This window comes from Heterocephalus glaber, unplaced genomic scaffold, assembly GCF_053883595.1.
Source record: "Heterocephalus glaber isolate CG9 unplaced genomic scaffold, H.glaber_assembly_v1.0 deba00001692, whole genome shotgun sequence".
Lineage (NCBI taxonomy): Eukaryota > Metazoa > Chordata > Mammalia > Rodentia > Bathyergidae > Heterocephalus > Heterocephalus glaber.
Window position 1 is genome coordinate 24104 of NW_028258417.1, and position 63377 is coordinate 87480.

The 63377-nt window shown below is 39.1% G+C and overlaps 2 protein-coding genes and 1 long non-coding RNA gene across 5 annotated transcripts; 2 read left to right on the forward strand and 1 right to left on the reverse strand.

The window, feature by feature from the left end:
- The first annotated feature begins 5949 nt into the window (after nucleotides 1-5949).
- LOC147821781 (calcium/calmodulin-dependent protein kinase type II subunit delta-like) lies at nucleotides 5950-15734 on the forward strand. Of its 2 annotated transcripts, XM_087199304.1 has the most exons (5): nucleotides 5950-6152; nucleotides 8387-8481; nucleotides 10606-10834; nucleotides 13666-13715; nucleotides 13850-15734. In XM_087199304.1, the coding sequence occupies exons 2-4, from the start codon at nucleotides 8451-8453 to the stop codon at nucleotides 13667-13669; spliced, it is 264 nt and encodes an 87-aa protein (XP_087055430.1). In that variant the 5' UTR covers nucleotides 5950-6152; nucleotides 8387-8450; the 3' UTR covers nucleotides 13670-13715; nucleotides 13850-15734. The 2 variants fall into 2 exon arrangements, with proteins under 2 accessions (XP_087055430.1, XP_087055429.1); XM_087199303.1 differs by having other exon boundaries at nucleotides 5951-6152; nucleotides 13666-15734.
- Nucleotides 15735-16699: 965 nt separating this feature from the next.
- LOC147821782 (uncharacterized) lies at nucleotides 16700-45317 on the reverse strand. The gene is made up of 3 exons (XR_015446554.1): nucleotides 44486-45317; nucleotides 41516-41614; nucleotides 16700-16871 (listed from the first exon to the last, which is right to left on the reverse strand). It is a non-coding gene; the product is annotated as an uncharacterized LOC147821782 (long non-coding RNA).
- A 6591-nt stretch (nucleotides 45318-51908) lies between these two features.
- On the forward strand, nucleotides 51909-60431 carry LOC147821783 (calcium/calmodulin-dependent protein kinase type II subunit delta-like). Of its 2 annotated transcripts, XM_087199302.1 has the most exons (5): nucleotides 51909-52111; nucleotides 54358-54452; nucleotides 56578-56806; nucleotides 59645-59694; nucleotides 59829-60431. In XM_087199302.1, exons 2-4 carry the CDS (start codon nucleotides 54422-54424, stop codon nucleotides 59646-59648), a joined length of 264 nt encoding a protein of 87 aa, XP_087055428.1. In that variant the 5' UTR covers nucleotides 51909-52111; nucleotides 54358-54421; the 3' UTR covers nucleotides 59649-59694; nucleotides 59829-60431. The 2 variants fall into 2 exon arrangements, with proteins under 2 accessions (XP_087055428.1, XP_087055427.1); XM_087199301.1 differs by having other exon boundaries at nucleotides 51910-52111; nucleotides 59645-60428.
- The last annotated feature ends 2946 nt before the right edge of the window (nucleotides 60432-63377 follow it).

The window sequence follows — 63377 nt, forward strand, 5'->3', positions numbered from 1 at the left end:
TTTCACATGACCTATTATACATTTAGTCCTTATTAACACTATCAGTTTGTCACACCAGAGAAACTATTTGGTATTTACACGTGTGTCCTATTTAATTCAATTAAGAGTATTGCCTCAATGTGCATCCACTTAGCTATAACTGTCTCTAATTTCTCATTTTTTATGGCTGAGTAGAACTCCATTTTATAAAAAAACACATTTTCAAGATCCAGTCTCCAGTTGATGGGCATTTGGGCTATTTGCAAGTTTTAACTATTACAAACTAGGCTGCTATGAGCATGGGTACACATATATCACTGTGGTATGATTCTTTTAATTCTTTGGGGAAGATCCCCAGCAGTGGACTAGCGGGGTCAAATGGGACTTCCAGTCCTAGTTCTTTGAGGTATCTCCATACTGATTTCCACAGTGCTTGCACCAGTCTACACTCCCACCAGCAGTGGAGCAGGGTTCCTCTTTCCCCACAGCCCCGCCAGCATTTCTTATTGGTTGATTTCATGATAGCAGCCATTCTTTCTGGAGTGAAGTGGAATCTTCGCGTTGTTTTCATTTGCATCTCTCGAATGACCAGTGACGTTGAACATTTTTTCATGTATTTATTTGCTATTTCTACTTCTTTGTCTGAGAAATGTCTGTTCATTTCAGATGCCCATTTTCAGATTGGATCTTTAAATTTGGGAGGTCTGATCTTTTTAAGTTCTTTATAGATTCGAGATAATAGACCTTTGTCTGAGGAAGAGCAGGTGAAGATTTTTTTCCCACATTGTGGGTTGTCTCTTCACACTGCTGGTGGTTTCTCTTGCTGTGCAGAAGCCTTTTAATAAGACGAGATCCCATTTGTTGATTGTTTGTGCTAGTTCACGGGCAACTGAAGTTTTCATAAAATCTTTTCCTATACCGATGTCTTCAAGGGTTCTACCTAACCTCTGTTCCAACTGGTTCAGAGTTTCTATTTTAATATTTAGATCTTTAATCCATTTTGATTTGAGTTTAGTGCATGGTGAGAGATACAGGTCTAGTTTTAATCTTTGGCAAGTTGAAGCCCAATTTTTCCAGCACCATTTATTAAAGAGGCTATCTTTCCTTCAGTGAGGGTGTTCGGCTCCTTTGTCAAAGATGAGATGGCTGAGTGTGTCTGGCATTGTTTCTGTATCTTCTAATCTGTTCCACTGGTCCTCAAGCCTGTTTCTTTGCCAGTACCATGCTGTTTTTATCACAGTAGCTTTGTAGTAGAGTTGCAGGTTGGGGATTGTGATACCCCCTGACATGTCTCTGTTACCTAGAATTGCTTTGGCTATTCTGTCTCTTCTTGTTCCTAATGAATTTTTGGATTGTTTTTCTTTAGGTCTATGAAGTATGCTGCTGGGATCTCAATTGGAATTGCATTCAATCTATATAGCAGTTTTGGAAGTATGGCCATTTTCACTCTATTAATCCTTCCTACCCAGGAGCAGGGGATGTCTGTCCATTTTCTGATATCATCTTCAGTCTCTCTTTTCAGAGTGCCATAGTTTTCAGAGACGAGGTCTTTGATTTCTTTCATTAGGATGATTCCTAGGTATTTCAGTTTTTTGGATGCTATTGTGAAAGGAATTATTTGCGCTATTTTTCTCTCAGTGAGTCTGTCCTTCGTGTAGAGGAAAGCTATTGATTTCTGTGTGTTGACCTTGTAACCAGCTACTTGACTGAATTTGGTTATTAAGTCTAGAAGACTTTTGGTGGAGTTCTTGGGGTCTTCTATATAGAGTATCATGTCATCTGCAAATAATGACAATTTGACTTCTTCATTTCTTATCTTTATTCCTTTTATTTCTTTCTCTTTTCTAATTGCCATGGCTAATGTTTCCAGTACTATATTAAACAAGAGTGGTGATAGTGGACATCCTTGTCTTGTTCCTGATTTTAGTGTGAAGGATTTCAGTTTTTGACCATTTAGTATGATATTGGCTGTTGGGTTTTCATAGATGGCTTCTATCAGTTGGAGGTAGAGACCATCTATTCCAATTTTTTGTAGGGTTTTTCTCATAAATGCATGTTGGATTTTGTCAAATGCTTTTTCTGCGTCTATGGAGATAATCATATGGTTTTTGTCCTTGGCTCTATTGATATAGTGTATTACATTGATGGATTTTCGTATACTGAACCATCCCTGCATCCCTGGGATGAATCCCACTTGATCAGGGTGTATGATCTTGATGATCTTCTGCATTCTGTTTGCCATTATCTTATTAAGGATTTTTGCATCTATGTTCATTAGTGAGATTGGCCTATAGTTCTCTTTTTCAGTTGGGTCTTTCTCTGCTTTGGGGATCAAGGTGATGCTTGCTTCTAGGAATGAATTTGGGAGTATTGCTTCCCTTTCAATTTCATTGAAGAGTTTAAACAGTAGCAGCAGCAGTTCCTCTCTAAATGTCTTGTAGAATTCAGCAGTGAAGCCTTCAGGGCCCGGGCTTTTCTTAGTTGATAAGTTTTTAATTACATTTTCAATTTCATTGGTTGATATTGGGTTGTTCAGAATTTTTAGGTCTTCTTCGTTCAACTTTGGTAATTCATATGTATGTAGGAATCTGTCCATTTCTTCTGTGTTGTCCATCTTATTGGCGTATAGGTTCTGGAAGTAGGTATTGATGATCCTCTGGATTTCTGCTGGGTCTGTTGTAGTTTCACCCTTTTCATTCCTAATTGCATGGATTTGGGCCTTTTCTTTCCTTTTTCTGACAAGGTTGGCTAAGGGTTTGTCAATTTTGTTGATTCTTTCAAAGAACCAACTCTTGGCTTCATTGATTTTTTTGTATCGTTCTCTTAGTCTCCATTGCATTGATTTCTCCTCTGATCTTTATAATTTCCTCCCTTGTATGAGCTTTGGGGTTGTCCTGCTCTTCTTTTTCTAGAAGCTTGAGGTGCAGCATCAGGTTGTTTAATTGGGCTTGTTCTGTTTTCCTAATATGCGTATTCAGTGCTATGAATTTCCCTCGTAAGACTGCTTTCATTGTGTCCCATAGATTCCGATATGTTGTATTGTCATTGTCATTTAATTGAAGGAACTGTCTGATTTCTTCTTTAATTTCCTCTGTGACCCATTGGTTATTCAGAAGTGTGTTGTTCAATTTCCACGTGTTTATGAAATTTTTTGTTTCTTTTGCTGTGGATCTCCAATTTCATCGCACTATGGTCTGATAATGTACAGGGGATAACTTCAATTCCTTTGCACTTACTTAAACATGTTCTATGTGTGAGTTTGTGGTCTATTTTGGAGAATGACCCATGTGCAGCTGAGAAGAATGTGTATTCTGATTTTGTGGGGTGGAAGATTCTGTAAACATCTGTTAAGTTCATTTGTTCAAGAGTTCGATTGAGTTCTAGTATTTCATTACTTATTTTTAGTCTAGTTGATCTATCTATTTGTGACAGTGGGGTGTTGAGGTCCCCCACTACAATTGTATTAGTGCCTATATGGCTTTTCATGTCCGTTAGTATTTGTTTTATATAGTTGGGTGCACTAGTGTTTGGTGCATAGATATTTATGATTGTCATCTCTTCCTCTTGGATTCTTCCCTTTACAAGGATGTAGTGTCCTTCTTCGTCTCTCTTAATCAGTGTTGGTTTGAAATCTACTTGATCTGCCAAGAGGATAGCTACTCCTGCTATTTTTCGGGTTCCTGTCACATGCAGTATTGTTTTCCACCCTTTAACTTTCAGTCTGTGAGTTTCCTTTTGAATTAAGTGTGTTTCTTGTATGCAGCATATTGTTGGATTTTGCTTCTTGACCCATTCTGCCAGTCTATTTCTTTTGATTGGTGAATTGAGACCATTAACGTTGATTGTTATAACTGAAACGTATTGACTTTTCATTGCCATGACTTTTTCTTTTTGTTGGGTTCTCCCCCTTTACAGTTAATTTCTTGTCATGCCAGATGGGTTCATTCTGCTTTGCTTCCTGGGGTTGTGATCCTCAATGTCTGTTCCTAGGCTATTGTGTAAAATTCTTTGGAGTGCTGGTTTTGTATTCACGAAGTTCCTAAGGTGCTCTTTGTCATGAAAGTATCTTATTTCTCCATCCATTTTGAAAGATAGTTTTGCAGGGTACATCAATCTGGGTTGGAGGCTGTTTTCTTTTAGGGCTTGGAATATGTCACTTCAAGCTCTTCTTGCCTTGATGGTTTGTGTTGAGAAGTCTGCTGTGATTCTGATGGGCTTTCCTTTGTATGTGATTTGTTTCTTTTCTCAGAAGAACTTTGTTCTTCTGTTGTGTTTCTGGAATCTTAACAATTATATGCCTATGGGTAGATTTTTTTTGATCAAGGCTATTTGGAGTCCTATATGCCTCACTTACCTGTATGTGAAGCTCTTTTCCCCTGCTTGGGAAGTTTTCTGCCATTATTTCTGTGAAGAGATTTTTTATGTCATCTGCACTCTCTCCTGTTTCTTCATTGAGCCCAATCAGTCTTATGTTATTCTTTTTGGCATCATCTAGCAGCTGCTGGATTGATTTCTCATGTTCCCTTATAATTTTGAAGCAATATTTCTTTTCCTGGTCACTAATTGCAATCTTATCTTCTGTATCTGAAATTCTGTCCTCACACTGGCTCATTCTGCTGTGTAGACTTTCAATGGAGTTTTTCATGTCCTGGAAATCTATTTGCATCTGTTTTATGGATTCCTTTTGTTTCTTATGTTGGGATTCCATCATGTTCCTGAGCTCCTCTCTAGATTTATTAATCATGTCTTGCACTAAGGGCACCATTTCTCCTGTTATCTGAGAAATTATTTCTGATTTCATTTTTTCCAGATCCCCTTTTGTTGCCAGTTCAGTGGGTCCAGGTGGTTGAGTATCAGAGGGTTCCATCTCATTTCCCTTTGAGGTTGCTGTAGGTGATCTGGAAGTCTGGTTTTGAGACTTATTTACGTGTTTTTTCATTTCGACTGGGGTGGGGTGCTGTTAGCGCCTGCATGGATTACCTCCTCTGAGCTGGGTTAGGTGGGACAGGGGACGGGAGCAGCGGTAGGGTTGGTGACCCAAAAGCCCTTTCCTGTGGGCTGGGAGCAGCCGGAGAGATGGTGGCCGGGAAACCCCTTCCTCTGGACCAGGAGCAGTGGGATGGTGGCTCAAAAGCCCCTCCCACTGGGCCGGGAGTGGTGGGAGGGATGGTGGCCCCGAAGCCCCTTCCTCTGGGCCAGGAGCAGCAGGACAGAAGGTGGCCTAAAAGCCCTTTCCTCTGGGCTGGGAGCAGCGGGAGGGATGGTGACTGGGAAGCCCCTTCCTCTGGACCAGGAGCAGTGGGACGACGGCTCAGAAGCCCCTACCTCTGGGCCGGGAACAGTGGGACTCAGTACCTTGGTCTGGTGGTCTGGTGTCCTCTGCGCCTTGGTAATTTGGAATCAGGTGGCTGCCTGTCTGCAGTGGGGTGATTCGGTGTCTTCCGCGTGACTCAGGACCTCGGTAGGGTGTGCACAGACCTGCCTGTCTGCAGCGGGCTGATTCGGCGTGTTCCGCGGGACTGGGGACCTCGGCAGGGTGTGGGCAGACCTCTATTACGTTTATTTTGAGACAAAGTCTTACTGAATTTCCTGCATGGGGCTCAAATTTGTGATCCTTCTGTGTTGACCTCCTAGAGTGCTGGGATTACAGATATATATCGCCATGCCAAGTTTAAGATTAGTTTTTTAAATAACGCAATTTGTTACTGGTGAACACAAGTGTTCAGAAAGTCAGTCAAAGTGATAAAGATACTAAAAACTAAACTGATCTTCCAGGTGACTTGCTTTCTAACCAATAGAATGTAGCCTTACTGAGACTCCGAAAGGTAAATTGTGCCCAGGGTTCCCCGTGCACCCTGTTCAAATGGACTCTGAATCTGCAGATTTGGGCTAAGAGACCCAAGAATCTGGTTTCTAAGGACTCATGGAACAGGTAGATGCTATTGTTCTTTGCAATTTGCACAGCAGGATTATGGAGAAAGTAACATCATGTATCATAAATGCTAACACCCTGCTTAAGGAAAGTAGCATTATTAGAGTAATATTTTCTATGGCTGTAATTCTTTATTCTCACCCAATGCTGTATTTTTGCCTTTAGCACGAAAGCAAGAGATTATCAAAGTCACTGAACAACTGATCGAAGCAATAAACAACAGGGACTTTGAAGCTTACACGTGAGTATAGGCACTCACATTTCACTTTCACACCCAGGGTAGAGGTTTCTTCTCCATGCATGGGTTCTTCAGTGTATCTGAATTCATGTGTATTTAACAGCAAATTTGAGGTGTCAACAGTAGTTTTATATAAATGAAAATCAGTGTGTTTAAGATTAGCACCAGGCCAACTTCCCATCCAAGCATTGAGGATTTCTTTGTAAATGAAATTTCTTCCTAAACACCCTCAGGGCCATGTGAGAGAATCACATTCCAGCGAAAGCAGTCCATGTGTGAAAAGACACAGAAAACGGAAAAGCATATTGCTTTTTAAAATGTGGATTTGAGGTTAAGAAATATCTATATCTATCTACGTCTATCTGTGATATAGATATATAGATACAGATATTTCTTAAAGATAATATATATAAAAGATAAGATATATTTAAGATATATATCTATATACCTAAGGAGATATATATATATATATATATATATATATATATATCCTAAATAGGTATATCTATAGGATATCTAGGATATCCTACTTTACACCATAACATTTTTTGTTTGGAGTGAAAAATTATATGTATAGGTATATGGATAGATATTAAATAGATAGATACATATGTAGCTACATTGATACATAGACAGATAATGAGAAATGAAAGTTCTGTTGTCCTGAAAAATATTTGCCTTTGCATATTTAGGATATCCTATAGATATATCTATCTAGGATGGAGATATATATATATATATATATATATATATATCTAAGAGGATATATATGCCTCAAGCATAAAAATACCTGTATAACAAGCAGTGTGAGGCAAAGTTTATAATCCTACCCTCACCTCTGCCTTTAAGGCCTCCCTTACCACATGAGATATGTACTATGCTTTCTTACCCTAAAAGCATTCTGTAGAGATCTCCAGTCCCACATTCTGTGAACAGTCCTGCACTTTGAAGAACCATTGTTAAGTTAGACTTTTGAAATGTGTTTTTCTGTTGAATAGTTTAAAAAGTTTGCCTTCTAAAAAGGGAATTTCCATATGAAATTACATAGGGCCCCATCCACTGTATTGACCTTTGGGGAAAGTTGGCAAATAGGTCAAAATTTTTTGAGCTGTACTCTTTTGTCTACCCTGTAAACTCCTTCTAGTTCTCCAAAATCCAGATTTTGCCACCTTCTCTGAGAAGCCTACCCTGATCATCATTGACCAAAGGGAATGATCCTCTTTGGTTCGTCTATGAAGCTTGCATATATAGCCCAGTTCTCAACACATCAAACAACTAAATATCAGTCCACAAATATACTTGGTGCTTTCTTAGTAGTATACCACAGTGTGTGCTGTCCCCTTACTGCCCCTCACCTTCCACACACCTGGAAAACTCTCCCTTATCTTTAGAAGCCCAACTCAGATCATCTTTTTCTCTTAAATCTTTCCTGTTTACTGTCTATAGGTAATGCAGTTTTTGAGCACTTTGGGTTAACTTCTATTCTGGTATTAATTGTTATGTTATAATTGCTTGCTTCAAAGAATATCTGCTACATGTAGATGTGTAATAGTTCTTTATTGAATAAAATTGACCCATACATTTCCCCAGAGAAATACCATTAGCGTTCTCCAGATATTTAGAATTTTGTATATACTTACTGACTTCTATTTCTGGAATTAAAAGGTAAATTATTATTTGAACTGTCTATCATTTTTCTTTGGAAAGTAAAGTAAACATTAGATTCAAGCTCAATTAAATTTTGTGGATATTTCCAGAAAGTATAAGATGTGATATCCTTCTTTAAGGAAATTATAATATAGATTTTTGATGTGACTGTAGAAGATATCATCCATCAAAAATTATTCCAAAAGTATTCAGTTCTAGAATGAAAGATAGACTTGGAGTGTTTCTTAGACTTGAACTAGGACTTAGAAAATGTTTTAAAAATTATTAACTTAAGTCAAGAGGTATAAAAACTGGAGAATTCACCTCAGAAAAAGTAGAAAGTTTAAAAGGGAGACTCTCAGGCTTGAACCAGTTACATTAGTTTGTCCCTCTCAGAGTTCTCTGCAAAATGTCTTTTTGTAATCTGTTGCTCAATCCACCTTGCCAACCAAGGTCTTCAGTTGAAACTTTATATTTTTAGTGATTTTTAGAGGCTCTTTCTTCACTGTCTCATAAGAATATTTACACAGGAAACAAATCATATTACAACATTTATTTATTGGTTATTTTCTTTATTTTTTCTCTTACAGGAAAATCTGTGACCCAGGCCTTACTGCCTTTGAACCTGAAGCTTTGGGAAACTTAGTGGAAGGGATGGACTTTCACCGATTCTACTTTGAAAATGGTACATTGGTTTCTGAATTCAATAACAGACCTCTTTCAACTTTCCTTTTAATTTCTCCCTAATTTGCAGACTCTTTGGCTTTTTTTCTACCATGAGAATTTTTACTTTCATCCAACATTTTACACCATAACATTTTTTGGAGTTGAAAATTATATGTATAGGTATATAGATAGGTATTAGATACATAGATACATAGATAATGAGACCTGAAAGTTCTGTTGTCCTGAAAAATATTTGCCTTTGCACAAAACGTAAAGTTGAGCCAGGTGTGGTGGTGTGTTCCTATAATCCCACTTCTCTAGGAGGCTCATGCAGGAGGACCTCACTGAGCCTGGCCAGTTTAGCACCGTAGCAAGATCCTGGCTCAAATATGTTTTATTTTTTAAAAGTGGCTGGGGACATAGTTCAGTGAGAAGATACTGGGTTCAATCCCTAGTTCTACAAAAGAAAACAGTGTTGCTTGAATTGCTAATATATCCATTAAGTGCCATGAATGTATAAAATGAGCTATATAATGTTACAAAAAGTATATTATTTCAAATTTTATAAAATGGTTAGTATATAAAAAAGATTAAAGAATTGCAGCATACTCAATTGTTCAACATAGAATAGCACTGTGAAGCATATTTGGTACTTATTTTCAAAATAAAATATAAACAAAGCTAAGTAATCAGGTAAATGTGAATTAAAATTGCAAATTAATTGCAAATTTAATTGCGAATTGACCACTAAAAGCCCACTAAAAGCTGTCAGAGGAAACAGCCACATTTCAGGGAAGCTTCTGAAAAGCTCCTGCAGATCCTGAAGAACAGTGTAAATCCCTTTATCCATCTTCTTTTTTCCTTACCCCTAATGACATTAGATGCTGTATTTACATGATGAGTGAAATGAATTCAGTTTTTTTTTTTTTTGCAGTGAGATCTTGGCATGGTTTTTTAAGTCAAGGTGTACTGAATTAATTACTTTTCCTTCTACATACTAGGCTTGCAAACCCAAAAAATTATATGATAAAATCATCTTAACAAAGCTTCAGTAAACGTTGTCATATTCCAGTATTCTACATCTCTGATTGATAGCATCTCAGAATGTCACCTCCATGCAACTCTCAAGCAACACTATCTCATCTCTAGTAAAATCATTTATTAACCCATTAAATACTATTTTAATATTTAACATTTCAGCATAACACTTCATTATGCTCCATAAGTACATATTCTTTATAATGAGTTATTCTTTCTATGTGACTATGATAATATTCTGATTAATTTGAATAGCTGTTTTCTGAGAGTGCAAAGCATGTTTGGATAACAGCTAAAATACTACAACCTGTGTCATTGACCTAAGAGAGAAACATCATCAATAAGTAATGTACACTAAATCCTCTTATCTTGTGATCAATTAATATATAGAATGGGTAGTCACTTTTAAAACACCAATAACTAGAGCCCAATGAGGACTTGCTTAGTCCACAGACAGATACAAGGTCAGAACCAGGGTCCATGGCCAACACCAAATTGTGGATTTATAGTAAATGATCACTAATGGAAAAAATATCATGAAATGGACTCTGCTGCCTGGAAGAAACATGGATGAGATACAGAAATACATTTGTGCTAGGGTCAGTCTTTCTTGGAGGTATTGATCTCCATGGTTGATACCTGATATATTTCCTTTGTCCCATGTTCTTTACCAGCCAACAAAACCCAGCACCACTCCGAAGCTATCCTGTCAGCTGCCTTAGCAAGTTATCCCCTGAATATCCCAAAACTACTTCATGCGCCTTTGCCAGACCTTCTCCACCTCTATTTGTGTGACAACTTCTGCTTCTAACACTTCCCTTTATGAATACATAAATCTCTTTAGCTTTTCCCCAATCAGCTAACTTCCCAGAGTACCATAAAAAGTACTTGTAAAAGAAATTTTTAAAACTATCTACTTTTATTCTCTAATTTTTATCCTTTGTACAGTGTCAAGAATTAGATTAGTGCAAATAATTAGACTTTTAGTTAACTAAGGAGTAAATGAGTGGCACCCCATTCATGTGATTGCTACTGAAGTTATTACTGGTTTTGGTTTACTTTACATAGAAACTAATTTTTTTATTTTCATGTGGTTTTCTTTCAGCTTTGTCCAAAAGCAGTAAACCAATCCACACCATCATCCTGAACCCCCATGTGCATCTGGTAGGGGACGATGCTGCCTGCATAGCATACATTAGGCTCACACAGTACATGGATGGCAGCGGGATGCCAAAGACCATGCAATCAGAAGAGACCCGTGTGTGGCACCGCCGGGATGGAAAGTGGCAGAATGTTCATTTTCATCGCTCAGGGTCACCCACCGTACCCATCAAGTAAATATTCCCAGGCTGTCAGCTTTTTTGTCAATATAACCATGGTCAGCTCCTTCTACCATTGTTAAAAGTTTGGTGTATGTTATTCAGTGCTGGTGGTTGTAACCAAGGCCTCCATAGGAAATCTGCAGTTTCCTGGGAAGATCAGTCAGCACAGCCATTGGGGATTGAAACTTGCCGTAAAGCAATCCATACTAGTTTTAGATGGGAACTAGAAACTGCTGTATCAGGCTGATGTCATAGGGTTGTGTAAAAAGTACAGTAGGCAAAAGAAGGGAATGTGAAGAAAAAAGCATAGAGCCAAGTTTCCAGAATAGCCTATGGGGTATTGGGCGCTGTGCTTCATAGATTACCTCCCTGGCCTCAGTTACTAACATTTGGAAAAATTTGTAACACAACATCTAAAAAGCAAGTATCAGGTGTTGTGATGTGTTCTCACCTCACCACTCTATCTAAAACATCATGCTTGTCTTCCAGTCAATAATTAAGCCAATATTACTATACATGTCCCCTGTGTTCCACCTGTGTGAGGCAGAAGACATTACCCTCAAGGAACATTTATTCTTGTTTAGAAAACAGCTAATCACTGGCACCATAAGAACAGAATTTCAAAATTTACACGCAACTTTAGAGTGAAATCACTAAACACTGTAGCAAACTGGTAGTGATAGTTTGAATGTACACTTTACATAGAAGAGATTTTGGACAAGGTCTTAAATGACAAGTAGCATTTGGAGACATAGATTTCTAAAGGAGCATGTGAAGCAAAGGAGCAATAGATCATTGTGGAGAAGGAAAACTAGTGTCAACTGGAGTAAAGAGTTGAATACAAATGGGAAACAGATTTCATGAGTGATGTGGGACAAGAAGAAGAAGAAAGAAAAGAAGAAGGGGACTTTAGACTCAGAAGTTTGGCTGCTCACTGCTGACCAAGTTCATACAAACAGTTATTCAACTCACTCCAGAGACTTCTTACCACAGTGGCTTTTAAAGGCCTTCTCCATAGCATTAATAACAATGTCACTGTTAGATCTGTTTTAAAAAAAATCAACAAAGACAAAACAAACATAAAAGAATAATTTGAAATTCATTCCAAAACAATAGCCATCTAATTAAGAAAAAATACAAAAGGAATATGAAGATAATGAAGACACTAGCTTTTGTGCATTTGTGTGTTTTTTACCCCATAGAGCTACAATGGCCAGTTACTGTAGAGAGGATTACATTCCTACAGTACCAGGGCATTAGGTTGTTCTGCAATTCTCTCAACTGTCAATGAGATAGACCCTATTTAAGAAATCTTCCTTTTATGCCATGGGAGTTAAGTGGGCCTTAATAGGCCACCCTATGTTCCAAATGTGAATGAGAGCGTCTCAAGAGGCATCTCTTCGTAGCAAAATATCTAAGGCCTGAAAATGATTCATATGTGGGTCTTGTAATTAGCACCTTGCTCCATGACACTGGTGATTGGAGCTGGTGACTAGAAGCTACGTGGCTGTTTCCTTCCCTTTGAGGATCTGTGCTCTGAATTTGTCCATGAAATACAAGATCTTTGCAAATCCATAGCAGTTTTGCATGAGCCCCAAAGTTTGATTATCAGCCCTATTTTACAGCATAACCCTTATTTTAAAGGTCTATCCCCTTTTCAGTGTTTGGATTGTGTCATTTTAAATCAAACGTTGCTTATGTCTGAGATGATTCAGACAACTCTCAATTATCCAGACTAATATTGTATTAAGCTTCAGAATCCTTTGGTGTCTGACTATTTTTCTGGAAGTTGCAATTCCTGTAAGCATTTGGCTATGACTAATATGTAGATAAACTGGCTATGCCTGACTGAAGGTAATGGTAGTTGACCTAAGGACAGGCCACAAGAAGTAAAGCTGAAATTTAAAGCACACAAAGTAGGTGATTCTGGAGGATAACTGAAAGTTGACTGTGATTAAATCCATGCCCATGTAATTTTTAAAGATTTGTTTCTTAAACTTGGATTAGGATCCAGATATGTGTGGTGCTGTTGTGAATATTTCCCTGCTCAAAGACTAACCCCTAGAAAAGCTTTTAAAAATAGTGCTTTCAGGGCCGGGGATTTAGCTCAGTGGTTCCACCATGTGCCTTGCAAGCCCAAGGTCCCGAGTTCAATCCCTGATACCAAAAAAAAAAAAAAAAAAAAAAAAAAAGTGCTTTCAGCTGTTATTTGAAAGGATTAAATAAGAGTAATCATATTTTTCTGTAGCCCAGGGTGGTAATGCATGCCTGTAATACCAGTATTCAGGAGGCTGAGGCAGGAGGATCAAAACAAGTATGAGGCCAGCCTGAACTATTTGGCGAGACCCTGTCTCAAAAATAAATAAATAATAAAGAATAATTATGTTTTCTCCACTTTTGATACTATGTTCCTTGTTGCATCAATTTCAAGTTTTGATTTTTCAAGGAATCTAAGAGTAACACACAAGCTAAGGATGAACTTGAACTTTGATTCTCATTCAACCAAATGATAATATTAACCTATTAAATTTGTTCAATAAATATGATTGCTCAAAATGTATACTTAGATTTAATAATGTAACTGATGTCTGGGACCCTTTCTCTTTATGTTTAGATTAGTTTTGTGAGAACAAAGAAATAACACTGATTTCCTATTTTAATATTGTCTTTACTTAACAGGGTATATTTAGTTTTATAATGATCACAAAGACATCTTATATATACTGTTGTCTGATGTTTAACTGAGTTATAAAGTCATAGCCTAGTCACATCTGTGGCAAAGCACCCTGGTGACATTTTGTGAGATAATGTAACTTACTTCTTCCTCTTTTTTCTCCTTCCAGCTAATCATCCACAGTGCCACTTCTACATTCTCTGTTCACAAGGCACCCAGGTGATTCCCTCAGCCATCCTCTCCTCTTCATGCATGTTTGAGTGCATGAAGTTGTGAAGGTCCTCCACATATTGCATATGCGATGCATTATCTTGTCATCTATTCCTTCTTGTATATTGTTTACACTTCCACAGTGGAGATACTCAATGCACACTTCAGTGACTGTTGGCAAACTAGAGGGGAGATCAGACAAAGGAATTCCACAATATTCCAGGTACAACATATTCATCAAGGTTCTATGCTTATGCCAAGATATAACAGACTTAAAAAATTATTGTTCTCTGAATGACAATTTGTAAGAGAAATGTAAATTTTTAAAAACTTTTTGCCATTAATCTATTTCGGCTTGTTTTTTGTTTTAAGGTTAAAAAATATACCTTCATTTTCCTGGTGTGACCCTGGTTAAAATGGGTGGTTTTCACTGAAAGCTTTGCTGTTACATGATGAAAGTGGGTTGATGAGTAGACAAAAATATCATATGAAAGTAAGAACAAGAATTGGTTGATTTGCTGCCATTGAAAGCCATGTTGTTTTTGGTCAAACTGTGTAAACTGGAAAGACTCATAATTTACAAGTTTGTTCACTTTCACATATTCACACTGTTCTGGTGAATTCACTGAATTGATTTTCCTTTCTCCAATCTATTCTGTTTTCTTAATTTTATCTTATTTCTTTATTCCTTTTGTTTGCTTCCTTTTTTATTTTTCTTTTGACTTTTCAGTGTTTAGTTTTCTTTTTATTTTGTTCCTTTTGGGGGGGGAGTGGATAGATAGGGTGTAAGAAAAGAATAAAAATCCAATTTGCTGAATGAAGATAAAAATAAAAATCAAAGCATTTTGGAGGGAGCTAAACTAGCATGTTTGATCATTTCAAACAAAATGTGCTCAAGATTTTAAGTCAAGGTTTTTCAATTCTGCTTAAGTTCCCGTTGGGACGTAGGTGTTCTAACTATGTTGGAGGTATTTGAATCCTTGGAACTTGCACTAACAGCAAGGATGTCCCTACTTAACTAATGAGCCTCACCTACTGGGACTGTTGCCAGGGTACACCATGTTGAGAGCCACTGGGATTTCTGTACAAATTCACTCTTTCCACCTTAGGGGCTACAAGGGCCCCTCCTGCCTTGTCACCAACTCATTTGCTAAAGTTAGAGAGCTCACGAATGTTTTCCATTCTCATAGTGTTTTGAACTTCATCTTTGTTACTTGGGCTGTTTATAGCTTCCCTCTTGAGTTACAGTATCATCTTCCTCCAAGGAGTTAGAGTTTTCCAGTTTAAAACAAAAAGAAAAGGGAAATGTACCAGTTTCCTTTGTGCTTCTCATTTCTCCTCTGTTGACACATTTCCTGCGAGGCTTTTTCTCTGCCCTGAAATGCTGTTAGTGCATGGAATCTCTGTTGGCGTTACTTTAATCATAGTTACTTGCAGTCTTCAGAAGCCTATTTTTAAAAGCAGAAGCAAGAAACAAAAACAAAACAACCCTCTCTCTTTTCTCACATTTCACCTTTCTGTGTTGATTACTAATAACCTTAGATATTGTTGCTAGTGGATGTATGGTAGATGGGTTGAAGCTTTTCTGATAATTATTATACAATTTAAAACAATATATATTTAAAATAAATATATACACTAGATGTATTGAGCCATGTTAACCTGCCAATGAGATCTGTGAAATGTAATGGCCTCATTTTTCCCTTTTTAATTTCTTTTACTTTTTTGTGAAGCAGCTATACGTGGCATACATATATTGAAAAAAAATAGGTGTAGAGTGGTGTGTTTTTTTACACCTTTAACTTAGCATGTGGTCTTGAAGTATTACCATAGATCAAGTTTGTCTTCCACATTCAGATGTGAGGAAATCGTGATTTGTTATCTGCACCACGACTGAATTACACATATATTATCTTTATCATTTTGAAACACTGCAGTTTACCATGGAATACTGTATATATTTCTTGCCATAATGGTAAATGACTGATTGATATATTTAAGAGTTAATAAATTTGTGATTTCTGCTGACACCGAGTCCATCTTTATTTCTTAGGAAGAGGAACCATGTTTGTGCATGCTGGTGAGGGCCACGGGCAGTGTGGCCTGCTATGATTTCATTTGGTACCTAACAATTTGCATTTGGCAACCACAGTATGTTAGTTGTTCTCTGTGCACACAACAGTGGTCTCTCCAGAGGGAAAATTTTGCTGAGAACAAAATAGTTAACTAGGAGTCCTATGACCCATCCTTCACCTGGTTACCAGAATGCTCCCTGGTAGTCCATATCTGTCCATAGAACATATCAGTGTTTTCTTCTCCAGCACACACACAGGCACCACTCCCTGCAGCCCAACGCCTTGAACTGGAGAGGATGGAAGACCTAGCTTCTTTCTATTTGCTGAAAGCACCACATGCAATTTCTTTCCCATTTCTTTGTGGTGTTTCTTTCTTAGCCAGACTCTTCTCCCCTTGCTTTATGGACTCATCAGTGAGGTGAATTAGAAGATCAGCACTCCTGTAAATCTTAGGCAGTGCTCTGTGTACTCTTTTCCAACCATGGTTGCAGAATAATTAGTGTTCACCTCTCTGGCCAGCCACTATGTTTGAAAAATAAATCTTTATTTGTATTTACTGGTATATAATGTCATGGATGGTGTCCTCATTAGTGCATCCCTAACCCTAAACTAGGGTTAGAAAGGTGGACCCTGTTAATAAGTAGTCATTAACTGAGGCCAGACTACAGATGGAAATCTCAGGGTGTGACTACATAGCCCTGGATTTCATGTTGGTCCCTGTCATGGTGGCCTTGGTAATCTGAGCAAATTCCTTCTTCCCACTGAACCTGAGTTTCTATATTTGTGAAAGGAGAATAAATATACTAATTTAATAAGGAGATCCTGAGGATTAGAGATAATGGGTACAGATAGCCTACTATCTATATAGATAGAATACTATGTGGTAGGTATCAAATGATAGGAGTTACAGTTGTCTAATCACTAATGCAAATAGCTCAGCTGTTATCATTCCTCCCTGACTCCAGGGCATGTATAACTTACTTTGCTATGGGCTGCTTCCTTGTGTAGGGTTTCTGTTATTGCTAAGGATATGCTCGTATTCCAGGGTCTCCACAGAAAGACAAGATGCTGAGGGAGGGAAATAATCCTCCTGAAAGTAGAAAAGATGAAATGGAGTGAATCAGTATATTCTAGGAAGGTTTTAAGAAATAACAATTTTAAGTAACTTAAAATTTCCATCTCTGTGTAAATGAAAGAAATATACATGCTATAAGAAGAAACCAAAGACACAACTTTTGAGTGATTGCATTAAATAAAATTTTACTGACTTCTATACACATGTCATAGTTTTTGTGTCTCCTTTGTCAGATTAAAAAAGAGAATATGCAAAAGATTATAAAGAGGGCTAGGGATGTAGCTCAGTGTTTGAGCACTTGTTACCTACTGTTCACAAGACCCTGAGTTCAATCCATAGCACCACAGAAATGTAACATAGATTTCTAAGGTAGAAAGCTTGGCAGCATGCTGAGGTCCTGTCTGAAGGAAAATAAAAGATTATAATAAGATTATCATAAATATACTTTATTAGCTTTCCCAGGACAAATGCCTGAAATACACATCTTGAAGGAGAAGAGAGTTATCTGGCTCACAGTTTCAGAAGGTTCAGTCCATGGTCAGCTGGCTCCAAGGCAGAACCATCATGGTAGAAGGGTATGGTAGAGCAAAGCTGCTTGCCTGGTTCATGATGGCCAGGCAGCAGAGCTAGTTGGAAAAAGCACCAGTGAGGAAAGGACAATCCCCAAAGTCACACCCCATGACCACACAGACACACCAGGAAGTGTGCTGTACTAATCTGCTAGGCACCTCTTAATCAAATTGACTTGTAATTAACAATAACACTCCTCCGTATGTGCCCATTGTCTGAACAATATGCAGTCGTAACTCTTGGCCTGTGACAGACAACAGACAACATTAGGAAGTATTTACAGCATTCCTGCTTTCTCATCAGAAAAAAAATTTTGATTTTTTCAAAGTAAATTGATTGGTAACAGATTAGGCAATAATCTTACCTCCAAAGAATTTGCATTTTAAAGCTTATCATAGATGTAATATTTCTAATTTGTCCATAAAAAGTGTTTTTACATTTTTAATGAGTTGCCGACATTTTTATTTGTATATTTTATATAAAAGTCATGATTTCTGGCCAGGTATGGTGGCAGGAGGCTGAAGCAGGAGGATCTCAAGTTCAAGCCCAGTCTGAGCAACTTACTGAGATCTTATCTCAAAATAAGTTTTTTAAAAAAGGCTGGGGCTGTAAGTCAGTAGTAAAGCACTTACATAGTGACAGGCCCTGGGTTTCGTCCCTAGTGCCTCAAAGAAAAATATGATTTCTGGCTTAATTTATTGGAAAGTTACAACATTCTCCTCCACTTTCACTGTCACAATAGAAGAGCTCCTGTCCCTGTTAGAAGGGTGCGGGTACTGTACCACCACCCACACCCACAAATGAGCTGCTTCTTGGAGTTTGCCACAGACTTCCATTGACACTAGAGTGTTCCACCCCTTTCTTCAAGAAGCCCCACTGTTGGCATTCAAGCCCCAGGGAACAGGTATGGGCATGTGGGCTTCAGGAAGGATGCTAGGAGCCAGCCCTAAACCTTACCACTTAGGCAGCTCTCTTCCTGTAGGTCTCTGTAGCTAAAATACTTACATATATTTTGACTTCATTTTAAAAAGAGGTCCACAAAAAAGAAAATCAAAGCCAGGTATGATGGTGCATGCCTGTAATCCCTTGCAATCCTAGCACTCATGAAGCTGAGGCAGGAGAACTGCCACCAGTTCAAGACTATCTTGGCTACATAGTGAGTTTAAAGCCAGTCTGAACTACATAGCAAGACCTTGTCTAAAAACAAAAAACAGGGTTTTTTTCTGAAATACAGTTTATTACCTGTCACTACTATTAATTGTTAATGAAATAATTAATGGAAGATCAATTGCTGTCTTACCATAAAATGTGTTTAATTTGTCCTATCCAGAAGGGAATGGGATTAATATGAGAAAATTGAAAATTAGGAACAAAATCTTTGTAAATAGGGAGAATGGAGGGGTTGAAGGGAGGGCTGGGCAAGGGTGAAAAATAACCGAGAGAGATTATGTAAAGGTGCAAATTTCCAATGATGAATGTCAGTATATTGTATACCTAAAATGTACCAATGATTAGAATGAATAATCAATAATGCAAAATAGGAAGAAAAGGTCCAAAGGGGTAAAGGTAGTGGGAAGGGCAGGGGAAAGGAAAGAAGGGAAAGGAAAAATGATGAGAAATGGAAAAAATGGAAATAGTCTTTGTAAATAGGGAAGGGGGGGGTGAAGGGAGGGCTAGGAATGGGGAAAAAATAAGAACCAAGATGCATTATGTAAAGGTACAATTCCCAATGAGAAATGTAATTGTATTGTACACCTAAAATGTACCAATAAAAGAATTTAACAACAACAAAAAACATTGGTCCTATCCTCAAAGTCTTGAATAGCCAACAACCGCCAGACAATTTTTATTGCTGGATTTATACAGGCAGTGCCAGGAGAATGATGAAATATTTATATAAGTCCTAGGAATTTTCTTTCTATAGCCAGATGTTTGGGAATGTAGACCATAGGGCTGACTCAGCTGCTAACACATAATATAGTCTAGGCTGCATTCAAGCCAGCTCCTTTCAAGGCTGTGGGTGCCTCACCCCTTGGTCCTGGCACCCACACCCCATGTCTACTGCTTGTGGCCTCAGACTTTGGTGGCCAAATGGGACTGGAACAAGCCCAGGCCATGGTGATAGGTCTCTGCACATTCATGATCTTCTGCTCCCTTAACTGACCCCTAAGGCTACTTGGAAATCATATTGTGCTAATCCATTCTCTTTTCCTCTCTCTACCAACTATTTCAGACTTTATTGACCTTCCTCCACCTCCATCACTTTTTCCCCATACTCCCTACTTCTCTGCAAGAAATGAAGCAGCCTTGGCATCTGTTTATGCCCCTACTCAACAGATCAGTGAGTTCCCTGCTCTTCTGTTCTACAGCTGAGAGAGCTGAGGCTCCTTATGTACGCAACATGGGTTACCTCAGAGTATCTAATCTCCAGGATGTAAACCACTTACATCTGAATTATTGAAAAAACAAAAAAGGAAGAAAAACTGTGGTAGCACTGTGGACAAATGTAGAACTTTTAAGACTGCAAAGAACAGACCACTAAATTCCATACATCTTAAATAATAAGGAAAATATGTCATTGCAGAGATGAGAGAGACAAATCAATCCCAAGGCTGTTCATTCCCATAACTCAAGAAAAAAAAAACCCAGATCCTTTCCATTGCTCTGCCGTTAAGAGATGGTAAAATTATATCATCCAAATGAAGAGTCCTCAAGGTCCTCAAAATGTATGATTTGTTTCCTAGTGTCACATTCAAATGGGACATGCCTACTGGAAGAGGGACTCCTGTTTTCCACTCCCCCTTTCCCTTCTCCAGCCACTCACACATCACCCCCCATTTGGCTAAGACTGATGAGGGGTTCAGGGAAGGGTAGTTACTGAGACAGGTTGGATGGGATAGCTTTTTCGATAGTTTTTCCTTCTGGGTATCTTCCTGGAAGAGTTAAAGACACATGCATAGCCATGATTACACCAGCACAACACATAATAGTTTAATCTTGGAGACAGCCTGTATGTCCATCATATAGGACATTTATGGATAGATTAAAAAATATGGTGTTTACACAGCAGAGTACTACTCTACTACAAAGGATAAATTTGAGTTGTGGGTAGGAAAATATGTACATCTTGAGACCGTATTTTTAAGTGAAATAAATCAGACACATAAGCTTACATATTTCTCTTACATGAGAAACCCAAAATATAAATAAAGAGCAAAATAAAAGACAGATAATAGAAAATAGGGAGCTAGATCTTTGCAAAAGTGAAAGGGACCAAGAGAGGGAGGTGGAAGGGATGAGAAAAGCATAAAGATGTGTTATGTAAATGTACCAATTCCCCAGGAGGAATGTGATCATTATGTACTGTAATGTGTACTAAGAAAGACAAAACAAAAACAAAACCAAAAAACAGCAAGATCAGTGCACACTAATGTTCATGATAAGTTGTTTATAATAGTAAAATGCTAACAACAACCCTACAGGTCCATTTACATACAAGTGACTCCCTAAATAAAATATGGTATACTTGTCAAAAAAGAAAAGAGTTTAGAAACTGACATTGTCTAGTATAAGTACAGAGGAAAAGTCAGAAAAGAATCATTTTTATTGCTTCTTTAGTTATAAGTAATTAAAATGTGAGGGAATAAGTTGTTATTTTCTGCAAACTCTGAACCCCACTACCTGATGCCTTCTCTTGATAGGTGCTCCAGCAATGCCAGAGAATTCTTTCATCGCATTAATTCTCTGGGACAGGAAAATGCACTTACTCAACTCTGTGTGAAGTTGTCCCAAGAGCTCTAGATACCCCTCTCTGTTCTGGATTCACTTTAGAGAAAACTTAAAAAAATAAAAAAATGTATAGACCTCTTGGTGCCTGAAACCATATTTAGTGATCAATTTTCTCCAGTTCTGCTATTCTGTCTTATTCCTTTCAGTAAATAAGGTAGGACAGTGGGAGTGGGGATTAGCAACCAAGTAAACATCACTAGTCTTACTCACTTTCCACCCACCTGTCTGCTCCAGCCCATGAACAGAAGAATGAGCACTTAGTTCATCTGCGGAACCTGTTCCGCAGCCTAAAGTCAGTTTGCTGTGTGGGAGGAAGTGTATAGCTAAATGACTGGTGATTAAGTGGTGCTGTGTGTACAGTGCTCCTTCGTGTCTGGATTGTCATTGCTCACCATATGTGACTCACTCTGCTACTGATGATGGCCGCTGAGTCAATACAGCCCAACAAAAGCCTGCAGTCTGAATTTACCTTCCACTCACATTTTGCTGTTTTAATGCTGGGCTTAGCATCCTTTCACTCTCAAACCAAAGGCCCGGCAACTCTGCTGTTGAAGCTCAGAGGAGATAACTCCCTCTAGAACTGCCTAAGAGGATTTTAAAAGTGACACCATGCCTGTAATCCCAGCTCTCTGGGAGGCTGAGGCAGAAAGATCTCAAGTTTGAGCACAGCCTGGGCAATTTGGTGATGAAGTGAGACTCCTCATAATAAACAATCAAAAATATTCAGTGTGAAGGCCCTGGTTTCAATCACCAGTACCTTCCTCCCCACAAAAAGTGACAATGAAGTTCCCTAAGTCATAAGAAAATTATCCAGTGCACTCTACTAAATAATGAAGGAATCTGTAATATCCACATATGCAAATGCCTGTGTTATTGAGTAGCTTGTTTCTAAAAAGTGGCTCACCAATTAAATGTTACCAGGTTCTGAATTGCTCGCCTCTCCTTCTGGAGTTGTGTGGGGAACCACCACTGATGGACTCAAAGCCTGAGGGCACCTAAGGACACTTAAGGACATGACCCCACCGTCAGGGCCATGCACATAACAGGACACAGTTATGCAAGCATGACTTAGTGTAGACCACTGCACATGTGCAGTGTGGTCATGCCAGGACACACAGCTGTTGTATGCCTTGTTATGTCTCATAATATAAGGGCCGAATGAATAAAGACAAGCAGCTTTGGCTCACTTGCTCTTGCTGCTTTCATGTATCTTGTCTCCATGTCTTTTCTTTATTGGGGAATTCACTCTTGCCAGAATAAAATGGACCCCATCTAGGGAGCCCCAGGAAGCTCAGCCTTGACAAGTTGGAGTCCAGGTTCTTCTCTCCTCAAAGAATTGAATGAAATGAGCAAAAACCAGTGACAAAGTTTATTCAAGAAAGTAAAAATGAAGAGAAACTGGCTCTTCAGAGCAAGCTTGGACCAGGTAAATAGAAAGGGTGAGAGCAAAACATAGAAGTACACCTTGCATCTAGAAAACATAGCATGGGCTATCATTGAAAGTTATGATAGCAAAGTCTTCATGGTATCAAAGTGTCTTCTTATGCTATCTAAATCTCAAGGTAACCCAGGAGAACTACATCTGGGTCCCACGAGGCAGTGCTTGGATGTCATGCCTTAGGATGATTGATGTTAGGTCCAGGTTTTCCTGTTGAAAACCTGCTGGAGTTCTTAGAAGTCCATGTGCAGGGATTTGGGAGCTGTTCTGCACATATACCTCGGATCTTGTAGTTAACAGATGTTATGGCTTGTGTTTAGATGTCCCCCCATAGCCTCATACAGTCACAGATGGGGCTTTTTCTGGAGTAGATTCATGGTGTGATGCTAGGCTCAAGGGTACTAAGATTAATGGTGTGAGTACTATCTGTCCTAAGTAATCTGAATAAGAAGGGGTAGAAAGATGCTGTTAAGGTCCCTTGTTGCTTTTGTTACCTTCTGTCTACCATGACCTGTTGCCAGCCTGCCTTGGAGCCAGCCAATTATGGACTGAAACCTCTACTGTAAGTCTTTTCCCCTTTAACTTTGAGTGTGTAGAGAGAAAAGTAACACAACAGGTCACACACACTTCCCCATCCAGCCTTTGCCATGTCCTAGTCTATCTCACCTGCACATCTAAAAATATACTGAAAAGGAGCCACTTCAGAATTATGAACAAGCATTCAGCTGAGAATCAGAGACAATGAATGGGAAAGGTAAAATAAAGTTTCCTTCCTGGCAGGGAAACATTAAGCACATTCCTGCTGTGTGATGGGCACTGTGGTCACAGTGTCCCCAGAAAGGCAAAGCTCCTTCCTGGAAGATGGTCACTGTAGGCTGATACCTCCTTCCTCACCTGGTCCTCTACACCTGAGAGATTCATGCTTATAACAAAAAAATCATTAGGGCGGATCCGAGAGGTTGAGCTTTTCCTGTGAGAGAAGGCTCTCTTCACTTCAGGACAGGTTTTATCACTGAATCATTACTCAGTCCCCAAGAACCATCCTTGGGCCAGAGCAGCACCTGGGCCTGGTGACTGGGATCTCTCTGTTTAACCAGCGGACCCAGGCAGGAAAGAAAGAGGAAATAAGGGAATGAGGACAGGGTAGAGAAACTTGGGAAACCCCAGGTCTCAACAGCACAAAGCCTTAAGCTCATATATCTTCTGCATTAAACACATCACTGTGGCCCTCACACATATCCTCTTTTGTTTTCCTGGTTTTTGAGACACAGTCAGGCTATGAAGAGCTGGCCTTGAACTTGATATGTAGCCCAACTTGAAACCCTTCTGCCTCAGCCTCCTGAGTGCTGTTTACTGAGGTGCATGACCACACCCACCTCATATATATATATATATATATATATATATATATATATATATATATGTATATGGACGTTAAAAACACAGGTACAACTCCTAATACAAAAAAAAAAAGTTATCTTCCCAAGATGCACACATCTTCCCAAAAACAAAAGTTAACTCTTCCAGGTCACAAAAAGATGGACTTTCTTTTCTTGTGCTCCATGAGCACGAATGTCCTCTCGAATTCTTGGCACATGTGATTTCTTTTGTAGCTGCCCTTTGCCCTTTTGCACTTGTTGGGCAGCATTACTTCCAAGGCTGATTCCACAGGAGAGATCCAAAAATGCTGTCTTCCTCACGAGCAGAAAGGCAGGGGATTCTCTGCTCTCCTGATTGCATAATTGTAACAAAACAAGATCATGCTATAATGGTCTTACGGAACTTGCTCGTCACACTTACCAGTGTATAATAAATTACTTTTGGCAGTTCCACACTCGTCTGTTTATCTAAGTGATATGCAAATTATCAACCACCTATTGCTGAACAAGTGTTTTTGTCTTATTTTATACTAACAACAATAAACAATGACCATTCTTGTAACTATTTTTGGTTTTTTGCATATACTTGATTATTTCCTTAGGAAAATTGCCAGAGGGGAAAATTCTGAGTCATTCACTCAACTTTTAATCTCACAGAAACAGGATTTATAGTCGAGAAATGATCAGAGAGATGACATTACATACCCAAGCAAATTTGGGATTTTGCTTTTGTTCCCTTTTTTGTTTTTTGAGACAGGATCTCACTATGTAACCCAGGGTGGTCTCAAACTTGTGGTGATCCTCTTGCCTTAGCCTCATGGGTGCTAGGATTATGGGAAGGAGCCACTACACCTGACAATTCAAGAAGATTTTAATCTCAGATCCAACTGAGGTTTCCTCATCTCATGTCCTGAGTTGTCATCTGCAGCTCCTTTATTTCATGTGTTTGGCTCAGGCTCCAAGTTCAAAGAGCCACATAGGACAGAAATTGCAGACTGCTGTTAGTCATGGCTGTCATTCTGAAATGCTGGTCTCAGCTTTTTCTTTATACCTAGAAACATTCTTTTCCACATCTCCCCATCCATGGACCTTGTTGCTTAGCTTCTGGTTTTGTTTGTTGTGGTTTCACTTTGCCCCTTAAAATAGACACATCAATTTCCTAGATATCATATAGGTTGCTCTTAATTACTACTTAAGCTAAGGGGAAATGCTAAATTTACCCTGGATTATCAATTTTAGAACTAAAGGTTAGGAAGAATGACATGAGCACTCAGATGATCCATTATCCCAGATAACTCCCTCTTAACTGATTTTTTTGTTGTTGTTTGTTTTATTTTCACTTTTCAGTACTGGAGATTTAACCCAGGACCTTTGGATTGAGCTACATCCAGGCTTTTTTGTTTGTTTGTTTATTTATTCATTTATTTATTTTTTAGAAAAGTCTCACTAAGTTCTTAAATTGTCCAGAATAAACTTGAACATGCTATCCTCCTGCCTCATCCTGCCTGAGTGCTGGGATTGCTGGCTAGCTGTTGTTTTTTCCTACTGATAGTAGCAATAATACAAGAAAGAAACAGAAAGATATGTCTAATTTCCAAGAATACAAGATTAATGACAGTTACTAGATTCCATTCAATCTAGTAGCCAATCAAGTAAAAAAATCAATCATTGCCACTTAAAAACTATAATAGAGTTATGTGGAGTGGCTGCAGCCGGTAATCTTGGCAATTCAGGAGGCTGAAATAGGAAAATCCTGAGTTTCAGCCCACCCTGTGCAACACAGAAGACTCCATCTCCAAAACAACAACAAAAAAATTTTTTTGAAAGCAAAACTGGTATAGAAACAGGAGGAATTTATAAAACCTGCAGCAATATTTCACAAACAACTTATAGTTCTAGAATCATTGAATACTATAATTACCTCATAAAGCTTTTGTGTGTGTATTTGTATTGATGTTTACCATATTAAAATTTAAAAAAATCTTAAGACACAAAAATACACAAGTACGTTGCCCATGAGTGCCCAGAATATTGATATCACCATATATCATGGAGCCTCTGGAAAACTCCACCATCCAGTGAAGAGACGGCAGAAGTGGAAAAGGCAGTTAAGGCTCCAGTACCGTCACAGTCTGCATGTTGGGTATCCATCAAGGACCTGTGTGTTAAAGGGTGTGGGGGGACATCTAGTTATAAGGCGCAACAACCATCTTGACTGAATTTGAAAAGCATACAAATTACATGAAACAGTGGTTTTCAGATTTGGGGATCTGGGATTATCCAGTGTGCTATCTGGAAACAGTGTGCAGTCTACAACACAAGCGGGAGGAACACAGACATGGACAGTAGGAAACTGAGTTGAGCACAACGAGGAAGGGGGGATTGGCCAGCTCCAAGAAGCTGTTATTCACAGGACCTTGTGCTGAAGGGTAGAGAACCAGGAACAAACATGATGGGGATCACAGAGGATCTTTCTTGAGTCTTCAGCTGAGCATTGATTAATGAGGCTGGAAAAAATGAAGAGTTTGTAGAGCAGTAACCCCAGGGAGCATACAAACCCAGGAAGAGTTTGTGCTTTCACCAGCTGGCATGGAAAAATCATCATAATGAGATTTGGAGTTCTGCTCTTTCCAGGTTTAGGAGATGACCTTTTATTCTTCTCTACTTCCCCAACACAGGTGATAGCAGCACCAGAGTTTATAACTGGGAAAATTCTGTGCCCTTAACTTTTGGGTTATGTGGATAAAAGTATAAAAGTTTACCAAATTGTGTTATAAATGTTTTCTGTATTGTATGTAATGTTAGCCTAGTTGTGATGCCTGTTTTATGTATGTATATGTGTGTTTATTTTGGTGGGAATGTTAGGGGAGATTAAAGCTCAATGCTGTTTACAGAGTACTCAGAAAGCATAAGCAAAAAAAGTAGATAAATTGAACTGTATCAAACTTATAAAGCTTTTTTGACTCAAAGAACATTACAGTAAGTCCCTGACTTACAAATATTTCAGTTGCAAACTTTCACTGATATAAACATACCTCTCATTACAAACATTCATAGATGTGAGCAAATCATGAAAGTAGTTCATGTGCCAGACATTGTCACAGTGGTGCTCCTATGTGCTTACTGTACAGTACAATAGTGTACAGTAGTACAAAAGCATCAAGTAATTACTATATTTTTATGTGTACTTTGTTTTTATGTTTTGTATTATATTTTTGTGTCAAAGTTGTATAAGACTCATTTTGTTGGACTTATGAACAAATCTGACTTTTAAACATTCTGCTGGAACAGAATTCATTCATACTTCAGAGACTTACTATATCAAGAAAGTTTGAAGACCACTGAATGGAAGAAAATATTTTCAAATCATGTATATGGCAAGGGCTAGAAAACAGAATGTGTATAAACATAAAAGAGTGATCAAAAATGTGGTAAAGATTTAAATTTTTTAAAACGTATTACAGTAAAAGACACATTGCCATGATGATGGGATAAGTGTTTTCAAAGTAAGGGGGAGTATTCTGAGCATTTTCAGGGGATGAAAGGCAATGTATGTTTTTACTGTAATAAATTTTAAAAATTTAAGTATTCGCTGTTTTGGTTACCAGTCATTGGTCAAATATTGATAGAAATTTCTGTCTAAAAACTATTACAATGTATCCTCATCCATCTTCAATGGATCTGTCATTCCTTACAATCTAAATGACCATGAAAGATCAATGTTTTAAATTGACTCAGAGAACTGAGGCAATCACAACAGGACAACTTATTACACTCATGAAAGAGGACTTCCAGAACTGCTTCAGAAAGTGGCAAGAATGCTGAGATAAGTGTGTTTGAAGGCAGAGGTAGAATCTTGAAGGGAATTCATAGCAATGTGTCTTTTGTTGTATTTTTGATAATACTTTACATACATATATACATACATCTGAATATGCCTACATATGAGTTCATATATGTGTGTAGGTATATAGCAAAAACTTGGATTGTGAGTAACTTGTCTGTGAGTGGTTTGCAAGACAAGCAAATATTTCTAATAAATTTCAACTTGATAAAGGAGTAATGTCTTGTAATACGAGTAGTATGTGAGGCCCAGTGTCACATTCACAAGTGAGCCAGTGGTTTTTCCATCTCTCTCTTTCTCTCCCCTCCTTACTCTGGGATTATGGGCTATCATCTCCTAACATCAAGAAGTTATGGAGGAGATCTCATCTGCAGAAGAGGAGGAGGAGAAAAAGGTGGAGAAATCCCTCTCTTCAAATGAGACTAAAATGTGTAAAATGTGGGCAACAATGAAAAATTTTGTAGAAAAACACCACCCAAATGAGGGTGAAGCAGTGCAAGTGACAAATCTGTTTAATGACAAGTCAATGTCACATTTCTGCTAAATCCTCAAAAGAAGGCAAAAGGAAGTGTCATTGGATATGTTCCTTACTAAAGAAGCACAAAAAGAAAACGATTCCATTTAGCCCATAGCAGTGATTCTATTGGTGATAGTGAAAGTCTTTCTACACAAAATCCTCCTCTCTTGTTCTCTTACACAAAGATTTTTGAAGGCAAGTGCAGGTTAACTATTTTCCTTCATATTTTGTATTTTTTTTACTATTTTCTGTTATGTAACAGTACTGTAATCATTTTATATGAATATTTTTGGGTTGTAGAATGAATTATCTGAGTTTATAGGGGACATTTACTGTGATATACAAGTGCTTTGGATTATAAGCATGTTTTTTGAACAAATTATGCTTGCAAATCCAGGTTTTCTTATATAGGTATTATTTAGGGGAATGCATGTTGAAACTAGGAGAGACTGCTGAACTTTCACTATAATAGAAAGCCAGAAAATAAATACTTTTAGATATGTGGAAAATAAAAACCCCTTATACATACCTGAGAGGAATGTAAAATGAATCAGGTCTGGTGGAGCACACCTGTAATCCCAGAACTCAGGAGCCTGAGGCAGGAGGATTGCCTCAAATTTCAGGCCAGCCTAGGCTACCGAGTGAGTTCAAGCCCAGACTGAACTAAATAGGGAGACCCCCCCCATCTCAAAAAGCAGAAACCAAAACAGAGTGTAAAATGGCCAAGCTACTAAGACAGTTTGATAGTTCTGTAATTCATAGTTGTATGACTCTAACTTACCCAGCAATTACATACCTATATAAGATTGAAATATATAATAAAAACTTACATATGATTTTTATCAGCAGTAGTATTTATTTAATAGCCAAAATGTAGGAAAAAACCATAATACTCATCAATTACTGTATGTATGAACAGAGTATGATATATCCAAACATTGGACTATTGTTCAGCCATAAAAAGAAATGAATGCATGCTAAAATATGAATGAACCTTGGCAACATGCTAAATGAAAGTAATCAAATTCACACTGAGCGATATTCGTACTCTCTGTGCCCTTTTTAAAAATATTTGAAAAAGTCTTGTCTAGTTAAACTGCTAAGTTGTAGAGAGTGGGCTCAAATTTACAATCTTCCTACCTCAACCTCTTAGAATGGAAAAAGCTGTAATTTGTATTACTTTATTTATATGAAATATACAGAATAGGTAAATCTATAGAGAGAAAGTAGATTAGTGAGTTCCATAGAAAAGTGGAAAAGAGAAGTTGGAAGACATTGTTTCTTTTCTGCGTACCATAAATGTTCTGGAATTAAATAGTGGTGATTATCATACAATATGATCAATACACTAAAAATCAGTGACTTGTACATTTTAAAATGCTTAAAACAATGCATATTGTTATTTGAATTTAATCGCTTTTCTTCCATTGAGTTTATTGGTACATTTTAGGTATAAAATACAGTTACATTCATCATTGGAATCTTGTACCATTACATAAGTATCTTAGTTCTTATTTTTTTCCCCATTCCCCTGCTCACCCTTCACCCCCTCCACCCTTCCCTATTTGCAAAGATTTTGTTTCCATTTTTTTCTTTTCTCATATTTTTTCTTTTCCCTTTTTTCCTTTTCTTACCCCTCTCACTTCCCTTGCTCCTTTAGACCTTTCTTCCTATTACACAATACCAATTATACATTTTTTAAAATTACAGTATCAATATCTAGGAGACAGTACCACAGATTTTACAGAATTCAAAAGGAAAGCATATTACAAAAATCTTTTTCGAAATAAATTTGACAACTTCTAAGAAGTAACTTAGAAGACAAATTAAAGAAACTGACTCTGGAGGAAATATAAAATTTGAACAGCACCTATTAAAGAAAGTATATTCCTAGCTTGAAAACCTACCTATATGACAACATCAGGCTCATATACATTTTAACTGATAAGTTATATCAAAACAAAGCAGAAAAAAGAAGGAACACTTCTCCCCTCATTTTAGGAACTCAACATTGTGCTAATCCTAAAACTGGATAAAGATAATAGAAGAACAAAGTATGAACATAGGTAGAAATTTGTTTAACAAAACAATTAGGAGTCAGATCAGGAAAGATGTAGAAAGTGGTTTTACTATAAGGATGGCAGTGTTGGTTCAGCATTGGAAGATCCACCCCCCAAAAGCCATCATTTTAACAGAGAAAAGGAAAAAGGTCTATCAGTTTGCACTTCAGTTTTCATCCAAGCATTCTTCTAGTGCCAGATCTCAAATGAAAATACATGGAAGTTTATGAAATAAAGTCCAGCTCTTTCTCAAGGAAATCAGGTAGATCTGTATGAGTGGAAGTGCACTCCACACATGATTCCCATCACAAACTGGCTCTCTGCAGTGCTGATTTCTGTAGCACATAACTATGAGGCCTGTACTGTGAGTAGCACTTTGACCTAGAAATTGCACTGAGGTTCTGCTGAAAGACAGGTCCTGGAAAGTCCTCAACTTTCTACTAATAAGAACTTGACGTTAGAAGGCAAACACATTCTTCAGAATGTTTTGGCACTTTGCACTTCAGTTTACATTCAGGTATTCTTCTGGTGCCAGCTTTACCATGCAAGTCAGTGGAAGGCTATGATATAAAGTGCATTTCCTTACCAGAGAAAGCATCTATGGCTCTGTCACTTTGGGAGTGCACTCCACTCTTGTAGTTACATCCAATAAAATTCACATCACAAACTGGCTCTCTGCATTGCTGAATTCTGTAGCGCATCTCTATGAAGCCTTTATAGTGAATAGCACTTGGGCCTAGGAAGTGCATTGATGTTCTGCTGAAAGACAGGTCATGAAAGTCATCAACTTTGTCCTAAGGAAAACTTGATGTTAGAATCCAAGCACACTCTTCAGAATGCAGCATTTTGAACTTCAGTTTTCATTCCAGCATTCTATTGCCAGCTATCCCATGCAAGTCAATGGAAGGTTACGATATAATGTGCAGTTCCTTCTCGGAGAAAAAAGAGCTCTGTTTGGCAGTGCACTACACTCGTGGAAGTACATCCTATACCATTCACATCAAAATCTCCTTCTCTGCATGGCAGATTTCTGCAGCACATGTCTATGAGGCTTATACCATGAATACCACTTTGGCCTAGAAAGTGCATTGGTGTTCTGCTTAAAGACACGTCCTGGAAAGTCCTCAACATTGTCCTAAGAAGAACTTGAAATTAGAAGTCAAACACACTCTTCAGAATTGTCAGGCAGTTCGCACTTCAGTTGAGGTCAAGCACTCATCTTCCGACGGCTCTCCCATGCAATTCAATTTAAGGTTATGATATAAAGTGCAGTTTCTTCTGAGAAAAGTAGCTATAGCTCTGTCACTGTGTCAGTACACTGCAGTCTTGGAGTTATATCCAATAACATTCAGATCGCTTTCTGGCTCTCTGCGTTGCTGATTTCTGTAGCACATCCCTATGAGGACTGTGTTGTGAATACCACTTTGCCATAGAAAGAGCATTGATGTTCTGCTGAAAGACAGGTCAACTTTGTCCTAATAACTTGATGTTAGAAGAAAAGCACACTCTTTGGAACGGTGTGGCACTTTTCACTTCAGTTTTCCTTCAGGTATTCTTCTAGGGCAAGATCTCCCATGCAAGTGAGTGGAATGTTAGGATAAAAAGAGCAGTTCCTTCTCAGAGAAAGCAGCTATAGCTCTGTGACTGTGGGAGTGGTCTCTACTCTTGGAGTTACATTCAATACCATTCAGATCCCAAACTGGCTCCCTGCATTGCTGATTTCTGTAGTATATCTCTGTGATGCCTGTACCAGGAATACCACTTTTGCCTAGAAACTGCATTGATGTTCTTCTGAAAGCCAGGTCCTGAAAGACCTCAAATTATTATTAAGAAAAACTTGATGTTAGAATTCAATCACTGGTCTGGCAGGTTGCACTTCAGGTTTCATTCATGTATTCTTCTAGCACCAGAACTAGGATGCAAATCAATAGGTTATGAAATAAAGTGCACTGTAGGTGTAGACTCCACTCTTGGGGTCACATCCAATATCATTTACATCACAATCTGGCTCTCTGCTTTGTTGATGTCTGTAGCACATCTCTATGAGGCCTGTACCATGAATAGCACCTTGACCTAGAAGTTGCATTAAATTTCTGCTGAAAGACTGGTCTTAGAATGTCCTCAACATTTTGCTAATAACCTGATTTTAGAAGCCAAACACACTCTCCAGAGTGGTGCCGCAATTTGCACTACAGTTTTCTTACAAGCATTCTTTTAGCGCCATCTCTGCCTTACATGTCAATGGAAGGGTATGATGTAAAGTGCAGTTTCGTTTCAGAGAATGTAGATATAGCACTGTCACTGTGAGAGCGTACTCCTCCCTTAGAGGTCCATCCAATACCATTTACATCAAAATCAGCATTGCGGATTTCTGTAGGACATCTCTAAGAGGCCTGTATGGTGAGAATTTTGGTCTAGGAAGTGTATTGAGGGTCTGCTGAAAGCGATCCTGGAAAGTCCTCAACTTTGTCCTAGGACTATCCTGATTTTCATAGCCTAAAACTGTTCAGAATTGACCAGAAGTTTGCTCTTCAGTTTTAATTCAAGCATTCTTTTAGTGCCAGCTCTCCCACGAAGTCAATGGAAGGTTATGATATAAAGTGCCATTCTTTCTCAGAGAAAGCAGCTAGAGCTCTGTCAGTTTGGTACTGCACTCCACATTTGAAGTTACATCCAATAACATTCACATCACAATCTGTCTCTCTGCCTTGCTGATTTCTGTAGCACATCTCTATGAGGCCTGTACAGTGAATAGCACTTTGGGCTAGCAATTGCATTGAGTTTCTTCTGAAAAACAGGCCCTGGAGTTTCCTCAAGTTTTCCCTAAGAAGAACTTGATGTTAGAAACAAAACACACTGTTCAGAATGGTGCGGCTGGTTGCACTTTAGTTTTTATTCAAGCATTCTTCTAGCACAAGATCTGCCAGGCAAGTCAATGGAAGGTTAAGATATAAAGTGAAGTTCCTTCTCACAGAAAGGAGCTAGAGCTCTGGTAGTTTGGCAGTGCACGCCACACTTTTAATTACATCCTCTATCATTCATATTAATATGTGGCTCTCTGCAGTGTGGAATTGTATAGCACATCTCTATGAGTCCTGTGCCATGAATAGCACTTTGGCCTAGGCAGTGCATTCAGTTCTGCTGAAAGACAAGTCCTGGAAATTCCTCAACTTTGTCCTAAGAAAACTTGATTTTAGCAACCAAACACACTGTTCAGAAAGGATTGGCAGCTTGCTCTTCTGTTTTGATTCAAGCATACTTCTAGCGCCAGCTCTCTCATGCAAGTCAATGGAAAGTTAGGACACAAAGTGCAGTTCCTTCTCAAAAAAGGGAGCTGGAGCTCTGTCAGGTAGTGCACTCCACTCTTGGATTTTCATCCAATAACATTCACATCACAATCTGGTTCTCTGAATTGCTGATTTCTGTAGCACATCTCTATGAGGCCTGTACGGTGACTAGCACATTGGTGTGGAAATTGCATTGAGTTTATGCTGAAACACATGTCCTGGAATGTCCTCAATTTTGTCCTAAGAAGAACTCGATGTTACAAGTCAAACAGGATGGGATGACAGCACTTCAGTTTTCATTCAAGCATTCTTCTATTGCCAGCTCTCCCATGCAAGTCAAAGGAAGGTTAAGATATAAAGTGCAGTTCTGTCTCAGAGAATGCAGCTATAGCACTGTCACTGTGGGAGTGCAATGCACTCTTGGAGGTGTATCAAAGACCATCAAGTAACTATCTGGTTCTCTGCATTGTTGATTTCGGTAGCAAATCTCTATGAGGCCTGTATGGTGAACAGCACTTTGACCTCGAAAGTGCATTGAGGTTCTGCTGAAACACTGGTCCTGGAAAGTGCTCAAATTTGTATTAAGATAAACGATGTTAGAAGCCAAACACACTTTTCAGAATGGTGTGGGAATTTGCACTTCAGTTTTCATTCAAGCATTCTTCTAGCACAAGCTCTGCCATGCAAGTCAATGGAAGGTTAAGATAAAAAGTGCAGTTCTTTTTCACAGAAAGCTAAAGCTCTGGCAGTTTAGCAGTTCACTCCACTCTTGGAATTACATTCGAGGCCATTCACGTCTCAGCGGGGCTCTCTGCATTGCTGATTTGTATAGCACATCTCTATGAGTCCAGTACCATGAATAGCACTTTGGCATAGACAGTGCAGTCAAGTTCTGCAGAAAGACAGATCCTGGAAAGTCCTCAACTTTGAAATAGGAAAACTTGATAGTAGCCAAACACATTTTTCAGATTGGACTGGCAGTTTGCTCTTCTATTTTAGTTTAAGCATTCTTCTAGCACCAGCTCTACAGTGCAGGTCAATGGAAGCTTATTATATGAAGTGCAGTTCCTTCTGAGAGAAAGAAGTTAGAGCTTTGTCAGGTTGGCAGTGCACTTCACTTTTGGACTTACATCCAATGTTGTTCACATCACAATCTGGCTCTCTGCGTTGGTGATTTCTGTAGCACATCTCTATGAGGCTTGTACCATGAATAGCACTTTGGCTTAGACAGTGCATTCATGTTCTGCTGCAAGACAGGTCCTGGAATGTCCTCAAATTTGTCATAAGAAGAACTTGATGTCCGATGCCAAACACATGGTTCAGAAAGGTGCAGAAGTTTGCACTTCAGTTGTCATTCAATCCTTCTTCCAGTGACAGTTCTCCCATGTAGGTCAATGGAAGGATATGATATAAATTGCAGTTCCTTCTCAGAGAAAGCAATTAGAGCACTGTCACAATGTGAATATACTCTACTCTTGGAGGTGCATCCAATGCCATTCACATCCGAATCTGGCTTTCTGCATTGTTTTTTTCTGCAGCACATATCTTTGAGGCCTGTAATGTGACTAGCACTTTATCAGAAAGTTCACTGAGGTTCAGCTGAAAAACAGGTCCTGGAAAGTCAACAATGTCCTAAGATGAACTTCTTGTTAGAATCCAAACACACTCTTCAGAATGTTGCACAGCTTGCACTTCAGTTTTGATTCAAGCATTTTTCTAGCACCAGCTCTCCCTTGCAAGTCAACGGAATGTTAAAATATAATGTGAATTTCCTTCACAAAAAAGGAGCTAGAGCTCTGGCAGTTTGGGGGGGCTCTTGGAGTTAAATCCAATACCACTCACATCTCAATCTGGTTCTCTGCTTTGCAGATTTCTTTAGCACAGCTCTAGGATTCATGTACCATAAATAGCACTTTGGTCTAGACAGTCCATTCAGGTTCTGGTGAAAGGTCCTGGAAAGTCCTCAACTTTGTCTTGTGAAGAATTTGATGTTAGAAGTCAAACACTCTTCAGAATAGTCCGGCACATTGCAATTCAGTTTTCATTCAAGCATACTTCTAGCGTCAGCTCTCCCCTGCAAGTCAATGGAAGGTTATGACCTAAAGTGCAGTTCCTTCTCAAAGAAAGCAGGTAGAGTGCTGTCAGTTTGGCAATGCACTCCACTCTTGCACTTACATCCAATAACATTCACACCACAATCTGACCTTCTGCATTGCTGCTATCTGCAGCACATATCTATGAGGCCTGTACCATAAATAGCACTTTGGTCTAGAAATTGCACTTCCTGCTGAAAGACAGGTCCTTGAATGTACTCAATTTTGTCCTAAGAAGAACTTATGTTAGAAGCCAAACACACTGTTCAGAATGATGCGGCAGTTTGCACTTCAGTTTTCATTCAAGCATAATTCTAGCGCCAGTTCTCCCATGCAAGTCAATGGAAGGTCATGATATAAAATGCAGTTTCTGCTCAGAGAATGCAGATATAACACTGTCACTGTGGGAATACACTCCACTGTTGGAGGTGCATCTAATACCACTCACATCACTATCGGGCTCTCTGCATTGTTGATTTCGGTAGCAAATGTCTTTGAGGCCTGTAGGATGAAGAGTACTTTGACCTAGAAAGTGCATTGAAGTTCTGCTAAAAGACTGCTCCTGGAAAGTCCTCAATTTTGTACTAAGATAAACTTGATGTTAAAGGAGAAACCCACTGTTCAGAATGGCACCGTAGTTTGCATTTCAGTTTTCTTTCAAGCATTTTTCTAGCACTAGCTGTGCCATGTAACTCTATGAAAGGTTAAGATATAACATTCAGTTCCTTCTCAAAGAAAGCAGCTAGAGTGCTGGTAGTTTGGAAGTGTACTCCACTCTTTTAATTACATCCAACACCATTCACATTACAATGTGGCTCTCTCCATTGCTGATTTGTATAGCACATATCTATGAGTCCTGTACCATGAAGAGTACTTTGGCCTGAATTCAGGTTCTCCTGAAAGACAGGTTCCGGAAAGTACTCAACTTTGTCCTAAGAAAAGTTGAGTTTAGAAGTCAAACACTCTCTTCAGAATGGACAGGCAGTTTGCTCTTCTATTTTAATTCAAGCATTCTTGTAGCCCCAGCTCTCCAATGCAGGTCAATGGAAGCTAATGATATGAAATGCAGTTTCTTCTGAGACAAAGAAACTAGAGCTCTGTCAGGTTTGCATTGGCCTCCACTCTTGGAGTAACAGCCAGTATCTTTCACATCACAATCTGTCTCTAAGAGGGCAGTACCATAAATAGCAATTTGTCCTAGCAAGTGCAGTGAGGTTCTGCTGAAGGACAGGTCGTGGAAAGTCCTCATCTTTGTCTTTAGAAGAACTTCGTGTTACAAGTCAAATGCACTGTTCAGAATGGTCTGGCACGTTGCAATTGAGTTTTCATTCAAGCATACTTCTAGCCATAACTCATGTAAATCAAAGGAAGGTTATGACATAAAGTGCAGTTCCTTTTCAAAGAAAGAAGTTAGAGCTCTGTCCATTTGATAGTGCACTCCACTCTTGGAGTTACCTGCAATAACTTTCATATCACATTCTGGTTCTCTGCATTGCTGATTTTTGTAGCACATCTCTACGAGGCCTGTACCATGGATAGCACTTTGGTCTAGAAATTGCATTGAGTTTCTGCTGAAAGGCAGATCCTGGAAAGTCCTCAAATTTGTCCTAAGAAAAACTTGATGTTAGAAGATAAATACACTGTTCAGAATTGCCCGGCAGTTTGCACTTCATTTTTCATTCAACCATATTTCTAGCTCCAAGTCTTCCATGCAAGTCAATGGAAGATTATGACGTACTGAGCAGTTCTTTCTCACAGAATCCAGCTAGAATTCTGTCAGTTTGGCAGTGCACTCCACTCAGATTTACATCGAATACCATCCAAATCAAAGTCTGGCTTCTCCTCATTGCTGATTTCAGGAGCACAACTCTATGATACCTGTACAGAGAATAGCACTTTGGCCTAGAAAGTGTATTCCGGTTCTGATGAAAGGTCCTGGAAAGACCTAAACTTTCTCCGAGGAAAATTTGATGTTAAAAACCAAACAAGCTCTTCAGAATTGTGTGGAACTTTGCACTTCAGTTTTCATTCTAGCATTCTTCTTGCGCTAGCTCTGCAAAACAAGTTAATGGAAGGTTGTGATATAAAGTGCCATTGCTTCTCAGAGAAAGTAGCTACAGCTCTGTCACTGTGGGTGTTCACTCAACTCTTGGAGGTGCATCTAATACCATTCATATGACAATCTGGCTCTCCGCATTGCTGATTTTTGCAGGACAGCTCTACGAGGCCTGTATGGTGAAGAGCACTTTGGCCTAGAAAGTGCATTGAGGTTCCGCTGAAAGACTTATCCTGGAAAGTCCTCATCTTTTTAGAAAAAAATCAAGATCATGATGATCCAGTCTTCCAGAGGATTTAATCCTCTGCAATTTGAATTACTATGCTTAAGACACTTTCTGCAGAATTCTTTGCATAAGCCTGTTAAAGACAGTTCATAAAATGTGCTTCTCATTTTGTGCAACCTATTCAGATATAGGTTTGGCTTTATACTCATCAGTCCAAGACCACAGAAATTCACTCTCTTGATTTACTAAGAATTAGTATACTAAGCCTAAATTTTACACGTCTCAGCCTAAATGTCAAGGACAACTGTAGGTACATGTTTAGCCCCCAGATGGAATTTGCATCAGAAAGGCAGCATGCCTGATAGAAAGGTCTGGAACCTTGGTCTTAAATTACACCCTGGCAACTACTAACTGAAAAATCTTGAATAATTTTAATCTCAATGGGTTTTTATTTAATCTTATTAAAATGAAGGGTTTAACCAGATTCTTTTTTTTTTTTTTTTTTTTTTTTTGGTACTGGAGATCAAAATACGGACCTTGTGCTTGCAAGGCAGGCAGTGGAACCAGTGAACTAAATCCCTAGTCCCTAACCAGATGATTCTTAATGGTTCATCTAGCTAAAGTTTCTTTGATTTTATAAAGCAGTTGTCCAGAATTCTTCCAGTTTTGCATGTGGCAGAGGAACAGATGTAACATATTGGAAAGATAAGAGCCAAGAACTCTGACTTTTTCTCCACAAAGTTACCGACTAAACATCGAAGTGTTTGTGTCTGATTTTTTAAATAAATTCAAATTTTGTCTTTTGTTCTCTTTACATCCATAGCTTTTTCACATACAGAGTAAACTAGTTAAATTAAGTCAAATAATAATGAAATAATTGACATCTATTAAAACTATTAAAAATCAGGTAAATACATATAGCCCTGATAGCCACACTATTCTTATCACTATTAAATGCTTATGTGAAATTCATGTCTACTGTTGATGCAGGTACAAGTGACCAGAAGAGAAATGAGGAAAGAAACACAGTTCAGAAACCCATCTGTGCACTCATTCCAAAGTTATAAATACTTCCAGGACCAAACACTGAAAACAAAACAGGGTATTGGAGCAAAACATGAAAATAAAGTCTCATCAGTCCTAAACTCCCATTCTGTGCTCATAATGTGCATTACTGAAAAGAAAATTGTCCTCAATAAATTGTAAGGTTTTATGCTCTAAATATTTCATAGATTTCTTATAACAGTTCTAGATCACATCAGAAATTGCATCCTTTTATGGAAACTACAGGTTATGGATTCTATCTGGATGTCACCCTCAAGCCTCTTGCCCCCAGAGGTGAGGGCTTACAGAGGGTGAGTGGGTGATGGGGGTGCTATGCTAGGCTTGGTGTCAGGATGTGGGCCTGGTTGGAAGAGGTGGGTCAGCGGGGGTGTGACCTGGGAGGGTGTATCTTGCTTCCCTAGCCCACACTTTACCATGTGCCTCCTGGCCTCCACCAGGCAAGCAGCAGTTCTATCAATGTGCACCTCTGACATGCCATCCTGTCATCCTGGAACTAGCTATGAACTGAATTGAGAGCGGAAACAAACCTCTCTTCCCTTAATGTGTAGTGCTGAGTATCATGTTCAGGGACAAGAAAGTGGGTGATACAGATATTGGTACAAGAAGTCTGGTCACTGCAGCGACTGTACCTCACCAGGTGGTTCAGAGGCTTGTGGAAGTGGTCCACAGCAGTTTGGAAAAGTTTGGAGATGCCAGCTGGAGAAGCAGCCCTAGAATGCTCTAATCTGAGCTTGATGAAAGATTCTGGTCTGAGCACAGAAAAGCAGAGTGCAGATAGATTGCAGATGAGAAAGGCCAGACTTAGAAGGTTTCAGATGAGAAGGATGCCAGTGGCAGTTGGATCCAGGCCATGTGTGTTGTGCTCCAGCAGAAAATATGACTGTATTGTGTTCATGTCCTGAGATTTGTGTGAGACTGATACTAAGGGTGGAAGAACCATTCATCTGATGGAGAAAAATATCAAGGTAGCCTAAATATCTGGCTGTAGCCTGGATGCTGCTTGCTACTTTGAGCCAGGTTTGTGCTGAAAATGAGGAGCAAAAGCCCATTTAAAAACTTTTCAGTTTCCCCCAAAGAGAAAGGCATGTAGAGATGGAGCAATGGACAGCCTGGTTGATCAAAGATTAGCATTAAAGAGAATCCAAGTAATATACAATGGAAAAGATGCCTTGAAGACATACAAGGAACCCATAAGCCCCAACCTTTCTAAGGCTCACAGTTGCGAAAGGGAAAGACTTTGTTTTGAGAGGAGAGCCCCAGGGCACCCTGCTTGAGAAGGGCCACCTGGGCGGGTTCCCTGGGATTCATTCAGTTCACAGTGCTCGGCCATCCAGGCACATGGATGCTTGTGCAGCCATGATGCACAAAGGCCTAAGAACTGCTTGGAGCCAGTGGTAGAACTTTGTGTCATCTACAGGGTGCTGTTTTCACAGGTATGCCGAATGCAAGAGTTGTGTCAGGGAGGCTTCCACCCAAATTTCAAAAGAAGGCCTGGCAGGACAGGCTGGGTGTCCCTGAGAGGGCAGTGCATGACTTTGTGAGAGTTAAACCAAAGGTGCACTGGAGAACCCAGAATGAGGGTGCAGTCAAGAACACGGAACACCTGAGGAAAGCCATGCACCCAAACATGTAACCCTCATCTAATAAGGAAGGGAATATCAGGAAATCTTAAATTTAGGGACATTCTATAAGATATCAGATCAGTCATCCTCAAAACTGTCAGCTCATACAAAACAAAAAAAGCAAAAATTGAGAAAATATCAGTCAAGAGGCATCTGAGGGATGCAACAATGAAGTGCAATGTGGCAGCCCAGACAGGAGTGCAGATTGTTGTGGACAGCAAGGGGAGAAGGTGGATTTTAGTTAGTAATTATACATCAATATTTGCTCACTCCTTGTACAGGATGTACTAGACTAATGGACGACAATAACAGAAAATAGAAGAAATCGGTTGCCATCTTAATTTTATATCAATCTAAAACTCGTAATATATATAAGCTGTACTATGAGTTGTTTGGGGGGGGGTTTGGTTTTTCTTTCTTTTGGTACCAGGGATTGAACTCAGGACCTTGTGCTTGTGAGGCAGGCATGGTGCCACTGAGCTAAATCCCCGGCCCTTCAAGCTCTGTTATGTACATATAGCCACTCCTCAAATGAATGTGAACTGCACAATAAAAATAAACAACAATGTAAACTGCAGGCCTAATTTCTAACACTGAATCTCCCACCCTTAGCCAGAATAGAACCCTAAATCGAATCCTAAACCTCAACCAAGTCCCAAAAACACCGCAACCCAAACTACACCTTGTCCCTTAGTCCTAAGCCACTTACTCACCCTAACTGTAGAGGAACTTTGAGGATGCGACCTCACTTCCTTGGTATTAGAACCCAACGATGCTGGGCACACTTCTGAAGGTGTCTCCCGTCCTGACCCCTTGGAGGGAGACAGAGAAGAGGGGAGGATGAGCTGTTGCCGTTTTCCAACTTTCCGAAGGTCTAGCCACAGAAAGGACAACAATCAGAGCCTTTTCCGACCTTGACACTACTCCGGCCGCAGTTGTTTCCAGCTAATGTTCAGGAGGAGCCCACAAGTAAGAGAGGCAGCCCAGTGCCCACCCTGGTCGTCAGAGCCATCGATGACCTCTCATGGGCAGTGCTTCCTCTCGCGCTCAGGGTATGTAAGGGGCCTGCTTGGCAGAGCTCTGTCCCGCCCCTCCAACCCCCACTTCATGGTTAGAAGCAGAGCAAACATTGTGCACTGCTAGGGTACGGATTGTTGTGGACTGCTTTGCTTGGGGCCCAGCACCGTGGGCTCAGGTGCACGAAGTTTTGTGCCTGCCTCGCTCAGAAAGGATCATCAATGTGAAGTGGAAACCCATGTTAGCATTAGCCTAGTGGGACAAAGTCAGGCAATGCTAGGACATGCACAGAGGGTTTGGAGTGGGGTCAGCTTTCCTCTACACAGAGGGACAGAGGATCACACAAGACACGACGCTGTCTCAGAGAGGCAGGGTGGAAGAAAAGGCCGGGCCTCTTACTCTGCTGCTCACTCGTCTCTCCCCAGCACCACCCCTCCCATTTTGGAAACCAGGTCCGAATAGCACCATCCACAGGACATTCCCCAAATCAAGATCAAAAAGGAGAGGTCGAATCAGCCCGCGGCAGACAGGCAGGTCTGTGCACACCCTACCGAGGTCCTGAGTCACGCGGAAGACACCGAATCAACCCAATGCAGACAGTAAGCCACCTGATTCCACATTACCAAGGCGCAGAGGACTCCAGACACCAGACCAAGGTAATGAGTCCTACTGTTCCCGGCCCAGAGGTAAGAGCTTCTGAGCCGTCGTCCCACTTCTCCTGGCCCAGAGGAAGGGGTTTCCCAGTCACCATCCCTCCCACTGCTCCCGGCCCAGAGGGAGGGGCTTCTGAGCTGGCATCCCACTGCTCCTGGTCCAGAGGAAGGGGTTTCACAGCCACCATCCCACTGACTGCTCCCAGCCCACAGGAAAGGGCTTTAGAGTCACCATCCCTACCGCTGTTCCCGTCCCCTGTCCCACCTCTCCCAGCTCAGAGGAGGTAATCCTTACAGGCGCTAAAAGCCCCCCGCCCCAGTCGAAATGAGAAAATACATAAATAAGTCTCAAAACCAGACTTCCAGATCACCTACAGCAAGCCCAAAGGGAAATGAGATGGAACGCTCTGATAACCGCCTGGACCCACTGAACTGGCAACAAAAGGGGATCTGGAAAAAATGAAATCAGAAATAATTTCTCAGATAACAGGAGAAATTGTGCCCCTTGTGCAAAACATGATTAATAAATCTAGAGAGGAGCTCAGGAACATGATGGAATCCCAACATAAGAAACAAATGGAATCCATAAAACAGATGCAAATAGATTTCCAGGACATGAAAAACTCCACTGTAAGTCTACACAGCAGAAGGAGCCAATGTGAGGACAGAATTTCAGATACAGAAGATAAGATTGCAATTAGTGACCAGGAAAAGAAAAATTGCTTCAAAATAATGAGCGAACATGACAAATCAATCCAGCAGCTGCCAGATGATGCAAAAAAGAATAACATAAGACTGATTGGGCTCAATGAAGAAACAGGAGAGAGTGCAGATGACATAAAAAATCTCTTCAAAGAAATAATCGCAGAAAACTTCCCAAGCAGGGGAAAAGAGCTTCACATACAGGTAAGTGAGGCATATAGGACTCCAAATAGCCTTGATCAAAAAAAATCTACCCATAGGCATATAATTGTTAAGATTCCAGAAACACAACAGAAGAACAAAGTTCTTCTGAGAAAAGAAACAAATCACATACAAAGGAAAGCCCATCAGAATCACAGCAGACTTCTCAACACAAACCATCAAGGCAAGAAGAGCTTGAAGTGACATATTCCAAGCCCTAAAAGAAAACAGCCTCCAACCCAGATTGATGTACCCTGCAAAACTATCTTTCAAAATGGATGGAGAAATAAGATACTTTCATGACAAAGAGCACCTTGGGAACTTCATGAATACCAAACCAGCACTCCAAAGAATTTTACACAATAGCCTAGGAACAGACATTGATGATCACAAGCCCAGGAAGCAAAGCCGAATGAACCCATCTGGCATGACAAGAAATTAAACGTAAAGGGGGAGAACCCAACAAAAAGAAAAAGTCATGGCAATGAAAAGTCAAAACGTTTCAGTTATAACCATCAACGTTAATGGTCTCAATTAACCAATCAAAAGAAATAGACTGGCAGAATGGGTCAAGAAGCAAAATCCAACAATATGCTGCATACAAGAAACACATTTAATTCAAAAGGAAACTCATAGACTGAAAGTTAAAGGGTGGAAAACAATACTCCATGTGACAGGAATCTGAAAAAAAACAGGAGTAGCTATCCTCTTGGCAGATCAAGTAGATTTCAAACCAACACTGATTCAGAGAGATGAAGAAGGACACTACATCCTTGTAAAGGGGAGAATCCAAGAGGAAGAGATGACAATCATAAATATCTATGCACCAAACACCAGTGCACCCAACTATATAAAGCAAATACTAATGGACATGAAAAGTCATATAGGCACTAATACAATTGTAGTGGGGAACCTCAACACCCCACTGTCACAAATAGATCAGCTAGACTAAAAATAAGTAATGAAATACTAGAACAACTTATGACCTAGGACCTAGCACTGATGTGAAAATCAGTGGCATTGTCCCCGTCCCCATCCTCCCAAACCTCCAGCATGAGCAGACATCTCAGTCCTGCTCACTCTGAAGTATTGTCTTCTTTCCAACCTCACCTGCCCTGTGCCCCTTTGCTCAGGTCAGTGGCACATTTCCTGGGAGAGCTGTGACTGGGGGCTCTGTGTGGGTGTCTGCTGTAGAACCCATGAATCTCAAATGCCTACAAAGTGATAAGGCTGGCCAGGTCTCCCGGGATAGTGGCAAGGTGACACATGCTCCTGCCTGCACTTCACTGCACACCCTCCTCTGCCAGTTGGTCTGAGTCCCCGCCTTGTTTCCCAAGTGTCGAATCAGTTGACATCATAGTCACTGTGTGACACGGGCATGTGAGTGCCTTGTCTCTACTGTCGACCTCTACCCAAGGACAGGAGTGGTTTGAGGGTGAGAGACAAGTATAGGTGATGCAGTCGGTAGAAGGAACTTTGATCTGGTAATTTGGGAATGTCAGGACTGAGATCAGTGCAAGAAGGATGGGCGAAGCCCCCCTCCCACCGCACCCCACAGAGCTCAGCTGCTCACCGCATCCATCAAGTTCAGCTGCTCTGCCAGCAGCTTGGGAGAGAAGGCTAAGAGCACCTTCTGCAAGGACCTGTCCTCGTCAGCAGCAGCAGAGAGGCAAGAGGGCTGTGGAGCTGGCTTCTGCTTCTCTCCTGTCTCCAGAGGAGGCTGTTTCTCTGGTGCTGGCTCTGGCTGCAGAGCAGGTCCATGGTGTTCTGGACATGGAGCAGGAGCTAGGAGGAGGGAAGCTCAGCAGTGTTAGTCACTTGCCAGTTACCTGCGGACATAGAAAAGACATCATGGCCATTTGGGGGATTCCAATGCCCAACCGAAAGATATGAAAGCCTTCCGGACTGCGTGGCCCTCACCATCTGTTTCGGCCTCGTGGGGCTCTAGATATTCCACCTGAGCAAGGGGAAGGCACAAGGGAAGCTCCATGTCTACTCCAGGTGAGTTCACTTGCAAGCCGGCCATATATATATATATATATATATATATATATATATATATATATATATATGTATGTATTAAATTCTTTGAGTGGTACATTGTAGGTATACAACACAATTATAGTTCTCATTGGGAATTGTACCTATATATAATGCATCTTCGTTACTTTGTCCCCATTCTTAGCCTTCCTTGCAGGCGTTTCACCCTTCCTTATTTACAAAGATTTAATTCCATTTTTTCCATTTCTCATCATTTTTTCCTTTCCCTTCTTTCTTTTCCCCTGTGCCTCCCACTACCTCTACCCTTTTGTACCTTTTATTACTATTTCACATTATAGATTATTCATTCCAATAATTGGTACATTTTAGGTATACAATATAATGACATTCATCATTAGAAATTTGCACCTTTACATAGTCTCTCTTGGTTTTTTTCACCCTTGCCCAGCCCTCCCTTCAACCCCTTCAGCCCTCCCTATTTACAAAAATTTTGTTCCTATTTTTCCCTTTTCTCATATTAATCCCATTCTCTTCTATCCTTTCCCTTAGCCCTCCCACTTGCTTCCAACTTGCCCTTTTTCTTCCTATTTCACATGACCTATTATACATTTAGTCCTTATTAACACTATCAGTTTGTCACACCAGAGAAACTATTTGGTATTTACACGTGTGTCCTATTTAATTCAATTAAGAGTATTGCCTCAATGTGCATCCACTTAGCTATAACTGTCTCTAATTTCTCATTTTTTATGGCTGAGTAGAACTCCATTTTATAAAAAAACACATTTTCAAGATCCAGTCTCCAGTTGATGGGCATTTGGGCTATTTGCAAGTTTTAACTATTACAAACTAGGCTGCTATGAGCATGGGTACACATATATCACTGTGGTATGATTCTTTTAATTCTTTGGGGAAGATCCCCAGCAGTGGACTAGCGGGGTCAAATGGGACTTCCAGTCCTAGTTCTTTGAGGTATCTCCATACTGATTTCCACAGTGCTTGCACCAGTCTACACTCCCACCAGCAGTGGAGCAGGGTTCCTCTTTCCCCACAGCCCCGCCAGCATTTCTTATTGGTTGATTTCATGATAGCAGCCATTCTTTCTGGAGTGAAGTGGAATCTTCGCGTTGTTTTCATTTGCATCTCTCGAATGACCAGTGACGTTGAACATTTTTTCATGTATTTATTTGCTATTTCTACTTCTTTGTCTGAGAAATGTCTGTTCATTTCAGATGCCCATTTTCAGATTGGATCTTTAAATTTGGGAGGTCTGATCTTTTTAAGTTCTTTATAGATTCGAGATAATAGACCTTTGTCTGAGGAAGAGCAGGTGAAGATTTTTTTCCCACATTGTGGGTTGTCTCTTCACACTGCTGGTGGTTTCTCTTGCTGTGCAGAAGCCTTTTAATAAGACGAGATCCCATTTGTTGATTGTTTGTGCTAGTTCACGGGCAACTGAAGTTTTCATAAAATCTTTTCCTATACCGATGTCTTCAAGGGTTCTACCTAACCTCTGTTCCAACTGGTTCAGAGTTTCTATTTTAATATTTAGATCTTTAATCCATTTTGATTTGAGTTTAGTGCATGGTGAGAGATACAGGTCTAGTTTTAATCTTTGGCAAGTTGAAGCCCAATTTTTCCAGCACCATTTATTAAAGAGGCTATCTTTCCTTCAGTGAGGGTGTTCGGCTCCTTTGTCAAAGATGAGATGGCTGAGTGTGTCTGGCATTGTTTCTGTATCTTCTAATCTGTTCCACTGGTCCTCAAGCCTGTTTCTTTGCCAGTACCATGCTGTTTTTATCACAGTAGCTTTGTAGTAGAGTTGCAGGTTGGGGATTGTGATACCCCCTGACATGTCTCTGTTACCTAGAATTGCTTTGGCTATTCTGTCTCTTCTTGTTCCTAATGAATTTTTGGATTGTTTTTCTTTAGGTCTATGAAGTATGCTGCTGGGATCTCAATTGGAATTGCATTCAATCTATATAGCAGTTTTGGAAGTATGGCCATTTTCACTCTATTAATCCTTCCTACCCAGGAGCAGGGGATGTCTGTCCATTTTCTGATATCATCTTCAGTCTCTCTTTTCAGAGTGCCATAGTTTTCAGAGACGAGGTCTTTGATTTCTTTCATTAGGATGATTCCTAGGTATTTCAGTTTTTTGGATGCTATTGTGAAAGGAATTATTTGCGCTATTTTTCTCTCAGTGAGTCTGTCCTTCGTGTAGAGGAAAGCTATTGATTTCTGTGTGTTGACCTTGTAACCAGCTACTTGACTGAATTTGGTTATTAAGTCTAGAAGACTTTTGGTGGAGTTCTTGGGGTCTTCTATATAGAGTATCATGTCATCTGCAAATAATGACAATTTGACTTCTTCATTTCTTATCTTTATTCCTTTTATTTCTTTCTCTTTTCTAATTGCCATGGCTAATGTTTCCAGTACTATATTAAACAAGAGTGGTGATAGTGGACATCCTTGTCTTGTTCCTGATTTTAGTGTGAAGGATTTCAGTTTTTGACCATTTAGTATGATATTGGCTGTTGGGTTTTCATAGATGGCTTCTATCAGTTGGAGGTAGAGACCATCTATTCCAATTTTTTGTAGGGTTTTTCTCATAAATGCATGTTGGATTTTGTCAAATGCTTTTTCTGCGTCTATGGAGATAATCATATGGTTTTTGTCCTTGGCTCTATTGATATAGTGTATTACATTGATGGATTTTCGTATACTGAACCATCCCTGCATCCCTGGGATGAATCCCACTTGATCAGGGTGTATGATCTTGATGATCTTCTGCATTCTGTTTGCCATTATCTTATTAAGGATTTTTGCATCTATGTTCATTAGTGAGATTGGCCTATAGTTCTCTTTTTCAGTTGGGTCTTTCTCTGCTTTGGGGATCAAGGTGATGCTTGCTTCTAGGAATGAATTTGGGAGTATTGCTTCCCTTTCAATTTCATTGAAGAGTTTAAACAGTAGCAGCAGCAGTTCCTCTCTAAATGTCTTGTAGAATTCAGCAGTGAAGCCTCAGGGCCCGGGCTTTTCTTAGTTGATAAGTTTTTAATTACATTTTCAATTTCATTGGTTGATATTGGGTTGTTCAGAATTTTTAGGTCTTCTTCGTTCAACTTTGGTAATTCATATGTATGTAGGAATCTGTCCATTTCTTCTGTGTTGTCCATCTTATTGGCGTATAGGTTCTGGAAGTAGGTATTGATGATCCTCTGGATTTCTGCTGGGTCTGTTGTAGTTTCACCCTTTTCATTCCTAATTGCATGGATTTGGGCCTTTTCTTTCCTTTTTCTGACAAGGTTGGCTAAGGGTTTGTCAATTTTGTTGATTCTTTCAAAGAACCAACTCTTGGCTTCATTGATTTTTTTGTATCGTTCTCTTAGTCTCCATTGCATTGATTTCTCTCTGATCTTTATAATTTCCTCCCTTGTATGAGCTTTGGGGTTGTCCTGCTCTTCTTTTTCTAGAAGCTTGAGGTGCAGCATCAGGTTGTTTAATTGGGCTTGTTCTGTTTTCCTAATATGCGTATTCAGTGCTATGAATTTCCCTCGTAAGACTGCTTTCATTGTGTCCCATAGATTCCGATATGTTGTATTGTCATTGTCATTTAATTGAAGGAACTGTCTGATTTCTTCTTTAATTTCCTCTGTGACCCATTGGTTATTCAGAAGTGTGTTGTTCAATTTCCACGTGTTTATGAAATTTTTTGTTTCTTTTGCTGTGGATCTCCAATTTCATCGCACTATGGTCTGATAATGTACAGGGGATAACTTCAATTCCTTTGCACTTACTTAAACATGTTCTATGTGTGAGTTTGTGGTCTATTTTGGAGAATGACCCATGTGCAGCTGAGAAGAATGTGTATTCTGATTTTGTGGGGTGGAAGATTCTGTAAACATCTGTTAAGTTCATTTGTTCAAGAGTTCGATTGAGTTCTAGTATTTCATTACTTATTTTTAGTCTAGTTGATCTATCTATTTGTGACAGTGGGGTGTTGAGGTCCCCCACTACAATTGTATTAGTGCCTATATGGCTTTTCATGTCCGTTAGTATTTGTTTTATATAGTTGGGTGCACTAGTGTTTGGTGCATAGATATTTATGATTGTCATCTCTTCCTCTTGGATTCTTCCCTTTACAAGGATGTAGTGTCCTTCTTCGTCTCTCTTAATCAGTGTTGGTTTGAAATCTACTTGATCTGCCAAGAGGATAGCTACTCCTGCTATTTTTCGGGTTCCTGTCACATGCAGTATTGTTTTCCCCCTTTAACTTTCAGTCTGTGAGTTTCCTTTTGAATTAAGTGTGTTTCTTGTATGCAGCATATTGTTGGATTTTGCTTCTTGACCCATTCTGCCAGTCTATTTCTTTTGATTGGTGAATTGAGACCATTAACGTTGATTGTTATAACTGAAACGTATTGACTTTTCATTGCCATGACTTTTTCTTTTTGTTGGGTTCTCCCCCTTTACAGTTAATTTCTTGTCATGCCAGATGGGTTCATTCTGCTTTGCTTCCTGGGGTTGTGATCCTCAATGTCTGTTCCTAGGCTATTGTGTAAAATTCTTTGGAGTGCTGGTTTTGTATTCACGAAGTTCCTAAGGTGCTCTTTGTCATGAAAGTATCTTATTTCTCCATCCATTTTGAAAGATAGTTTTGCAGGGTACATCAATCTGGGTTGGAGGCTGTTTTCTTTTAGGGCTTGGAATATGTCACTTCAAGCTCTTCTTGCCTTGATGGTTTGTGTTGAGAAGTCTGCTGTGATTCTGATGGGCTTTCCTTTGTATGTGATTTGTTTCTTTTCTCAGAAGAACTTTGTTCTTCTGTTGTGTTTCTGGAATCTTAACAATTATATGCCTATGGGTAGATTTTTTTTGATCAAGGCTATTTGGAGTCCTATATGCCTCACTTACCTGTATGTGAAGCTCTTTTCCCCTGCTTGGGAAGTTTTCTGCCATTATTTCTGTGAAGAGATTTTTTATGTCATCTGCACTCTCTCCTGTTTCTTCATTGAGCCCAATCAGTCTTATGTTATTCTTTTTGGCATCATCTAGCAGCTGCTGGATTGATTTCTCATGTTCCCTTATAATTTTGAAGCAATATTTCTTTTCCTGGTCACTAATTGCAATCTTATCTTCTGTATCTGAAATTCTGTCCTCACACTGGCTCATTCTGCTGTGTAGACTTTCAATGGAGTTTTTCATGTCCTGGAAATCTATTTGCATCTGTTTTATGGATTCCTTTTGTTTCTTATGTTGGGATTCCATCATGTTCCTGAGCTCCTCTCTAGATTTATTAATCATGTCTTGCACTAAGGGCACCATTTCTCCTGTTATCTGAGAAATTATTTCTGATTTCATTTTTTCCAGATCCCCTTTTGTTGCCAGTTCAGTGGGTCCAGGTGGTTGAGTATCAGAGGGTTCCATCTCATTTCCCTTTGAGGTTGCTGTAGGTGATCTGGAAGTCTGGTTTTGAGACTTATTTACGTGTTTTTTCATTTCGACTGGGGTGGGGTGCTGTTAGCGCCTGCATGGATTACCTCCTCTGAGCTGGGTTAGGTGGGACAGGGGACGGGAGCAGCGGTAGGGTTGGTGACCCAAAAGCCCTTTCCTGTGGGCTGGGAGCAGCCGGAGAGATGGTGGCCGGGAAACCCCTTCCTCTGGACCAGGAGCAGTGGGATGGTGGCTCAAAAGCCCCTCCCACTGGGCCGGGAGTGGTGGGAGGGATGGTGGCCCCGAAGCCCCTTCCTCTGGGCCAGGAGCAGCAGGACAGAAGGTGGCCTAAAAGCCCTTTCCTCTGGGCTGGGAGCAGCGGGAGGGATGGTGACTGGGAAGCCCCTTCCTCTGGACCAGGAGCAGTGGGACGACGGCTCAGAAGCCCCTACCTCTGGGCCGGGAACAGTGGGACTCAGTACCTTGGTCTGGTGGTCTGGTGTCCTCTGCGCCTTGGTAATTTGGAATCAGGTGGCTGCCTGTCTGCAGTGGGGTGATTCGGTGTCTTCCGCGTGACTCAGGACCTCGGTAGGGTGTGCACAGACCTGCCTGTCTGCAGCGGGCTGATTCGGCGTGTTCCGCGGACTGGGGACCTCGGCAGGGTGTGGGCAGACCTCTATTACGTTTATTTTGAGACAAAGTCTTACTGAATTTCCTGCATGGGGCTCAAATTTGTGATCCTTCTGTGTTGACCTCCTAGAGTGCTGGGATTACAGATATATATCGCCATGCCAAGTTTAAGATTAGTTTTTTAAATAACGCAATTTGTTACTGGTGAACACAAGTGTTCAGAAAGTCAGTCAAAGTGATAAAGATACTAAAAACTAAACTGATCTTCCAGGTGACTTGCTTTCTAACCAATAGAATGTAGCCTTACTGAGACTCCGAAAGGTAAATTGTGCCCAGGGTTCCCCGTGCACCCTGTTCAAATGGACTCTGAATCTGCAGATTTGGGCTAAGAGACCCAAGAATCTGGTTTCTAAGGACTCATGGAACAGGTAGATGCTATTGTTCTTTGCAATTTGCACAGCAGGATTATGGAGAAAGTAACATCATGTATCATAAATGCTAACACCCTGCTTAAGGAAAGTAGCATTATTAGAGTAATATTTTCTATGGCTGTAATTCTTTATTCTCACCCAATGCTGTATTTTTGCCTTTAGCACGAAAGCAAGAGATTATCAAAGTCACTGAACAACTGATCGAAGCAATAAACAACAGGGACTTTGAAGCTTACACGTGAGTATAGGCACTCACATTTCACTTTCACACCCAGGGTAGAGGTTTCTTCTCCATGCATGGGTTCTTCAGTGTATCTGAATTCATGTGTATTTAACAGCAAATTTGAGGTGTCAACAGTAGTTTTATATAAATGAAAATCAGTGTGTTTAAGATTAGCACCAGGCCAACTTCCCATCCAAGCATTGAGGATTTCTTTGTAAATGAAATTTCTTCCTAAACACCCTCAGGGCCATGTGAGAGAATCACATTCCAGCGAAAGCAGTCCATGTGTGAAAAGACACAGAAAACGGAAAAGCATATTGCTTTTTAAAATGTGGATTTGAGGTTAAGAAATATCTATATCTATCTACGTCTATCTGTGATATAGATATATAGATACAGATATTTCTTAAAGATAATATATATAAAAGATAAGATATATTTAAGATATATATCTATATACCTAAGGAGATATATATATATATATATATATATATATATATATATATATCCTAAATAGGTATATCTATAGGATATCTAGGATATCCTACTTTACACCATAACATTTTTTGTTTGGAGTGAAAAATTATATGTATAGGTATATGGATAGATATTAAATAGATAGATACATATGTAGCTACATTGATACATAGACAGATAATGAGAAATGAAAGTTCTGTTGTCCTGAAAAATATTTGCCTTTGCATATTTAGGATATCCTATAGATATATCTATCTAGGATGGAGATATATATATATATATATATATATATATATATCCTTCTAAGAGGATATATATGCCTCAAGCATAAAAATACCTGTATAACAAGCAGTGTGAGGCAAAGTTTATAATCCTACCCTCACCTCTGCCTTTAAGGCCTCCCTTACCACATGAGATATGTACTATGCTTTCTTACCCTAAAAGCATTCTGTAGAGATCTCCAGTCCCACATTCTGTGAACAGTCCTGCACTTTGAAGAACCATTGTTAAGTTAGACTTTTGAAATGTGTTTTTCTGTTGAATAGTTTAAAAAGTTTGCCTTCTAAAAAGGGAATTTCCATATGAAATTACATAGGGCCCCATCCACTGTATTGACCTTTGGGGAAAGTTGGCAAATAGGTCAAAATTTTTTGAGCTGTACTCTTTTGTCTACCCTGTAAACTCCTTCTAGTTCTCCAAAATCCAGATTTTGCCACCTTCTCTGAGAAGCCTACCCTGATCATCATTGACCAAAGGGAATGATCCTCTTTGGTTCGTCTATGAAGCTTGCATATATAGCCCAGTTCTCAACACATCAAACAACTAAATATCAGTCCACAAATATACTTGGTGCTTTCTTAGTAGTATACCACAGTGTGTGCTGTCCCCTTACTGCCCCTCACCTTCCACACACCTGGAAAACTCTCCCTTATCTTTAGAAGCCCAACTCAGATCATCTTTTTCTCTTAAATCTTTCCTGTTTACTGTCTATAGGTAATGCAGTTTTTGAGCACTTTGGGTTAACTTCTATTCTGGTATTAATTGTTATGTTATAATTGCTTGCTTCAAAGAATATCTGCTACATGTAGATGTGTAATAGTTCTTTATTGAATAAAATTGACCCATACATTTCCCCAGAGAAATACCATTAGCGTTCTCCAGATATTTAGAATTTTGTATATACTTACTGACTTCTATTTCTGGAATTAAAAGGTAAATTATTATTTGAACTGTCTATCATTTTTCTTTGGAAAGTAAAGTAAACATTAGATTCAAGCTCAATTAAATTTTGTGGATATTTCCAGAAAGTATAAGATGTGATATCCTTCTTTAAGGAAATTATAATATAGATTTTTGATGTGACTGTAGAAGATATCATCCATCAAAAATTATTCCAAAAGTATTCAGTTCTAGAATGAAAGATAGACTTGGAGTGTTTCTTAGACTTGAACTAGGACTTAGAAAATGTTTTAAAAATTATTAACTTAAGTCAAGAGGTATAAAAACTGGAGAATTCACCTCAGAAAAAGTAGAAAGTTTAAAAGGGAGACTCTCAGGCTTGAACCAGTTACATTAGTTTGTCCCTCTCAGAGTTCTCTGCAAAATGTCTTTTTGTAATCTGTTGCTCAATCCACCTTGCCAACCAAGGTCTTCAGTTGAAACTTTATATTTTTAGTGATTTTTAGAGGCTCTTTCTTCACTGTCTCATAAGAATATTTACACAGGAAACAAATCATATTACAACATTTATTTATTGGTTATTTTCTTTATTTTTTCTCTTACAGGAAAATCTGTGACCCAGGCCTTACTGCCTTTGAACCTGAAGCTTTGGGAAACTTAGTGGAAGGGATGGACTTTCACCGATTCTACTTTGAAAATGGTACATTGGTTTCTGAATTCAATAACAGACCTCTTTCAACTTTCCTTTTAATTTCTCCCTAATTTGCAGACTCTTTGGCTTTTTTTCTACCATGAGAATTTTTACTTTCATCCAACATTTTACACCATAACATTTTTTGGAGTTGAAAATTATATGTATAGGTATATAGATAGGTATTAGATACATAGATACATAGATAATGAGACCTGAAAGTTCTGTTGTCCTGAAAAATATTTGCCTTTGCACAAAACGTAAAGTTGAGCCAGGTGTGGTGGTGTGTTCCTATAATCCCACTTCTCTAGGAGGCTCATGCAGGAGGACCTCACTGAGCCTGGCCAGTTTAGCACCGTAGCAAGATCCTGGCTCAAATATGTTTTATTTTTTAAAAGTGGCTGGGGACATAGTTCAGTGAGAAGATACTGGGTTCAATCCCTAGTTCTACAAAAGAAAACAGTGTTGCTTGAATTGCTAATATATCCATTAAGTGCCATGAATGTATAAAATGAGCTATATAATGTTACAAAAAGTATATTATTTCAAATTTTATAAAATGGTTAGTATATAAAAAAGATTAAAGAATTGCAGCATACTCAATTGTTCAACATAGAATAGCACTGTGAAGCATATTTGGTACTTATTTTCAAAATAAAATATAAACAAAGCTAAGTAATCAGGTAAATGTGAATTAAAATTGCAAATTAATTGCAAATTTAATTGCGAATTGACCACTAAAAGCCCACTAAAAGCTGTCAGAGGAAACAGCCACATTTCAGGGAAGCTTCTGAAAAGCTCCTGCAGATCCTGAAGAACAGTGTAAATCCCTTTATCCATCTTCTTTTTTCCTTACCCCTAATGACATTAGATGCTGTATTTACATGATGAGTGAAATGAATTCAGTTTTTTTTTTTTTTTGCAGTGAGATCTTGGCATGGTTTTTTAAGTCAAGGTGTACTGAATTAATTACTTTTCCTTCTACATACTAGGCTTGCAAACCCAAAAAATTATATGATAAAATCATCTTAACAAAGCTTCAGTAAACGTTGTCATATTCCAGTATTCTACATCTCTGATTGATAGCATCTCAGAATGTCACCTCCATGCAACTCTCAAGCAACACTATCTCATCTCTAGTAAAATCATTTATTAACCCATTAAATACTATTTTAATATTTAACATTTCAGCATAACACTTCATTATGCTCCATAAGTACATATTCTTTATAATGAGTTATTCTTTCTATGTGACTATGATAATATTCTGATTAATTTGAATAGCTGTTTTCTGAGAGTGCAAAGCATGTTTGGATAACAGCTAAAATACTACAACCTGTGTCATTGACCTAAGAGAGAAACATCATCAATAAGTAATGTACACTAAATCCTCTTATCTTGTGATCAATTAATATATAGAATGGGTAGTCACTTTTAAAACACCAATAACTAGAGCCCAATGAGGACTTGCTTAGTCCACAGACAGATACAAGGTCAGAACCAGGGTCCATGGCCAACACCAAATTGTGGATTTATAGTAAATGATCACTAATGGAAAAAATATCATGAAATGGACTCTGCTGCCTGGAAGAAACATGGATGAGATACAGAAATACATTTGTGCTAGGGTCAGTCTTTCTTGGAGGTATTGATCTCCATGGTTGATACCTGATATATTTCCTTTGTCCCATGTTCTTTACCAGCCAACAAAACCCAGCACCACTCCGAAGCTATCCTGTCAGCTGCCTTAGCAAGTTATCCCCTGAATATCCCAAAACTACTTCATGCGCCTTTGCCAGACCTTCTCCACCTCTATTTGTGTGACAACTTCTGCTTCTAACACTTCCCTTTATGAATACATAAATCTCTTTAGCTTTTCCCCAATCAGCTAACTTCCCAGAGTACCATAAAAAGTACTTGTAAAAGAAATTTTTAAAACTATCTACTTTTATTCTCTAATTTTTATCCTTTGTACAGTGTCAAGAATTAGATTAGTGCAAATAATTAGACTTTTAGTTAACTAAGGAGTAAATGAGTGGCACCCCATTCATGTGATTGCTACTGAAGTTATTACTGGTTTTGGTTTACTTTACATAGAAACTAATTTTTTTATTTTCATGTGGTTTTCTTTCAGCTTTGTCCAAAAGCAGTAAACCAATCCACACCATCATCCTGAACCCCCATGTGCATCTGGTAGGGGACGATGCTGCCTGCATAGCATACATTAGGCTCACACAGTACATGGATGGCAGCGGGATGCCAAAGACCATGCAATCAGAAGAGACCCGTGTGTGGCACCGCCGGGATGGAAAGTGGCAGAATGTTCATTTTCATCGCTCAGGGTCACCCACCGTACCCATCAAGTAAATATTCCCAGGCTGTCAGCTTTTTTGTCAATATAACCATGGTCAGCTCCTTCTACCATTGTTAAAAGTTTGGTGTATGTTATTCAGTGCTGGTGGTTGTAACCAAGGCCTCCATAGGAAATCTGCAGTTTCCTGGGAAGATCAGTCAGCACAGCCATTGGGGATTGAAACTTGCCGTAAAGCAATCCATACTAGTTTTAGATGGGAACTAGAAACTGCTGTATCAGGCTGATGTCATAGGGTTGTGTAAAAAGTACAGTAGGCAAAAGAAGGGAATGTGAAGAAAAAAGCATAGAGCCAAGTTTCCAGAATAGCCTATGGGGTATTGGGCGCTGTGCTTCATAGATTACCTCCCTGGCCTCAGTTACTAACATTTGGAAAAATTTGTAACACAACATCTAAAAAGCAAGTATCAGGTGTTGTGATGTGTTCTCACCTCACCACTCTATCTAAAACATCATGCTTGTCTTCCAGTCAATAATTAAGCCAATATTACTATACATGTCCCCTGTGTTCCACCTGTGTGAGGCAGAAGACATTACCCTCAAGGAACATTTATTCTTGTTTAGAAAACAGCTAATCACTGGCACCATAAGAACAGAATTTCAAAATTTACACGCAACTTTAGAGTGAAATCACTAAACACTGTAGCAAACTGGTAGTGATAGTTTGAATGTACACTTTACATAGAAGAGATTTTGGACAAGGTCTTAAATGACAAGTAGCATTTGGAGACATAGATTTCTAAAGGAGCATGTGAAGCAAAGGAGCAATAGATCATTGTGGAGAAGGAAAACTAGTGTCAACTGGAGTAAAGAGTTGAATACAAATGGGAAACAGATTTCATGAGTGATGTGGGACAAGAAGAAGAAGAAAGAAAAGAAGAAGGGGACTTTAGACTCAGAAGTTTGGCTGCTCACTGCTGACCAAGTTCATACAAACAGTTATTCAACTCACTCCAGAGACTTCTTACCACAGTGGCTTTTAAAGGCCTTCTCCATAGCATTAATAACAATGTCACTGTTAGATCTAGATCTGTTAAAAAAAAAAATCAACAAAGACAAAACAAACATAAAAGAATAATTTGAAATTCATTCCAAAACAATAGCCATCTAATTAAGAAAAAATACAAAAGGAATATGAAGATAATGAAGACACTAGCTTTTGTGCATTTGTGTGTTTTTTACCCCATAGAGCTACAATGGCCAGTTACTGTAGAGAGGATTACATTCCTACAGTACCAGGGCATTAGGTTGTTCTGCAATTCTCTCAACTGTCAATGAGATAGACCCTATTTAAGAAATCTTCCTTTTATGCCATGGGAGTTAAGTGGGCCTTAATAGGCCACCCTATGTTCCAAATGTGAATGAGAGCGTCTCAAGAGGCATCTCTTCGTAGCAAAATATCTAAGGCCTGAAAATGATTCATATGTGGGTCTTGTAATTAGCACCTTGCTCCATGACACTGGTGATTGGAGCTGGTGACTAGAAGCTACGTGGCTGTTTCCTTCCCTTTGAGGATCTGTGCTCTGAATTTGTCCATGAAATACAAGATCTTTGCAAATCCATAGCAGTTTTGCATGAGCCCCAAAGTTTGATTATCAGCCCTATTTTACAGCATAACCCTTATTTTAAAGGTCTATCCCCTTTTCAGTGTTTGGATTGTGTCATTTTAAATCAAACGTTGCTTATGTCTGAGATGATTCAGACAACTCTCAATTATCCAGACTAATATTGTATTAAGCTTCAGAATCCTTTGGTGTCTGACTATTTTTTCTGGAAGTTGCAATTCCTGTAAGCATTTGGCTATGACTAATATGTAGATAAACTGGCTATGCCTGACTGAAGGTAATGGTAGTTGACCTAAGGACAGGCCACAAGAAGTAAAGCTGAAATTTAAAGCACACAAAGTAGGTGATTCTGGAGGATAACTGAAAGTTGACTGTGATTAAATCCATGCCCATGTAATTTTTAAAGATTTGTTTCTTAAACTTGGATTAGGATCCAGATATGTGTGGTGCTGTTGTGAATATTTCCCTGCTCAAAGACTAACCCCTAGAAAAGCTTTTAAAAATAGTGCTTTCAGGGCCGGGGATTTAGCTCAGTGGTTCCACCATGTGCCTTGCAAGCCCAAGGTCCCGAGTTCAATCCCTGATACCAAAAAAAAAAAAAAAAAAAAAAAAAAGTGCTTTCAGCTGTTATTTGAAAGGATTAAATAAGAGTAATCATATTTTTCTGTAGCCCAGGGTGGTAATGCATGCCTGTAATACCAGTATTCAGGAGGCTGAGGCAGGAGGATCAAAACAAGTATGAGGCCAGCCTGAACTATTTGGCGAGACCCTGTCTCAAAAATAAATAAATAATAAAGAATAATTATGTTTTCTCCACTTTTGATACTATGTTCCTTGTTGCATCAATTTCAAGTTTTGATTTTTCAAGGAATCTAAGAGTAACACACAAGCTAAGGATGAACTTGAACTTTGATTCTCATTCAACCAAATGATAATATTAACCTATTAAATTTGTTCAATAAATATGATTGCTCAAAATGTATACTTAGATTTAATAATGTAACTGATGTCTGGGACCCTTTCTCTTTATGTTTAGATTAGTTTTGTGAGAACAAAGAAATAACACTGATTTCCTATTTTAATATTGTCTTTACTTAACAGGGTATATTTAGTTTTATAATGATCACAAAGACATCTTATATATACTGTTGTCTGATGTTTAACTGAGTTATAAAGTCATAGCCTAGTCACATCTGTGGCAAAGCACCCTGGTGACATTTTGTGAGATAATGTAACTTACTTCTTCCTCTTTTTTCTCCTTCCAGCTAATCATCCACAGTGCCACTTCTACATTCTCTGTTCACAAGGCACCCAGGTGATTCCCTCAGCCATCCTCTCCTCTTCATGCATGTTTGAGTGCATGAAGTTGTGAAGGTCCTCCACATATTGCATATGCGATGCATTATCTTGTCATCTATTCCTTCTTGTATATTGTTTACACTTCCACAGTGGAGATACTCAATGCACACTTCAGTGACTGTTGGCAAACTAGAGGGGAGATCAGACAAAGGAATTCCACAATATTCCAGGTACAACATATTCATCAAGGTTCTATGCTTATGCCAAGATATAACAGACTTAAAAAATTATTGTTCTCTGAATGACAATTTGTAAGAGAAATGTAAAATTTTAAAAACTTTTTGCCATTAATCTATTTCGGCTTGTTTTTTGTTTTAAGGTTAAAAAATATACCTTCATTTTCCTGGTGTGACCCTGGTTAAAATGGGTGGTTTTCACTGAAAGCTTTGCTGTTACATGATGAAAGTGGGTTGATGAGTAGACAAAAATATCATATGAAAGTAAGAACAAGAATTGGTTGATTTGCTGCCATTGAAAGCCATGTTGTTTTTGGTCAAACTGTGTAAACTGGAAAGACTCATAATTTACAAGTTTGTTCACTTTCACATATTCACACTGTTCTGGTGAATTCACTGAATTGATTTTCCTTTCTCCAATCTATTCTGTTTTCTTAATTTTATCTTATTTCTTTATTCCTTTTGTTTGCTTCCTTTTTTATTTTTCTTTTGACTTTTCAGTGTTTAGTTTTCTTTTTTATTTTGTTCCTTTGGGGGGGGGAGTGGATAGATAGGGTGTAAGAAAAAGAATAAAAATCCAATTTGCTGAATGAAGATAAAAATAAAAATCAAAGCATTTTGGAGGAGCTAAACTAGCATGTTTGATCATTTCAAACAAAATGTGCTCAAGATTTTAAGTCAAGGTTTTTCAATTCTGCTTAAGTTCCCGTTGGGACGTAGGTGTTCTAACTATGTTGGAGGTATTTGAATCCTTGGAACTTGCACTAACAGCAAGGATGTCCCTACTTAACTAATGAGCCTCACCTACTGGGACTGTTGCCAGGGTACACCATGTTGAGAGCCACTGGGATTTCTGTACAAATTCACTCTTTCCACCTTAGGGGCTACAAGGGCCCCTCCTGCCTTGTCACCAACTCATTTGCTAAAGTTAGAGAGCTCACGAATGTTTTCCATTCTCATAGTGTTTTGAACTTCATCTTTGTTACTTGGGCTGTTTATAGCTTCCCTCTTGAGTTACAGTATCATCTTCCTCCAAGGAGTTAGAGTTTTCCAGTTTAAAACAAAAAGAAAAGGGAAATGTACCAGTTTCCTTTGTGCTTCTCATTTCTCCTCTGTTGACACATTTCCTGCGAGGCTTTTTCTCTGCCCTGAAATGCTGTTAGTGCATGGAATCTCTGTTGGCGTTACTTTAATCATAGTTACTTGCAGTCTTCAGAAGCCTATTTTTAAAAGCAGAAGCAAGAAACAAAAACAAAACAACCCTCTCTCTTTTCTCACATTTCACCTTTCTGTGTTGATTACTAATAACCTTAGATATTGTTGCTAGTGGATGTATGGTAGATGGGTTGAAGCTTTTCTGATAATTATTATACAATTTAAAACAATATATATTTAAAATAAATATATACACTAGATGTATTGAGCCATGTTAACCTGCCAATGAGATCTGTGAAATGTAATGGCCTCATTTTTCCCTTTTTAATTTCTTTTACTTTTTTGTGAAGCAGCTATACGTGGCATACATATATTGAAAAAAAATAGGTGTAGAGTGGTGTGTTTTTTTACACCTTTAACTTAGCATGTGGTCTTGAAGTATTACCATAGATCAAGTTTGTCTTCCACATTCAGATGTGAGGAAATCGTGATTTGTTATCTGCACCACGACTGAATTACACATATATTATCTTTATCATTTTGAAACACTGCAGTTTACCATGGAATACTGTATATATTTCTTGCCATAATGGTAAATGACTGATTGATATATTTAAGAGTTAATAAATTTGTGATTTCTGCTGACACCGAGTCCATCTTTATTTCTTAGGAAGAGGAACCATGTTTGTGCATGCTGGTGAGGGCCACGGGCAGTGTGGCCTGCTATGATTTCATTTGGTACCTAACAATTTGCATTTGGCAACCACAGTATGTTAGTTGTTCTCTGTGCACACAACAGTGGTCTCTCCAGAGGGAAAATTTTGCTGAGAACAAAATAGTTAACTAGGAGTCCTATGACCCATCCTTCACCTGGTTACCAGAATGCTCCCTGGTAGTCCATATCTGTCCATAGAACATATCAGTGTTTTCTTCTCCAGCACACACACAGGCACCACTCCCTGCAGCCCAACGCCTTGAACTGGAGAGGATGGAAGACCTAGCTTCTTTCTATTTGCTGAAAGCACCACATGCAATTTCTTTCCCATTTCTTTGTGGTGTTTCTTTCTTAGCCAGACTCTTCTCCCCTTGCTTTATGGACTCATCAGTGAGGTGAATTAGAAGATCAGCACTCCTGTAAATCTTAGGCAGTGCTCTGTGTACTCTTTTCCAACCATGGTTGCAGAATAATTAGTGTTCACCTCTCTGGCCAGCCACTATGTTTGAAAAATAAATCTTTATTTGTATTTACTGGTATATAATGTCATGGATGGTGTCCTCATTAGTGCATCCCTAACCCTAAACTAGGGTTAGAAAGGTGGACCCTGTTAATAAGTAGTCATTAACTGAGGCCAGACTACAGATGGAAATCTCAGGGTGTGACTACATAGCCCTGGATTTCATGTTGGTCCCTGTCATGGTGGCCTTGGTAATCTGAGCAAATTCCTTCTTCCCACTGAACCTGAGTTTCTATATTTGTGAAAGGAGAATAAATATACTAAATTAATAAGGAGATCCTGAGGATTAGAGATAATGGGTACAGATAGCCTACTATCTATATAGATAGAATACTATGTGGTAGGTATCAAATGATAGGAGTTACAGTTGTCTAATCACTAATGCAAATAGCTCAGCTGTTATCATTCCTCCCTGACTCCAGGGCATGTATAACTTACTTTGCTATGGGCTGCTTCCTTGTGTAGGGTTTCTGTTATTGCTAAGGATATGCTCGTATTCCAGGGTCTCCACAGAAAGACAAGATGCTGAGGGAGGGAAATAATCCTCCTGAAAGTAGAAAAGATGAAATGGAGTGAATCAGTATATTCTAGGAAGGTTTTAAGAAATAACAATTTTAAGTAACTTAAAATTTCCATCTCTGTGTAAATGAAAGAAATATACATGCTATAAGAAGAAACCAAAGACACAACTTTTGAGTGATTGCATTAAATAAAATTTTACTGACTTCTATACACATGTCATAGTTTTTGTGTCTCCTTTGTCAGATTAAAAAAGAGAATATGCAAAAGATATAAAGAGGGCTAGGGATGTAGCTCAGTGTTTGAGCACTTGTTACCTACTGTTCACAAGACCCTGAGTTCAATCCATAGCACCACAGAAATGTAACATAGATTTCTAAGGTAGAAAGCTTGGCAGCATGCTGAGGTCCTGTCTGAAGGAAAATAAAAGATTATAATAAGATTATCATAAATATACTTTATTAGCTTTCCAGGACAAATGCCTGAAATACACATCTTGAAGGAGAAGAGAGTTATCTGGCTCACAGTTTCAGAAGGTTCAGTCCATGGTCAGC

What these genes read in the sequence shown, in the direction of transcription:
- LOC147821781 (XM_087199304.1), top strand. Translation starts at nt 8,451, where the DNA reads ATGGACTTTCACCGATTCTACTTTGAAAATG. An exon ending in CCGATTCTACTTTGAAAATG is followed by an intron (nt 8,482 to 10,605) that starts GTACATTGGTTT and finishes GTTTTCTTTCAG; the next exon opens with CTTTGTCCAAAAGCAGTAAA.
- LOC147821783 (XM_087199302.1), top strand. Translation starts at nt 54,422, where the DNA reads ATGGACTTTCACCGATTCTACTTTGAAAATG. An exon ending in CCGATTCTACTTTGAAAATG is followed by an intron (nt 54,453 to 56,577) that starts GTACATTGGTTT and finishes GTTTTCTTTCAG; the next exon opens with CTTTGTCCAAAAGCAGTAAA.